This window comes from Neomonachus schauinslandi, chromosome 13 (genome assembly GCF_002201575.2).
Source record: "Neomonachus schauinslandi chromosome 13, ASM220157v2, whole genome shotgun sequence".
Classification (NCBI taxonomy): Eukaryota; Metazoa; Chordata; class Mammalia; order Carnivora; family Phocidae; genus Neomonachus; species Neomonachus schauinslandi.
The window spans coordinates 52206775-52278863 of NC_058415.1; the positions used below are offsets into that span (position 1 = coordinate 52206775).

The following is a 72089-nucleotide window of genomic DNA, read 5'->3' on the forward strand; positions in this document are numbered from 1 at the left end:
CTATATTTTTATAGCCTATATAAGGCCAGGGTTTTAAAGCCATTTCAAAAATTTTATTTATACTTAGGAAAACATGGATTTGGTATAAAACTGTATCATTTTCCTTGATGAGCACATAAAACACATGTATTACCTTTTATATACATACGTATAGTCCCATAATGTTGTTTCAACCACCCATTAATTACAACTTCCAAACAAAACAATCAAGCTCTGTTCCTTCTAGGACAGATACAATCAGGAAGTAGGACACTGAACACGTCTGTCCCACTCAAGCACCTGGTAAAGCAGCCAGGCTCCAGCTTGGGCCACTTGTGCCCACAGTCACACAGAGCCCTTCTATATTTCTTAAAATGACAAACATAACCATCCGCACTAGTGATGCAAAGGTATCTGTAAATCCTCTATAATCAGTAACTAATGGCAAAATTAATGGCAATGTATAAAAATGAGACAAACATGTTGGATGTACACGTAAGGGTAGACTTTAGAGGAGGGAGGCTGACACAAGATAGGCAAGGTTCCCTGGTATTGTGAAGAGTACCCCTGGTGGTGCACAGGCTGTGCGTGGGGACAAGTTTAATTCTTCAACAAAGGGAAGAGCATCCACCAGCTTTGGTAAGTACAACATTAAGGATATGAGTCCTGTGATACATCAGCGAGGGTCCCCCAAATTAGCTGCATTTCCCAGAATGTACTGAGTTAACTGGGAAAGCAATCAGAAAGTGCGTAAGTTATGAAAGGAACCATTAGCAGAGCTGAACAGTCACTCAAAGCTTACACTTTGGTGACCCTAATGCCCTCATGAAAGTGAAACTCCTAACTGGACATGTGGGATTGCTGCAAAATTCAGATCACCAATTAATACAGGGCACAAATGACTTTCACCTTAAACAAAGCTATGCATCAAAAGCTATGCATCACGTCATTTTAGGAGTTCGGAGCTCTTTCGGTTACATGTCATCACCCAAATTCAAAAGCACACAGTGGAAGGACTTTTGCCAAAGCAATTAGGTATGCACAATCATAGAAGCAGAGGTTCCAAAAGTTAGTTTGTTGGGGCTTGATAATTTCAGTCCTATTTTGGACTTTTTAACAGCCTCTCAGGAATGAATGGGTAGGTGCTGTGTAGACACCAACCAACAACTTCAGAATCCTTCTGGGAGTTACTGCACTTAACTCCAAAGGGAACTCCCCAAAAGAAGCCTGAATAGGTGGTAAACATCAGAAAAACATTGCAACAAAAGGTCATTTATACAGCTTACACTCATTTGTATGTTTTCCTCTGAGAACTAAAATATCCTGGCTCTGAGTATTCTCACGTGGGAAAAGAGAACTTAGATGGACTTATACATCAATAAGTGAACACAGTCGCTTGGGGAGAGACAGAACTAATTCACTGCATAAAAAAAAGAGCACCATCATATGCTGACTTATTTTTAAAAAGATGGTTTCTAGACTCAGTGAAAAATAGAAGGTGCCTGGGAGCTTGCCAGGAACACAGCAGAGAAGCTGGGCTGCAAGGAGGACAGCTCAGGTCTGCTTGCCAGTTCAGTGGTGGAGATTAGCCCAGTGGCCAGGTGCGTGATGTAGATACAAGCCACTCCAGTCCTCATCCTCTTCCAGATGGTGGAGCCTCTGGCTGCCCTGTCTGTGGCCTCCACGAGGGCATAATTCCATCCCTGGCCATCCTAGAATTCATTCAGCAAAATATTCAGTCTCTCTTTATAAATTCAGGCTTCAGGGAATTCTACCTTGGTCTGTGTCTTCACAGTGGTGTAGATGATGGAATTACAACAAAATCAGCAATCTTCAAGCTCTTCGTCCTAAAAGGATCAAGAGCAAAATTTGTCCCCAGTAGCCATCTTTTTATGAATAGGACCCTTCCATTAAAACTCAGGGACAGCTTGTCAAGCAGTTAAGTTTTTCAACAAATCCTTGTCAGATATGTTGGTATATTAAGTTTTGTTACTTCTGTTATACAGAAACTGCACAGCTGGCTTATTCAAAGTTGCTATGAGTTTTTGTTCTTCCTTGGAAAAGATGGTAGCAGGATCTCTGCAGCAAAGCTCATAAGTACCTTTGTTTTGTAGGCCTGCCTGGCATTCACCCATGAGCCCCTTAACCTTGGCCTCTGCCCCCCATCTCCTTCTGCCTCTGGGGAAATGAGACTGCTTTATCACAAAGACAGTTGAATATTTCACCTAAGTGATTCCTGGATTGTTTATTTATATCTTAGAACACATTGCTTATGTGTTGAAGTATAATCTATATCTAATACTGAACAGTATTATTGCAAATTGCATAAAAACATACCATCAGTGAATTCATTAGTATTACATACTTAGGCTACTGGTGTTTTAAATGCTTTGCATTGTATAAAAATCTCCCATCATCTGTTTGAAAATATTTTAATCAAATTAGAAAAAAAAATTGGTGTTTTTGTATGAATGGGGGACAAGTTTTTGTTTTTTCACTGTTTTGAATAGTGAAATATGCAATGTGTTCTCAGAAGTAAATTAGATTTGGATAATGAAGGAAACCTCTTGTTTAAACCATTTTCTGTAAAGAACTTTATTAATCTTTTTCCTTTTTATCTGACAGGCCACAATTATATTGTCTATTGTTTATTTTATGATTAGTCCCAAATGCATTTGCTTTGATTAATTACAAAAAGGCATATTTAACTGGACCATTAAAATAAGACTAAGTGATTTACAGATAAGGATAATTTCAGCAATTAAGCCCAGGATTATCTCTGAGGTTCCTGGTAGCCAAAGTAACAAGGGAAACTTGTATGTGTTAGCTAAGTTTTATGGTCCAGTGACCTGAAGAGTACCAGCACTGGGCTGGAACAAATTTCTTTCCTAAAATAGTGTATTATACTCATTCATAATAAATTAAATTAACACAAAATGTTTTGAAATGTCCAAATGTTTACAGCTATGAATTATCATTAGATTCTATTATAAAGAGCTACCTTCAATTCCACTATACCCCTGCTGTTAAAAAAAGATGGTCATTCAATGAGAAGAATATCACTGTTGCTTAGTTTTCCAAGAAAACGCTATGGAATGCAGAATCAGCTTATAGTTTAAAGGTGATTAATTTCAGCAAAGCAGGTTTCTTCAAAACACGTAACAGAAATAATGGTTTACGGGGCTTTTTCTCTGTTTGCTTGTGCTTCTCCCGGTAATGAGGACAGAGTCAGCAAGGCATGAGACTATTTTTGTTTTCACCATTTTGATATGGCAATATCACAATCAAGACAAGTTATCATTTACATTGTTTCATCGTTAATATGTTTATACCAATGAATCCACAATATATAGTAAAGATGCAAGACTATTTTCTGAAGCTAAAAAAAGCAACATGTTTATGATTTTGAAAGTGTCATAAGCACCATTAGAATGAGCACCAGCAGCCTCCAACTCCTCAGTCACATGGATGTAACTGAAGCACGATAAAAACCGTGTCGGGGAAGGCCAGTCTGAATTACTAAATAGAGTCAGCAAATAGTGTTTCTTGAGAAACAGAGTTTGACTCCATTTAACAGTATACAGTAGGTCAAAGTGGGCTGCAAAACAAAGAGCTGTCTAGTGCAGTTCTCTAGGGAAGTAGATTTAATGACCTAAATAATAACAAGCAGTAATTAGCATAGTAGCTATTTGTGGATAAATACATGCTTTTGAAGTGCTTAAGGGTACTAGAGCTGCCTGTTCACTTAACTAGTTTAACGATATCCTCCCCAAGTCTTGTTTATACCACTAATTTACACACTGTAGGTAACAAGGAAGAATTTTATAGATAAAGATAAGGCTCTCAGGCCACATAGTTCACACAGTGGATCCTCAATCCATGGATTACCATAACGGAAATAGCAAAAAAATTTTTTTAAAGAACAAAAAATAAGGATGAATCATTTTGGCTCTAAAGTAGAACATGTTTGTTCCCTGCAGATAGATCCCTTGGAGCCTATTGAGCTTTGTGGAAAAGGAAATTATAAATAGTATTGTCCATGACACACCCAGCAGGGCATTACTGACTACATTTAATTTATATGGGCATGAAAGCACCTGAGATGGTGTGGGAGGGGCACTTTCATATTTTTCCTACTGCACTGAACGACCTTTACAGCAGGCCTCAGAAAGCTGGCAGAGTAGAAAGCCAAGGTTTGCTATACAATCATGTTTTCCGGCCACAACACAATGTGAAAAGATACCCAAAGAGATATTGCCAAGTGTGTCCTACATGATCAAACTCTTCATATTTAAGCTGACTCCCAGAAGAGAGAGATGTCTCAACCCAATAAGTAGCCAGGTGCCCACAAATCCTGAGATCCTAGACGTTCTGACCGAGTTGATTTACTTCTGTGATCACTTGATGGAGAATGTGTTGATTCACATGAATGGCCTGCTGATGGGCCTGGAGGAAGGGAGAGTGTCAGGGTGAATAGGGCCTGATATGTTTGCTCTTTGACCAGTGTCGCTCAATCCGAATGTGCAGCACAATTAGCATCTGATTATGGTGTTCGCTTGCTTCTCTTTTTGTACTGCATAACTTGGTGCTTTATTAGACCATCTCATGTTCTTTACCTGCTTCATGTAGCCCTTGTTTATTTGGAAGTCACTTCTCAGAAAAACTGTGAAAGAGAAAACTAACAGAGACAGAAGTATCTATAGAAAACCCAAGTCCTCATAGCTGCACATTCTAACTTTACACATAAATCTATCAAGTCTGCTTTGTCTAATCGATAACACATCAGAAGCAGCCAAATTTTAGAACCTAGAATGTTTTATATAAGGCTAGTGGAAAAGGGCATATTGAGAGTAGCAAAGAATAAGGTGGTGCCCGGTTGGCTCAGTCGGTAGAATATAGGATTCTTGATCTCGGGGGTCATGAGTTTGAGCCCCATGTTGGGTGTAGAGATTACTTTAAAAAAATAAAATAATAAATAAATAAAGAGAGTAGCAAAGAATAACAGCTGACAGTGTAGAAAGAGACAAATAAGGTATAAAACTCAGGTAGAACGACTTCAAAGGCAAAACATTTTTCTCAGTTCACATTCTCGAGAAACCAATTCCAAAGTAAGGATTCAAGTGCAAATAACTTATTAAGAAGTTTTTTGAGGGGAGGAGAATGAGCAAGGGCATGAATAAGTAAAACAAAAAGTGTAAGAAACCAAGCAAAGGTGCAATTTCAGGTAAAATGTCAGCTTTAGCCTTACCCCTCAAGAAGCTAAGCAGAATATATCACCCCTCAGAGTTTGTCCTATCTAAAGTTCAGTAACCTCTGCTTTTGTGTTCCTTCGTTGGTTATTTATTGGTGTAAGGCCATAGAGGGTGAGTTGTGGAAGGAGGAAGTATCCTGTGTTCCAGAAGTCCAAAGGGAAAACAATTCAAATATATAAACTATTCACAGCATAGCACACAGAAGCAGGAGGATGGGACCACAGCACCAATAAAAGGGATCTAAGGGACTCTGGTTAGACCATCAACTACATCCATCTCTGCATGCCTGAAACATTTATTGTCCCTACCATTCTTTTAGGTCAAGAAGTTATCAGTTATCACACAGAGGTCTATGTGCAATAAAGTCATTTAGGTTCATACCGAGGAGCCTGAGTTAATTTCAGTGCTCATCCCTACTTTGAGGGTCAAAATAACAAAGTGGGTACAGTAGAAAGACCATAGGATTTAGGAATTATAGGTTCTAGTCCTATCTCTGCTGCCACTGGATACCTATATTATCTTGGTGTGTGTCCTCAGTTTACCTTGCTGATATGAATGGCTTCTTTATATCCCAATTCAATCAACCCCATACATCTCCCTCTAAAATCCCACAATGAAGTGTCAAAAATAAGACAGTATCTAAAAGACCCAGAATCTGGCAAACAAGAAATAATAAATAAATGTTAGCTAAAAACAAAATCTTGAATGGATTTAGCCAAAATTACGTTTGGCTGTTAATGACAAGGACCCCGAAGGGGTAGAGTCACTTACCAAGAGCCTAATGTACTTTCAGGCACAATATAATATGTTTTCATTACATTTCTGAGATTATCCATAAATATATCAAGTTGTAAGCTTATAATATAGTCATTTTTTTCTAATAGTTTAACCATGTATACATTAAAGTGAGTGATTATTCTTTCAATTGCCTGTATATTTAAAATGTGTCCGTACTTAGAGGTTATAATTTTACAGAGAAGAGTAAATAAATCCAGTAAAAGCAAACTTATAAATATTTTAGGTTTAGTTTATTTATTTATTTATGTTGGGATTCTAGGGAGTTGTATGGAAAAAATACATAAAGTCTTCCTTTTCTAATGTATTTGTCTGTATTTTCAGAAAGATCCATATTTAGATTTTTGAAGGCAATCCTGTATCTGCACACAGACTGCTGAAATGACAATTTTAAAACAACAAACTCTAATCCCTGGTGACTGTACATCTGTGTCACAAAACAATCACATAATCTGGCATGATTAAAAGGTTTGCTGATCAGAGTTCCACAGCTGAGAGCCAAATATGGCAAAGTATGATCTAGTTTTCTGCTTCATAAATGCAAATAAAGACAAGTACATACACCAGAGAAACTAGTTATTCTTTCACAATTGAGGTCCAGCACAATTTCACATGAAGAAATTATCCAGTAGCCAACAATTCCCTTAAAAACAAAGCTAGACATGGGAGTTTTCTGACTCACACTATTAAATCAAAGTTTCCAATTTTATAAATATGTGATTAAAATGAAAATACAGGATACCAAAAAACAAGACGGGATACCATGTTTTGCATAACCTGTAAAAAGATTTTAAACACTATCTGCACTACAGCCAGCTCACAATGAAAGTCTAACGCAATTAGAGAAAACGATGACTGGTATTTTAAGTAACATTCAGTAATAATATATAGACATTTGCAAGCTGGTGGATATTCTGCAAAAAGAATTAAGTGTCTTTGTCTTTGTTTTGTCTCTATAGTATCTAAACTCGTTAGTTACAGTTGGCAGTTGGCACTCAATCAGTATTTTTAGTTGAATGAATAAAAGTTGTCTGAATGGATAAATACATAAATGTGAAATAATTGTCAAAAATATCTAAGAATCATAGTCACTTCTGCATTGATGTCTACAAAATACTAGAAGTTACAACCGCATTAATATAAATAACCCACTGGACCAAGGAGGAAATATACTCTAGCATGTCAATTATTTCTTAAGGATACAATTCATAATGCCACATGTGAAGTGCCTGATGATAAATTTTGCATTCTTTTCCACAGCTGTCTTCTTCGGGAAAAATAAAAAAGCAAAACTCATGAAAGATGGAATTCTGGTATCACAAGATTGCCTTCACTAACCCAGATATTTCCTTACTTGCGGCAGATATGCCGGTAATTTTGAGCCAGACTCAGATAAGACAGGACAATGTTATTTGAACTTGTTCTTTGGCAGAGTTTCTGGTGTTTTTGATGTGCCCTAGCAATGTTCCCAACAGCAAAGCTGAAAAGTCCTGCTCTATATAATTTTATTGAAATACTGAGTGTAACAGAGACTGTTTGTTTAGAATCACGCACACCTAGCAAGGCTTTGGGTTTGAATTCTTTCTTCTATTTTCTTCACTTGCCATTTTATGATTTTTTTAAAAAGATTTTATTTATTTATTTGAGAGACAGAGCGCTCAAGTGGGGGGGAGGGGCAGAGGGAGAGGGAGACGCAGACTCCCTGTTGAGCACAGAGCCCAAGGCGGGGCTCCATCCCAGGACCCTGAGATCATGACCTGAGCTGAAGGCAGACGCTTAAATGACTGAGCCACCCAGGCACACCCTTCCCTTTTACTCTTTTTAATCTTTTTTTTTTCCCCTTGAATTTCATCTCTTTGAGTCTTCACCCTCAACACTTTCATTTCTGAATATTAAACCATTCAAGTTCTGTATGGCCTCTTCCAATATGACTTTCTATATGCAACTAACTAAACTCCAAGTGGCAGAATAGCCTGTTTAACAAAGTGATATTCAAACTCATTCTGGTCACTACAAAGCTCAATCATTCAAAACGTATGGCCAAGCATTATAGTATTAGGCAAGAGTAAGAAACCAAATACCAAAAAGGAGGGCATCAAAGATATAAAGTGGCTACATAATCTTCAAATACAAAAGTACCCTCTAGGGGTGCCTGGGTGGCTCAGTAGGTTAAGCGTCTGCCTTCTGGTGAGGTGGTGTTCTAGGGGTCCTGGGATTGAGCCCCGAGTGGGCTCCCTGCTCTGCGGGGAGCCTGCTTCTCCCTCTGCCCCTCCCCTTGCTTGTGTTCTCTCTTTCTCTCTCTCAAATAAATAAATAAATAAATACCCTGTAAAGTAACTGCATTCTAACAACCGTGTTTCTTGTGAGTTAGGGAAACCTAATCTTTGTTCTTTATAGGTGCTCCAGTTCAATTTAGATTATCTTTCAGGGAGATGAATCTCCTGAAGGTCAAAATGACATTTTATTTTAAATTAAGATTAGAAACAATGACATTTTACATTCCTAATCACGTGTTTTTCAATAGTTAATTATAAAGGACACCATGGTTTTAACATTTAGCTTATTTTCAAAAGATTAAAAAGTGTAGGAAGCATTTTTATTTAACAATGGTAGCACTTAGAAGCAAACAATTTCTTCTGAAATCCAGTATCAGTGACTATTGTACTTTTGCTACAAAGTTAATCTGGAGTGAGCATCCATAGAGAAATATTTCTTTGAAACAAGCATCTCTAAAATGCTTGAATGCATCTAGCTTGTATACTATATACAGTATGTATATATATATCTGTCATATTTACAATTTTAATGAACCAATGGGTGTATGTATATACAAAGAATCCTAATATGCACAACTGAGAGGAAAAGTATCACTTGTTGTAAGTAATATTAAGTATCACTTAGGCATTTTAGATGTGCCAGACGCTGTGCTACGTACTTTTTAAAACATGTAGGTAATCACTATTTTTGTCCCCATTTTATATATGAGGGGACTGAGATACAAATACACTAAATAAATCATGGAATTAAGCACCCAAAGTGAGGAATGTCTGAATCCAAAGCCATGTTCTTGGCCACTAAGCTTGCACCTACACAATATGATAGCTACCTGCCACACATGTCAGTTAAGATGTTGAAACGTAGCTTCTTTAAATTGAGATGAGCTGTAAGTACAAAATGCATACTGGATTTCAAGAATTAGTATGAAAAAATCTAGTAAATAATTTTTATACTGATTACATATTGAAATGATAGTATTTTGGCTATACTGGTTTAAATAAAATATAGTATTAAATTTGCTTTCACCTGCTTTTTTTTCCTTCTTTCCGGTGGGGTTATTAGAAATTTTAAATTACATACGGGGTTCTTATCTGTGGCTTCACTATATTTCTGTTGGAACATGCTGCATTAAACTACATAGGCTCCATTTTTCTTTGACAAGTTAGGGAGGGACTCAACTGTTAACCCCCTGCTTAGTGGATCTTTGCCTCTTACTCTTTTTTTATCTCTTTCATGGCAGAATTTACTTCCTGCCTTTTAATGTAGTTATTTATATTATGTTGTATATCTACTCCTAAAATATAAAGTCCTGGAAGTCAAGGCTCTGAGTTTTTGTCTTGCGATACCAAGCAACAAAGGAAGAGAGCTTTTGGGTGAATAACAATCTCTGAGGCTTGGTAGCCAGGCCAGCCTCTCCCTCCCTACAGGCTGTCCTTTCATCACCTGGAATGGAGCCTGGAACACCCTCCTAAGGAGCACTCAGGGGTGGACAAACTACAGGTTATGGCCAAATCCAACCCACTACCTCTTTTTGTAAATAAAGTTTTATTGGTACACAGTCACATCCATTCATGTATGTATTGTTGAGTAGTTGCTCCAGAGACCTATAGCCCTCAAATTTGCTACCTGGACTTTTATAGAAAACATTTGCCAATCCTGAAGTAGCTGAGGCCACCATTTAGAGCTCATTCCTTCCTTCTGCTTCTTATGTCTCAGGGAACAATTACACTAGGGTGACATTATAATCTGATGAAATAACCAATCTTTTAAAGCTATTAACAGCACCAATTTGTTTCACATTGCATTTCAAGGATGCTTATATTTTAATAATCACTTCTAGATTAAGAATCCAGGAATCATTCTAAGGTTTTATGGTTATTCTCTACTAAGATACTAGGGATGAGAAAAAACTTTGATATGTCTTCTACGTTGACACCAGCTAAGGCTTTGGGATTTCAGGATTTTGAGTTTTATAATGGACATGTGCAAAGCAGTAGCTATAACGACAGAACAGTCACTGTGGAGAAAATGAAGGATGCTTACTTTCTGGGGAGTGAGCTCTTTAAAGCTACTTTACTATAGAAGAAAGGGTGAAGAAATCAATACCGATATCATACCATTATTAATGTGGTCTGTCAATACAAGGCTATTTCTCATCTTTTATTTTATCCTGCACCAGTGGATCATTTGAAAGTCATTGATAGTGAGGGAAATTCTCATTTTATTAAAGGTCATTTGTTTGTCGTGAAATAATCAATTGACCTCAATTTTCCTAGATGTGGAAGATCAGGTAAAATTAAAGTTATTCTTAAACAAGGCATACTTTGCACCCAAGCTAGCATGAAAGGACAAAGAAAAATTTACTCTTTACTGATGCTTTGGCAACTAACTCTCATCAACGTTTCAAATATCCTCTTCACAGCAAACACCCCTGTGACAGTACTGTGCATACACTTACATAAAATTGAGTTATAAAATAAGTAAACAGGATAGGTGCATTATAGAAATCTTCAATGATTTTTATCAAATTGTGCAACAAACCATTTTGTTCTGAGAAGCTGTTTGTTGTTTTTACAAAAGAACAATATACGAATTGGGACATTTCACATAAATGTATTTACACTCTATTATTAGGAGCTTCTTATTTGCTCCAATGGAGAACTGGAACACATTTAGGGGAAATCAATTTTAAAAATCCAGTAAAGGTTTTGGAATATTCAAAGGAAATGTTAAGTGAAACCCTCCATCCTGGTAAATAAAACAGAGATTTATTTATTTTGAGATTCTAAGGAACTATGTTATCAAATAATGGTTCTCAAAGTTGGATAAGCACAAAATGACCCATTTGTGTGCACAAAGGAAAACACTGATGTTCTATTTGAAAAACAATAAAATTATTAAGCTTTACTAATCTTGAAACACTGATTGATAGTGACACCTTTATTCAGTCCTGCACTGTTCCTTACCAGACAAGTCATCATGAAGGAAAAGTGAGGGCTGTATAATGTGGAGGGATCAACATTTGCACCTTCACTCATGCATTCGCTTTCTCCTATTGCAATACACTGGTGTTTATATGTATTTTGTAAATATATTTGTTTTCTTAGTCTGAGTATCTACAGGGTCCACAGTGCATTCTCAGTTGCAAATGATAAAAATAGAATGAAACTACCTAGAGTAAACGGGTAGACTTCATTTGCTCATTAACCAGGAAGTTTAAGGCTAGAACTGGCTTGAGTCTAATGTATGCCGGGAGAGTCTCACTCTCTATGTTCTCCCATACTGTAGACAAACTTTCTCTGCAGGACCAGAAAGATGCTCACTGGCTAATCAGCCCTGTACCTGACAGCTACCAATTCTAAAGAAAAAGAAACCAAAAGGTTCCCACCTCCCACTATCAAATCTAATGGAAGGAACCTTAATAACCCTAATTTGGTCAAAACACTGGTGCTGTCTATGAATTTCAGAATATATAAAAATAAAGCATCTCAGGGGTGCCTGAGTGGGTGGCTCAGTCGTTAAGCGTCTGCCTTCGGCTCAAGTCATGATCCCAAGGTCCTGGGATGAGCTCCAGTCGGCTCCCTGCTCAGCGGGAAGTCTGCTTCTCCCTCTCCTCCCTGCTTGTGCTCTTTCTCTGGCTATCTCTGTCTCTCTCTCTCAAATAAATAAAATTTTAAAAATAAAGCAAAAAAAGACAAAAAACATCTCAGTAGCATTGCAGGAGGTATGTCAAAAATTGTGTTGTAAAAAAATTCCAAATGAAGACGTTTTGCATATATTTATCCAGTAAGTAATCTAAGCTGTAAACACACACAAAATTAGGAATTTGGGCATTGGGATTTACATATGCAAACTACTGAAGTAATACTGTTCTAATTACACTTTTTAATAGCATTCTGTAGAAAGATAGGAAAAACTAGTACCAGCTTTCAGATATTCTCATGAGTTCTATGAATTGATTGGGGATATTCTAACATGGGCACTGTTTCATGAAATTATTTTTTAAGATAATTTATTTAGAACACACTAACATGGATTTTATATAACGTCTGTCCTAATTATGAATCTACAATTAAAATTATTTTTCCTTTCTGGAATAAACAGAAAAAAAAATGAAGAGTTGGAACTTAAAATATATTTTAGAAAATCTCTATAGTCCCTTCCAATTCTTAACATTCCATGAGAAGATTGTTCCATAATTTTTTCCCCTTCTTTGCCTCCCATAATCCTGGTGAGGCTTTAAAGATTTAGTGTTTCAGACTAGTTGCATTTCCAAGTTCATTCTTCTAATGTAGAGTAATGAAATGCTTCCCAGGCTAAAATTTTCAACAAATCACTTTCTCTCTTTCCAAAACTGATTTTTAAAATATTTCATTAGAAAAATCCCCTGGAGGGCCTTCACTGCATGCGTTTACACAGGTATTATGTGAGTAAACAGCAGAAGATTCCACTTTTTGTAATATATGAATTAAGAACTAGGTTTGTTGAGGTTTAATAGCCTCTTTTGGTCCATGTGAATGTCCAATACTTCGCTAAGCTGCTTCTGAGATATGAAAAATGTTAAGCCAGTAAATCCTAAGAGTTATCATTGCAAGCAAAAAAAAAAAATGTGTTTCTTTTATTTTTTATTTATTTTTTTATTTTCTTGCTTTTTCTTGTATCTATATAAGGTGATGATGGATGTTAACTAAACTCATACAGGTAATCATTTCCAAACACACGGAAGTCAAACACATTATGCTTTACCCCTTAAACATATAAATGATGTATATCAATTAAATCTTAATAAAATTGGAGAAAAAAAGATCTAGTACTATTGTGGGGGGGGCAGGCTTTTTTCAAAATGAAACAACTATCAAGTTTGTTCAACATTCTCTAAGCTAAAACAAACTATCATTTTAACTAGAGAGAAGCACCTCTCACAGACAGCTTTTCTTCCAAACCACAGATGCAGTCAAGATTTCATTTAAATCCTGGGCGCCTGGGTGGCTCAGTTGGTTAAGCGACTGCCTTCGGCTCAGGTCATGATCCTGGAGTCCCTGGATCGAGTCCCGCATCGGGCTCCCTGCTCGGCGAGGAACCTGCTTCTCCCTCTAACCCTCCCCGCTCTCATGTACTCTCTCTCTCTCTCTCTCATTCTCGCTCTCTCAAATAAATAAATAAATCTTTAAAAAAAAAAAAAAAAAGATTTCATTTAAATCCTTTCTTGCGTTAAAAAATGGAAGAAATTATAATAACTTAGGTGGTTAATAGGCATATTCAGTTTATAAAGCATTGCTATTTAGCTCACATGCACATTCATTTCTTTTAAAAAATGGGGATGTTGTATTTTTTTTTTTCTCAGCATTTTCTTTTTTGGGTGAATTTTGGTAAGGCATTTGGGCAGAGATATGTTCTTAAAATAGTTACATTTAGCTATGAGGTTATTTTAAAATTCAATACAATCACATATGTTTATAAACTCAAAACATTATTTTTTTAAAATTTTATGAAATGTAAAACATATAAAATACCCATGCAAAGACAATATTTCAAAATCCAGATGGATTAAAGAGCTATTTTTTTACAAAATTATAAAAATATTAAATGGAAGTAAAAGAGAAAGTTTATTTTAGAATCTCTGGTTGGGAATGTTCTTTTTAGAAAGAATGCAAAAACACAGAATCATTAAAGACTGACATATTGATAATAATGTGGTGGGGGAAAATATACCTCAAACATTATTCCAAGATATGCAATAACTGGAGAAAATTTTAAGCTCAACAAACAAGTAAATTAATATATAAAGAGTTCATATGAGTCAATAAAAAAAAAATCCTTAAGACTTCCCATTTGAAAAAAAAGTATAAACGTAGGCAATTCATGAAAGCAGAAGTTCAAATGACCAATAAACATTTGAGAAGTTATTGCATCTTCTTTTATGTTAGCAAAATTCTAACAAAAACAATGCAGTGCCATTTTCACATTAGATTGAAATGATAAGACAGATGGTACATAGTGCTGGAGAGGGTATTAGATAACGAACAGTCTCATACACTGATTATGTGAGTTTAACTTGGGACAGCCTTTGGAGAGCAATACAATCTGTCAAAATATCAGATGTACATGCTTTCAACCAATTAGTTTTTCTTGTGGAGATTTATCTTAAAAAATACTTGCACACATGTGACATAGTTTAAATTAGGGAAAGAAAACCTGAGAAAATTCTATAAGTCATTCAGTATGGGAGTAACTAGATAAAAGTATGGCATGTCCACCCTGGAGAATATGCAGCACCTTTTAAACGATTAATATATGTCTATCTGACTTGACATGGAAAGATGTATTTTGATATATTATTACATGAAAATAGCAACATGTAGAACAATATATTATAAAATAATTATCTTTAATTTTTTTAAGATCTTTTTATTTATTTGAGAGAGCACGGGTGCACACAAGTTGGGTGAGGGACACACAGAGAGGGAGAAGGAGAGAATCTCAAGCAAACTCCCTGCTGAGCACAGGGCCCCATGCAGGGCTTGATCTCAGGACCCTGAGACCTGAGATCATGACCTGAGCTGAAATCAAGAGCGGGTCATTTAACCGACTGAGCTACCCAGGCTCCCCTAAAATAATTATCTTTATTAAATTAATCAAAAAAACCCAACCACTCCTATAACTATTCTAGATTGTTATTTTTTAAATGTCTGGAAGGAAGTGCAGTAATGTCTTAATAGTAACTGTGCCTAAGGAGGGAAAGAGTCAAGTAGAGAAGAAACTTTCATTTAAGTTACATGATTTTGCAATAGTTTGAAATTTTTTTTTTTACTTAAAAAAAAACTATTTTATTTTTTTAAAGATTTTATTTATTTATTTGAGAGAGAGAGAGAGAGCATGCATGAGCAGGGGGTGGGGCAGAGGGAGAGGGAGAAGCAGGCTCCCAGCTGAGCAGAGAGCCCAACACAGGGCTTGATCCTAGGATCCTGAGATCATGACCTGAGCTGAAGGCAGACGCTTAACCAACTGAGCCACCCAGGCATCCTGCAATAGTTTGAATTTTAAACAAGTATGTTTTATTTTTGAAATAAAAGACAGTATTTACAAAGTTTTTAAAATAATAGTAAAATTCACTGCTAGTTATAGTCACATACGCTTTTAAAATATAAACAGACAAGAATAAATGAAGCCATAAATAAAGGCAAGAATATTGCTTTATCAGGTGAACATTCTCAGTGCAAAACTAGTCCTCTTTGTTCTGAAATAGTAAAGGCAATTTATTTCATTTTTCCAATTATCATAGCCACATACAAAATTGCAGGAAATAGGTAGAGGGTGATAAAGCTGTTTTTATGAACTCTAAAATGGGTAAGTCAATTAATCATTTCCTCAAATCTTGAACAATTTTTAACCTTTTCATAGATGGCAGACCTCCAACATTATTTTCAGCCTTTCCATTCTAAGACTGTAAAATAATATTAAGATAAACATAGATAGTCCCCATTACACATCAAAAGTCAGACACTGAGTAAATGTTTGAGAGAAAGATATTCTCACAAAACTACTTTAGGCATCTGTTATGATGCCTACTGCAGATCGCTCATAACACGAGTAAATTCTTACATTGTAAGGTGTGATTAAGGGTTCTTTGAGAAAAGACTCTATTCCTCCTCCTCCCAAAATCACCAGATGAAGGTCAAATAGCTTTAAAAAGGACAAAACTGTTTATTTTAAATTAGAGCTATACACAAATATGGTAGAGGCAACATTAAATTTCCACTAAAACACAATCTGTTGAAACGTCTACATCTATTTCTGTATTCACATCAGTATCTATCTATATCTATGCCTATCTAGATAAATATCATGTATTATATAATATTTTACATCTATCTATCTAATTAGTTTTCTATTGCTGTTGTAACAGAGTACCACAGATTTAGTGGCTTAAACATCACAAACTTATTACAAAGTTCGGCCGGTTGGAAGTCTTTATCTCACAGGGATAAAATTAAAGTGTTAACAGGGCTGTGTTCCTTTCTGAAAGCTCTAGAGAAGAATCTGTTTCCTTGCCTTTTGAGTTTCTAGAGGTCACCTACATTCCTTAGCTTGTGGATCTCTTCCTCTTTCTTCAAAGCCAGCCATATCCCAATTCTGTGCTCCTTCTTCAGTCCTCACACTTATCTCTGACTGCAAGCGTGGAAAGCCTTAGCCCATCTGTGGTGGAATGGGAGGGTACTGGATGGATGACGGGTGGGAAAATAGGGAGGAACCAGCCTACACAAGGCAGGAAGGCAGGGAAACTTAGTAGAAAGATCCACTTTACCAAACGCACACAGTACTGCCTAAAACAGGTTTGTCAGTCAGAATGGCATATAAAAGACTATTTCAAGGAGGGCAATTATTTTTTTTAAATCAGGATCTGCACACGTGTTTGGTGAAGGGCCAGATCATCTCTGTTGGAACTACTTAGTGCTGCCAGTTAAGCCTGCACGAATCCATAGACAAGAAGTAAATGGGTGGGTACAGTGGAGCTCTGATGGACACACTGGACACTAACGTTACTCAAATTTGAATGCCATATCATTTTTACATGTCAAAATTTTTATCTTTTAAATTTATTTTTCACTTTTTATAAATATAAAAAATTATTCTGAGCTCATGGGCCATTCAAAAAGAGCCAGTGGGCCAGATTTGGCTTTAGTTTGCTGATGCCTGGACCAGGTCACTTATAATGAATGGAAATGCTTCTCTTAGCCATTATTTCAGATTTCTATGGTATGGTCAAAAAGACTGCATGGATATCTTGAAAGCCTGTATGTCTTGATAGCTATTCCATTCTTTAACAAGTTGTATCAGAAGCTATTTGTCTTTTGGATGGATATAAGTACAAGGATATCAATAATGAAATCAGTTTTTATTTTTTTTAATTTTTAAAAGATTTTATTTATTTATTTGACTGACAGAGCACAAGTAGGAGGAGCGGCAGACAGAGTGAGAGGGATAAGCAGGCTCCCCGCCAAGCAGGGAGCCCAAAACGGTATTCGATCCCCTGACTCCAGGATCATGACCTGAGCCGAAGTAGACACGTAACTGACTGAGCTACCCAGGCGCCCCATGAAATTAGTTTTTAATCACAGATTATAGAAATTAAAGCCAATATTTATGTTTTCTCAGCAGAATAAATATGTCCTGATTATGGCAGTCTAAATCAAGAACTCTTTATTTAATTAGTGAAAGTTATAGTTAATGACAAATGCTAAAAGGTATAAATTTCTTGAATTTCTGAAGTTCTTTTTAAAAAAAATTTCCTTACAGTGGAAGAACATAAAAAAATCTGCCTGTGGTGCTTCTGTACAAGGGAAATAGGTAAGTTCTTTTCACCTTATTCCAACAACACCTCCGCCTCCAGTATTTGTCAAAGAGGAGGTCATGAGTGAATGGAAATCTGATGAATATCTATGAATTCAGGTGAGCTGCTAAAAGGTGACTTGCAAATGAAATGTGTAAGCTTTAAAAAGGCAGCCGGATTTCATTTGTTATGTGGGCAGAGACATGTATCAGTGAAATCACTGTTAATGTAAATTAATTTGCACCTCAAATCTGTCAGGCTGGTTGAAACCAGGATATGATAAAAATATACAGGACATAGAAGAGGCCTTCGCCAATGAAAGTGATATGCTTCTCCCATTATGATGTTAGTCTAATTACCTTCCTGGGCACGTATTTTAATGGTGAAGTCAGGGCTTCAAGTCAACTGGAGTCAACTCTACCTTCAGCTTCAAGAAGAGCAGACACAAAAGGACTGAGCTTCCTCTGGTAGGGGTTACAGAGGATTCTACTAGCCTCCAACCCTACAGGTTCCTCACATAGTTTATTCAACATTGACCAAGCATGACTTCAAGTGATATCAATCAGAAACCTGCCTTTCATCCTTTTTTGTGTGGCAGAAGAGAAATTACAGGTGGATATTTTAATTCTTTATGTATTCTTCATGGGGCAAACCCATCTGCCAGGTGGTAGAAGGCAGAAAAGAAGAAAGATGAAGTGCCAAGAGGAATTCAGGGATGCTCACCCCTAGAACATCTCAATAATTTGATTTGGCTACTTCTTAGAATTGTCATGGGTAATTTAATGCCATGTACACTGTTGCATTCACTTAGTATTTTAAAGATAATTTAACTGGGCTGCATCTCAATCTCATGAGAAACCAGGATCTAAAGGCCTCAACTAAGACCTCTTATCTCTATGCACTTGTGATAAACAGATCTCGACCTCATCATTCAAATTATCTGTTCCGTGTAGCAGAAAAAGGGCTGTATTGTAAGCTACAACAGGGAAGCAACCTGTCTGTCTTCATAATCATTAGATCTCTACTGGCCTGCACACTGCCTGATACATTGAGGTACTCAAGAAATAGTTTCTGAATAACAATATATCATTGATTCCATCTTATACAGAAACTATTAATACATTTTTAACAAATTCCCATATTAAAAAGGCAAAGTACAGAGGGGCGGAGCAAGATGGCAGAGGAGTAGGAGACCTGGATTTCGTCTCCTCTCAGGAATTCAGCTGGATAGGGATCAAAACATTCTGAACACTACAAACTCAACAGGAGATTGAAGAAAAGAATAGCAACAACTCTCTCATCAGAAAAGCGACCACTTTCTGGAAAGTAGGACATGTGGAGAAGTGAATCCGAGGCGATATTCGGGAGGATAGATGGTGGGGAAGGGGCCTCCGGCGGCCACTTCTGGCAAGTGATAGAGCCACGGAGCACAAAATCAGAACTTTTAAAAGTCTGCTCCGCTGAGGGACGTCACTCTGGTGGCTAAGCGGGGGGTGGAACCCTCCGGGACAGTGTGGTCTCAGGACCCTCGGGGTCACAGAAAGACCGGGGGTGCCTGAGTGTGGCAGAGCTCCCAGGTAATGGAGCAGGGAAGCCGGCTGCAGAGGCGGAGCCCAGGCGCCGGCTCTCAGCTCGGGGTTGCCATAAACCGTGATCCGTGGCACAGTCCGGCCACTGCTCCTCCAGCAGGGACCCAACAAGCGGCAGATCCGGGGAGACTCACCTTCCTCCCCCTGGAGGAGCCACGCGGGAGTGCGCCGCAGGGATCTACTGGGTTTGGAGACTCCACCTGGGGTCCGGTGCCAGAGAGAGAAACGCGCGGTCACAGGCCGGGTGAGCACAGAGTGCGGCTGGAGACCGGGGAGACGGGAGTGACTGACGGCTTTTCTCTGGGGGCTCACTGAGGAGCGGGGCCCCGAGTTCTTGGCCCCTCCGGGGCAGAGATTGGGAGGCCGCCATTTTCACTCTCCGCCTCCAAAGCTGTACGGAAAGCTCGCAGGGAACAAAAGCCCCGGAGAGCAAACCCGAGCAGATTACTTAGCTGGGAGGGGGCAAGGGCGGGGCAATTCTGCCTCCGGCAAAGACATTTGGAAACCACAGCAACAGGCCCCTCCCCCAGAAGATCAGTAAGAACAGCCAGCCAAGACCAAGTTTACCTATCAATGAGGACGGCAGAACTCCAGCGCTAGGGGAATACTGCACATAGAATTCATGGCTTTTTTACCATGATTCTTTAGTCTTTCAAAGTTAATTTTTTTTTAACTTTTTTTTTTCTTTTCTTTTTTTGAATTTTTCTTTTTCCCTTTTTCAACCAACATCTTATCAATCCCTTTTTTAAAAAACATTTTTATTTTTCATTTTTAGAGTCATATTCTATCCCTTCATAGTAGTTACCCATATTTTTGGCATATATATATAAGTTGTTCTCTCTTTAAAATTTTGAGATAGTTTCTTCTAACAGATTAAAATATACCCTAAATCTATAGTATATGGTTTTTTCTGCTCCCCTGCCAGATCATATTCTCTCCCTTTTTTTTCTTTTTTCTTTTTTTAAATCCTCTTCTTTCTTTTTTCAAACAACTTCTTATCAATTCCTTTTATAAAATTTTTTATAATTTCCATCTTTACAGTCATATTCTATCCCTTCATCATATCAACCCTTATTTTTGTATATGTATAAGTTTTTCTTTCTTTAAAATTTTGGGAGGCACTTTCTTCTAACAGACCAAAATACACCCCAAATCTAGTGTGTGGCACTGATCTATATACCAGCCTGATCATATTGAATCACATTCTGGCTTTTTTTGTTGTTGTTGTTTTGTTTGTTTTTGTATGTTTTTATCTTTATCTTTTTCTTTTTTTTCTTTTTCTTTTTTCTCTCTTTCCGTTTCTTTTTCCACTCCTTCAGGTCTTTTCTGATTTCTTTAGAGTATATTTTCTGGGGACATTGTTTCTCTGCTAGCATTTTGTTCTCTCATTAATCTATTCTCCTCTGCACAAAATGACAAGACGGAAAAAATCACCTCAACAAAAAGAACAAGAGGTAGTACCGACTGCCAGGGACCTACTCAATACGGACATTAGTACGATGTCAGATCTAGAGTTCAGAATCATCACTTTAAAGATACTAGCTGGGCTTGAAAAAAATATGGAAGTTATTAGAGAAACCCTTTCAGGAGAAGTAAAAGAACTAAAATCTAACCAAGTCGAAATCAAAAAGGCTATTAATGAGGTGCAATCAAAAATGGGGGCGCTAACTGCTAGGATAAATGAGGCAGAAGAGAGAATCAGTAATATAGAAGACCAAATGATGGAAAATAAAGAAGCTGAGAAAAAGAGAGATAAACAAGTACTGGGTCACAAGGGCAGAATTCGAGAGATAAGCGATACCATAAGACGAAACAACATTAGAATAATTAGGACCCCAGAAGAAGAAGAAAGAGAGAGAGGGGCAGAAGGTATAATGGAGCAAATTATAGCAGAGAACTTCCCTAATTTGGGGAAGGAAACAGGCATGAAAATCCAGGAAGCACAGAGAACCCCTCTCAAAATCAATAAAAATAGGTCAACACCCCGACATCTAATAGTAAAACTTACGAGTCTCAGAGACAAAGAGAAAATCCTGAAAGCAGCTCAGGACAAGAGATCTGTAACCTACAATGGTAGAAACATTAGAATGGCAAAAGACCTATCCAAAGAGACCTGGCAGGCCAGGAAGGACTGGCAGGATATATTCAGAGCACTAAATGAGAAAAATATGCAGCCAAGAATACTACATCCAGCTAGGCTGTCATTGAAAATTGAAGGAGAGATAAAAAACTTCCAGGACAAACAAAAACTAAAGGAATTTGCAAACACGAAACCAGCCCTACAGGAAATCTTGAAAGGGGTCCTCTAAGCAAAGAGAGACCCTAAAAGCAACATAGACCAGAAAGGAACACAGACAATATACAGTAACAGTCACCTTACAGGCAATACAATGGCACTAAATTCCTATCTTTCAATAGTTACCCTGAATGTAAATGGGCTAAACGCCCCAATCAAAAGACACAGGCTATCAGATTGGATTAAAAAAACAAGACCCACCGATATGCTGTCTGCAAGAGACTCATTTTAGACCCACAGACACCTCCAGATTGAAAGTGAGGGTGTGGAAAACAATTTACCATGCTAATGGACACCAAAAGAAAGCTGGGGTGGCAATCCTTATATCAGACAAATTAGATTTTGAACCAAAGACTGTAATAAGAGATGAGGAAGGACACTATATCCTACTTAAAGGGTCTATCCAACAAGAAGATCTAACAATTGTAAATATCTATGCCCCTAACATGGGAGCAGCCAATTATATAAGGCAATTAATAACAAAAGCAAAGAAACACATCGACAACAATACAATAATACTGGGGGACTTTAACACCCCCCTCACTGAAATGGACAGATCGTCTAAGCAAAAGATCAACAAGGAAACAAAGACTTTAAATGACACACTGGACCAAATGGACTTCACAGACATATTCAGAACATTCCATCCCAAAGCAATGGAATACACATTCTTCTCTAGTGCCCATGGAACATTCTCCAGAATCGATCACATCCTAGGTCATAAATCAGGTCTCAACCGGTACCAAAAGATTGGGATCATTCCCTGCCTATTTTCAGACCACAATGCTTTGAAACTAGAACTCAATCACAAGAAAAAAGTTGGAAAGAATGCAAATACATGGAGGCTAAAGAGCATCCTACTAAAGAATGAATGGGTCAACCAGGAAATTAAGGAAGAATTAAAAAAATTCAGGGAAACCAATGAAAATGAAAACACAACTGTTCAAAATCTTTGGGATGCAGCAAAGGCAGTCCTAAGAGGAAAGGCAGCAAAGAGGGATGCAGCAAAGGCAGTCCTAAGAGGAAAGTATATGAGACAAGAAAGGTCTCAAGTACACAACCTTACCCTACACCTAAAGGAGCTGGAGAAGGAACAGCTAATAAAGCCTAAACCCAGCAGGAGAAGAGAAATAATAAAGATCAGAGCAGAAATCAATGAAATAGAAACTAAAAGAACAGTAGAACAGATCAACGAACTAGGAGCTGGTTCTTTGAAAGAATTAACAAGATTGATAAACCCCTGGCCAGACTTATCACAAAGAAAAGAGAAATGACCCAAATCAACAAAATCATAAATGAAAGAGGAGAGATCACAACCAACACCAAAGAAATACAAACAATTCTAAGAACATATTATGAGCAACTCTATGCCAGCAAATTAGATAACCTGGAAGAAATGGATGCATTCCTAGAGATGTGTCAACTACCAAAACTGAACCAGGAAGAAATAGAAAACCTGAACAGACCTATAACCACTAAGGAAATTGAAGCAGTCATCAAAAATCTCCCAACAACAAAAGCCCAGGGCCAGATGGCTTCCCAGGGGAATTCTACCAAACATTTCAAGAAGAATTAATACCTATTCTTCTGAAACTGTTCCAAAAAATAGAAATGGAAGGAAAACTTCCAAACTCATTTTATGAGGCCAGCATTCCCTTGATCCCAAAACCAGACAAAGACCCCATCAAAAAGAAGTACTACAGACCAATATCCCTGATGAACATGGATGCAAAAATTCTCACCAAAATACTAGCCAATAGGATCCAACAGTACATTAAAAGGATTATTCACCACAACCAAGTGGGATTTATCCCTGTGCTGCAAGGTTGGTTCAACATCCGCAAATCAATCAATGTGATACAATACATTAACAAAAGAAAGAACAAGAATCATATGATCCTCTCAATAGATGCAGAAAAAGCTTTTGACAAAGTACAGCATCCTTTCTTGATCAAAACTCTTCAGAGTATAGGGATAGAGGGTACATACCTCAATATCATAAAAGCCATCTATGAAAAACCTACAGTGAATATCATTCTCAATGGGGAAAAACTGAGAGCTTTCCCCCTAAGGTCAGGAATGCGGCAGGGATGTCCACTATCACCACTGCTATTCAACATAGTATTGGAAGTCCTAGCCACAGCAATCAGACAACAAAAAAAATCAAAGGCATCCAAATTGGCAAAGAAGAAGTCAAACTCTCACTCTTTGCAGATGATATGATACTTTATGTGGAAAACCCAAAAGACTCCACCCCAAAACTGCTAGAACTCACACAGGAATTCAGTCAAGTGGCAGGATATAAAATCAATGCACAGAAATCAGTGGCATTCCTATACACCAACAACAAGACAGAAGAAAGAGAAATTAAGGGTCGATCCCATTTACAATTGCACCCAAAACCATAAGATACCTAGGAATAAATCTAACCAAAGAGACAAAGGATCTGTACTCAGAAAACTATAAAATACTCATGAAAGAAATTGAGGAAGACACAAAGAAATGGAAAAACGTTCCATGCTCATGGATTGGAAGAACCAATATTGTGAAAATGTCAATGCTACCTAGAGCAATCTACACATTCAGTGCAATCCCCATCAAAATACCATCCACTTTTTTCAAAGAAATGGAACAAATCATCCTAAAATTTGTATGGAACCAGAAAAGACCCCGCACAGCCAGAGGAATGTTGAAAAAGAAAAGCAAAGCTGGCGGCATCACAATTCCGGACTTCCAGCTCTATTACAAAGCTGTCATCATCAAGACAGCATGGTACTGGCACAAAAACAGACACTTAGATCAATGGAACAGAATAGAGAGCTCAGAAATGGACCCTCAACTCTATGGTCAACTCATCTTTGACAAAGCAGGAAAGAATGTCCAATGGAACAAAGACAGTCTCTTCAACAAATGGTGTTGGGAAAATTGGATAGCCACATGCAGAAGAATGAAACTGGACCATTTCCTGACACCACACACAAAAATAGACTCCAAATGGTTGAAGGACCTAAATGTGAGACAGGAGTCCATCCAAATCCTAAAGGAGAACACAGGCAGCAACCTCTTCGACCTCAGCCGCAGCAACTTCTTCCTAGAAACATCACCAAAGGCAAGGGAAGCAAGGGCAAAAATGAACTATTGGGACTTCATCAAGATAAAAAGCTTTTGCAAAGCAAAGGTAACAGTCAACGAAACCAAAAGACAACCGACAGAATGGGAGAAGATATTTGCAAATGACATATCAGATAAAGGGCTAGTATCCAAAATCTATAAAGAACTTATCAAACTCAACACCCAAAGAACAAAGAATCCAATCAAGAAATGGGAAGAAGACATGAACAGACATTTTCCCAAAGAAGACATCCAAATGGCCAACAGACACATGAAAAAGTGCTCAACATCGCTCAGCATCAGGGAAATCCAAATCAAAACCTCAATGAGATACCACCTCACACCAGTCAGAATGGCTAAAATTAACAAGTCAGGAAATGACAGATGTTGGCGGGGATGCGGAGAAAGGGGAACCCTCCTACACTGTTGGTGGGAATGCAAGCTGGTGCAGCCACTCTGGAAAACAGTATGGAGTTTCCTCAAAAAGTTGAAAATAGAGCTACCCTATGATCCAGCAATTGCACTACTGGGTATTTACCCCAAAGATACAAAAGTAGGGATCCGAAAGGGTACGTGCACCCCGATGTTTATAGCAGCAATGTCCACAATAGCCAAACTGTGGAAAGAGCCAAGATGTCCATCAACAGATGAATGGATAAAGAAGAGGTGGTATATATATACAATGGAATATTATGCAGCCGTCAAAAGGAATGAGATCTTGCCATTTGCAACGACATGGATGGAACTGGAGGGTATTATGTTGAGTGAAATAAGTCAAACAGAGAAAGACATGTATCATATGATCTCACTGATATGAGGAATTCTTAATCGCAGGAAACAAACTGAGGGTTGCTGGAGTGGGGGGTGGGGTGGGAGGGATGGGGTGACTGGGTGATAGATACTGGGGAGGGTATGTGCTCTGGTAAGCGCTGTGAATTGTGCAAGACTGTTGAATCTCAGATCTGTACCTCTGAAACAAATAATGCAATATATGTTAAGAAAAAAAAAAAGAAGAAGAAGAAGAAGGTAGCAGGAGGGGAAGAATGAAGCGGTGGAAATCGGAGGGGTAGACGAACCATGAGAGATGATGGACTCTGAAAACAAACAGGGTTCTAGAGGGGAGGGGGGTGGGAGGATGGGTTAGCCTGGTGATGGGCATTGAGGAGGGCACATTCTGCATGGAGCACTGGGTGTTATGCACAAACAATGAATCATGGAACACTTCATCTAAAACTAATGATGTAATGTAGGGGATTAACATAAGAATTAAAAAAAAAAGGCAAAGTACTCTAACAGGTGATTTATAAAATACATACAGTGGCCTATAAATAAAAACATAAAAATAAAAATAAATCGACCAATGTCATTGTGTTTTGCTCATCAGATTGGTATTTTGAAAACATGGGAATTACCCAGTGTGGGTGAGGTATAAGAAAACAGACATTCTTTGGGCACTTTCTGGAAGCATAAATTGTTATAACTTTTCTGGAGGGGATTTTTCCAATGCATCAAAATGAAAATGAAAATGAGAAAAATCTACTTCACTAGCAACATGGATGAATTATGGAAACTTGTTGGGCAAAAACAAACAAACAAATAAAAAAACCCAAAAGGGCAAAAAACCCCACCAAACCAAAAAAAAAAAAAAGAAGGCAAGCAAAAAAGAATGCATACTATTATGACTCCATTCCTGTAAAGTTCAAAACAGGTGAAACTAATCTATGGTCTTAAGTATCAGGATAGAAGTTCCATTTGGGGAGGGGGATGACAAATTCAGAGAGGTTGTGAGAGGGGCTACTGAAATGTTAGTAATGTTCTGCTTCTTGATTAGGTTGTGCTTACATGGTATGTTCAATTTGTGAAAGTTCATCAAGCTCTATACTCATGATTTTTGCATTTTTCTATGTGTATGTTGTACCTCAATAAAAGTTTATTTAAAAAAAAAAAAGCTCAAAGATTTCTCCAAAATTGGCAAAAACAAATAGGTGCACATAAAACTACAGTCTTGTACTTCCCGAAATATATGTTTCTAATAAGGCAATAATAAGCAAAGGTTGTGTAGTTGTGCATACAGATGTACATACACACCCATATGCAATCTTTTCTGAATAGGTTCCACTCAATGTCAGTCCCTTTGGCCTCGAGCTATATCTGACCCAGATCAGCTGTTATCAGAACAGATTGAAGTGATGTGTCTCAAGGTGACAGAAGATGGTTGAGGTCATCACTTTACAAAGGCCCTTAAGTAATCAGCCACCAGAACTGCCACAATGCATTACTGAAATTGCAAAGCATCTTTGCACATCATGGGTACGAAAAGCACACAGAAGTGAAATTCTTCTGGCCATAAACATCCCTTGCACATATAGAAATGTAGCCCTCTGTCCTGATTATCGGCCCTAAATGAAAACAGACAGAACTGGAAACAAATGCATCACTTTTATTGGCGTGGACACTGTGCAATCATCTGAACTGGACAGTCCACCAGTCTGTCATCTGGTCCAGAAACAAAGACTGGAACTAAGGATCAAATCACCTCTGCTTACATGAATATTTTTTTTCTAAATCAATGGAGTTTTTGGAGATTTGTTAACTATATAGGTTTTGAACTTCATATATATATATATATATATATATATTTAAAGATTTATTTATTTATTTATTTATTTATTTATTTATTTGACAGAGTGAGAAAGCACAAGCAGGGGGAGCAGTAGAGGGAGAGGGAGAAGCAGGCTCCCCGCTGAGCAGGGAGCCCGATGTGGGACTTGATCGAAGGACACTGAGATCATGACCTGAGCGGAAGACAGACGCTTAACCATCTGAGCTACCCAGGCACCCTGAACTTCTTATATTTTTAAAGTTTCCTCTTTCAAAATCAGATCCAAAAACTACTTTCATCATTTAATTATGAACACAAACTAGGCCACTTTTAACATATAGATTTTTTTCTAAAAATGTGAAAATTGTCCACAGAAGAGACACTTTTCATTCATTATGTCTGGAAACATGATATTTATGAACCTCCTACTTTTTGTTTTAATAGTGTATTAGCTATGGCACGAATATTAAGTGAAAAGTGAGTCTTTGCAATTAAAAAAGAGTTACAGAATTTCACTAATAACATAGTAAAAGTGTCCTTTTTACATTTCTGCTAAAGACAGAAATAAGAGTGGTAGGTTCAAATAAGCATATGAACTTTATACAAAATGATAATAGCATACAAAGGCTCTGCCTCTGTATCTTCATATTTTTCTCCTTTTCTCACCAGTTTATTCTAATGTATATTTCTAATAATTATTCATGAAGTCATTTATAATCCAGAAGTTACTCATACATGTTCTCACCAATAAAGTTCCTCCCTCTATTTGACCCTGTAAGGACAAACCCATCCCTGTTTTCATCTTTATATTTTTTTCATTTCCATAATTACAACCTTACATAAAACTTTGATTAGGGCAAGGACTGTAATTTTAATAGGACATTGTATTTCATATTAACTAAGGTTGACTGAGACAAAAATCTATTCACCCCTTTCCCTCTTATATTCTTTCAATTGCTTCTTGCAATGTGTTCTTTCACAAGTGGAAAAAAAAAGGTATGGTACGACACACTCAATAAGATTTCTCTAGTGATGAAATTGAGGTATTGAAGTTAAAGCCTTTCCCAAGTAAACAGGATGATCTTTGAGTTAATGAAGCTTCCAGATGGGTGTTAGTGGCAATCTAATATAGTAGCATAAGAACTCAGATTTTGATATCAGATAAAACTGGTCTTAAATCCTACAGCAACCATTTCAGTGACTTTGGGCAAGTTAGCCATTTCCAAATTGACTGGGCTAAAACAGAACTCTTCTTCTCCCATTCCCAATCTGGTGTTCCTCTAGTTTTCCCCATGTCAATTAGAGAGAGGTGGGCACTGCCACCCACCCAGTAATCAAGCCAAAAATCTGAGTTATCCTTGATTTTTCTACCCTTCATCATATATTAAATCATGAGCATCTCCAAATATGTCTTCCCTTTCTACCATCACCTTCTAGACCCAAACTACCATCAGATAGCTTGACTCATTGCAAGAACTTCCTAACCTCACACAATTCATTCCACACATGGCATCACAGTGTTCTTTTTAAACTTTAAATCAAGTCATTTACTCCCCTGCTTACAACCTAATGACACCCCATCACAAGCTGAATATTCAAATCCCTTAAGCAGCTTGCAAAGCCCTCTATGATCTCACCCTACTTTATATCTTCAATTTTCTCCTATAACGTTCTCTTCCTTACCCATTATGATCCAGTCACATTGGCTCCATCTATAATATCCTTCTTCTTTTTGTCTTTCAGCTCACATCTTAAATGTCACCTTTTCATTGACAACTCTAAAGGAGACACCAAGTTACTCAAAATCATATCACCCTACATTACTTTTTTCTGTTTTATTCACCTCTATACTTTCTGTACCTGGCACATAAAATATATCCCTTAGGTGTCTTCTGTGTTTAGCACAGTGCCTGGGGCAAAGTGAGACTTCATAAATGATAGTAGCTATTGGTGTTGTTTTTCTTAAAATAGGGACTGTAATAGGGGCTTGCAAATGACTTCTAGTTAAGCAGTAATATCTCTCCTAACTGTAAGAGGTTCAGATTTTCTATTTTCAGTGGAAAATATTAAAACATAGCACTTTTATATAAATGGTCAGTGAATGAATGACTCTGCATTTTAAGCAAATCTATTGCCGATGTTTGTAAAAGAGCTTTATTCTTTCTTTTCTTTATAATCCTGAGATTCTAAAGACTTCCAGATGTGACTTTCCTATGCAGCAGAAGGAAGCTAAAAAAGATAAATTGGGAAGATTCATGAAAATAAAGAGGTAGGTTGGGGAGTCAGAGACCTAGATTCACACTGGTTTCTACCACTTCCTAATCAGCCTCCGACAACCATTAGGCACACAGAGCCTTAATTTCCTCCTAATACTTCTTTACAGACTTACTGAGAAGAAAAATAAGATACTGAATGTAATTCACCTAGCATGATGGTTTGGCATGTGACTGCTGTTCAAGTCATAATACTTTCTCTCCATGTGTGTCACTGAGGAACAGCCCTGGGAACCACCTCCAGAGTTTGGACCTCTGTCTTGAGTTAATATGTGAGCTTATGCTGACTTTATTGTTGCTTATGCTTTCATTTATTTCTTCACCTTGTCCCTGAAGGTGCCAATGTGGTCATACTATCTATTAGATATTTTTCATAGATCCATTTTATTGGTGCTATTTGCAAATACACACCTTTGACACTTAATTTGAAGATACGAAGCCAAAATGAATAATAAAATAAATAACTGGCTTCTAGGAGCTAGCTAATCATTAAAAAGCAAAACAAAACAAAAAACAAGGTGTTGTTAGTAGTTTGGTTTTTTGAACAAAAAACTGCACTTGTTTCTACAAACTGCAATGAAAACTGGAAAACAGAATACTGCCTAGAATCCTGAGGAACTTGAATTATTGCTATGGTCCATTAAACTCACTCTCAAAACTTTAACATGTTTCTGCTTCAGAGAGCTGTCCATGTACAGGCATATAACCACACTATTACAATGCCCAAAGAGCAAATTGCTTGACTCAGCTGCAGCAATGGTCTTTCCACTGAGAAAGTTTGCAGAGTTTCAACAGCCCTAAGTGTAGCATTCTCCTAAGTGAGGTAAATGCTCTCTTTGCATTGTTTTCTTCCCAGGTGATTCAAGCTGCAAGGTAGATGACTAGGACTCAAATGCTGGAAAATAGAGGAAAGTAAACTGGGTCATTTCTCTAAGTTTTAGTCAAAATGTGTTCATCAGAGGCAGAGTTAAAATAATAGTCCAAACAATAATTTGAAAAAGCACTGTTTTCCCAGCTACTCCTGTTCAGCAACTGAGGTTCCATTATCCCCTTTCCTCCTTTCAATTTGAAGCATTTTTATGCTTCAGATCTTCTTGAGCATATCATCACTCAGATCTAACGCATAAGACACAGGAATTTATATTGAAAATGATGTGCACAACAACTCGTAGTTCCTAGAGGACCTAAGGAAGTGGTTGCAGTTTGTAACGTAGCATCAATCAACTTTTAACGCAGGGACCAAAGTTTTCTTTTCTCTTTTTCTCCCCCCTCCACCAACTTTATTGAGGAATAATTGATAAATATAATAGTATCTATTTAATGGGCACAACGTAAAAAAAATGTGCACAACGTGATGATTTGCTATGCATATACACTGTGGAATGATGACCAATATCAAGATAATTAACACATCCATCACCTCACCCTTTTTCTGTGTGTGGTGAGAAAGCTTAACATCAACTTTCAGCAAGTTTCAAATATAAAATACAGTATTATTAACCACAGTCACCATGGCGTACATTAGATGCTCAGAACTTAACTCTTCTTATAACTGAAAGCTTGTGTCCTTTGACTTAATCTCCTCTCCCCACAAAGTTTTCTTGATGGGCTAATACTGAGCAGGGAGAACAGAGACATAAGTGATATATATAGCCAATTCTAGGTAATTTTTGTTATAAATATAAGACCTACTGGAATGTAAATTGCAATAAGTTTCTAAAAATTCATTTGGATATATGTGTCAAGAACTCTTAAGACTGTTCAAGCTCTTTCTATTACTAGCATTTAAAAGATGCAGAAATTTAGACAATGCTCAAAACAAAAATATTCTACTTCAGGAATACTTTTAATTACATAAAAATGTAGGTATTTATACCAATTGGAAAGAGAATATATAAAGTGCCAATGGTGATTGCCACTGGGTATATAATAATGAGTGGTTTAATTATTTTACTCAAATTTACTGAATTATAATGAACATAAAATAAGAGTGCATCTAAGGTATATCTTCCAATGACTTGTGACAAACAACCATACCATAATCAAGATATAGGATTCCAAAAAGTTCTTTCCTACCCCACTGCAACAACCCCAGCCTCAAATGTCACCAGGAAACACTGATTTGTTTTCTGTCACTATAGATTAGTCAGTCTTATATTTTCTAGAATTTTATATAAATAGTATAGACTCTTTTATATATGGATTCTTTCACCTATCACATTTCTGGGAGGTATCAATGTCACTGGGCTTTTTGCATGGCTTTCTTTCACTGAACATTTCTGAGATTTATCAGTTTTGTTGCATATATTAGTAGTTTCTTCCTTTTTATTGCTGAGTAGTATTCTATTATGTGGTTATACTACAACTTGTTTATCCGTTTACCTACTGATGAACATTTAGGTTGTTTCCAGTTTTTGAAAATTATGAAGGAGGCTGATAAGAATATTTATGTACAAGTTTTTATGTGGACATATGTTTTCATTTTTTCTTGGATAAATACCAAAAAGGAAAATTCTATTTCAGTGTGTATTTGGCTATATAAACAAACAAACCGCCAACTGTCTTCAAAGTGGGGGTAACATTTGAGAATTTTGTTTGCTTCACAAACACCAACATTTGGAATTGTCAGGCTTTTAAATTTTAACCATTTTAGTTTTATGAAGCAGCATCTCATTAGATTTTCAATTCTCATTTCCCTGATGACTAATGATATCGAGTACCTTCATATACTTACTAGTCATTATTATCTTTTTTGCATGAAGTGTCTATTCAAATATTTTGCATATTTTTTAAAATTGTTGAGTTGTAAGTGTCCTTTACATATTCTGAATACAAGATATCAGTATTGTATTTTTTTTTCAATTTGTGACTTGCATTTTCATTTTCTTAACAAAGTATTATAAAGAGAAGAAGTTTTTCATTTTGAGGAAGCCTGATGTTTTAATTTGTTTCTTTCATGATGTATGCTTTGGATGTCCTATCTAAAAACTTCACCTACTCCAAGGTCATGATGGTTTTCTTGCATAATCCACTTTAATTTCTGTAAATAGTACAAGCTAAAGTTTGAGGTTCATTATTTTCTATAGATATCTAGTTCCAGTATCAGTGGTTGAAAAACTTTACTTCAAATTGATATATTTTGGCACTTTTGTCAGTAATCAATGACTATTTGTGTATTGGTCTCATGACATTATCACACTGTCTTTTCAGTATTTTTTTAAGACTTTATTTATTTATTTGACACAGAGAGAGACACAGCGAGAGAGGGAACACAAGCAAAAGGAGTGGGAGAGGGAGAAGCAGGCTTCCTGCTGAGCAGGGAGCTGGATGTGGGGCTCGATCCCAGGATCCTGGGATCATCACCTGAGCCGAAGGCAGACGCTTAACTGAGCCACCCAGGAGCCCTGTATTTTTTTTTTTTCTTTCTGTGCCCCAACTTAGGTAGTTTCTAATGGCATTTATTCAAGTTCATTGATCTTTCTTTTCTGTAATATATTCTTTGATTTGAATTCCACCCAATAAACTATTTTTCACTTAAAATATTGCATTCTTCTCTTCTAGAAGTTCTCTTTGGTTCTTTCTTTCTTTCTTTTTCTTTAATGTCTTCCATTTGTCTCATTATTTTCTGGTTTTGTTTTTTAAGTCTTGAGTATATTTATAGTAGTTGTTCTAGAGTCCTTGTGTTTACTAATCCCATCATTTCTTTCATTTATGAGTCTGTTTCTATTGGCTGATGATTTTTCTCCTGATTATAGGTCACATTCTCTTATTTCATTTCTAGTAGTTTTTGAATTCTGAGTTTTCTTGTCTTCCTTTAGAAAAATATTGAACTTTGTTTTGGCAGATAGTTAAGTAACTTTTGGATTAACTTTCTCTTTTCAAGGCTTTCAAGTACAGTAGCCTTTATTGTAGTTACAGTTTGGCCCTTCTACTAAGGTAAGACTCTTCTATAGTCTTTACAGAATGTTCTGGGTGGTTGTGAAGGTCTCCCTACTCTGACTAGACAGAGTTCTGATACCTCCCAGTCCTGAGCAAACTCAGGGATCATTCACCTAACAGCTCTCCAATGGATCTTTGCCTTGCAGAGTTTCGCCAGACATAAGCATAGTTGAGTCTCCAGCAACAGACTCAGTGGAACCCTTATGTAGATTTTTGGAACTCTTTCTGTACTTATCTCTCCCTCTGCAAATTCCATCTGCCTTATCTCCCTATATTTTAATCTCAGTCTTCTCAAATGATCAGTGCTTCCCTTATGTTCTCCCTCCCTGCATTATAAACTGGAAAATGCCTCCAGGCAAAAATCCAGGCTGATTTTAGGTCTCATTTTGTTTGTTTTCATTCTCTTCTGAATCACAGCCTTGTGCTGCCTACTGCCTAATGCCTACAATTAAATGTTTCATATATTTTGCCCATTTTTGTGGTGAGTTAAGGTAGGGTAGGCAAGTCTAATTCCAATTACATTAATGTGACAAGAATTGGGAGTTCCTAACTATATTTTTATATATGTCTCATTTTTTCAAAATTGTCTATCAGGTACGTAAAACAATTTTATAATGAAAAACACACACACCCTAAAAACTATTGATCATTCTGCATCTTGACCCAAAATGATGGCACTGTAAGCTACTCTTGAGGTAAAACACCATATATTTTATTCCTCCTATTGTTGTTAGGCACTAGAAATTTTGACCTTGGAGAGATATGTTTTTAAATTTTATACAACTATGATAGATTTAAAAAAAAGTTTTTTAGTCATCCTTACTAGTGTGGTTAAAATAATTCTTGCCTGCTTTTTGTTCCCATCTCAATAATGTCATTCTTCATTGTTGCAGTATGAGCTTTTATTTGTGGAGTTATGAAAAGTACAAGCTGGGCACCCAAGCAGAAAAAGAATGTTGTCTCCGGAGCCAAATCCCCAGTGTACAGAGGAATCATCTCCAAACCATGCATCAGGTTTCAGTACAATTCATAGCTACTGACATTTTATAGACCAGGAAGATCCAAGCTTAACTAGCATAGAAAAAGTAATACATTTCCTTCCTTTTGTAGAAAGCTGCATATAATATATCTTTGAAGACAGGGCTGAGATTATCACCATGTTCTTCTATGGATAAATATGGGAGTTCAGTTTCTGAGGCTGTGGCATAGTTTGCAGGCAATAAATTCACATAATGGTAAAAAAAATGCTACTTGTAGAGAAAAAACATTGGCGGTATGTATTTCAGTTCAGTGCCCTATAGTGTGCTGATTTACAGAGATGACTTCTTAGTACCTTATACTTTGCAAACTCATATTTCCTGTTCTGTAGAGTAGCTGATCCTCCAAGGGTGAGGGGTTTTTTTTGTTTTTTGTTTTTGTTTTTTTTTTGTCGGGGGAGGGTGGAGGGTAGGGTGCAAAACACATGCGTTGGTTTGAAATGTGATTGGTGTTTAATGACAGAGGTAAGACAAATGAATGTATCAGGGTTTAATGTTCCCTACCTTATCCCCTTGGTACCCTGTCTTCTGATTTCTGCCTTCATAAACTCTGCTCAATATTTTATTTCTGCACAATGAAGTTTGTCTCAATAAAATTAGTTGCTGCAATTAGCTTCCTCAGCAACGATGAGCCAGCAGTAATGTGGTGATTTTATACTAATAGCTGGAAGTGTGGTATCAGCTAATGCCCCTTTCCAAAGGTGCTAGTGTATGTAGATCCTTAACTAGCTCATCAGGTTAGTGGGTAAACCTTTGCAGATTTCCAGAGCCTGAATAGATTTACCACTCATAAAAGCATAGGTCCATTACCTTATTTTATACAGTAAGTAGCATTTATCGAACATTGACTATGTGGCAGGCATTATACTAATGTTTTACATATACTCTATCTTACTGTTAAGAGAACCTTTCAAGCAATCCCAAAACTAAACTTGTATGATACTGTAAGAGGCCATTGTGTGCGTATTTGGGTTGGGAGTATGGGTAGCACTTCTGATATCATGGAACTGATAGCCAAGCTGTCACCTGGTGGGTGATACCCAGCATCTGCTCAAATCCCTATCAATTCTGCAGCCATCCTGAAAATCAATGGGAGCCTCTTGAGAGTTTCCAGTCTACAGAAAATGAATGATAAATGGTGCTGAGGTACTTGACAATATCCTTTGTTAAATTTGCTTTCATCACTGGAGTAAAACAAACAATTTCCTTTCCTCTTCCCTCTTCTTTCCTGCCCTTTCCTTCACACCAAAAACTTAATCTTTGCATAGTTAAATGTTTTTCTGCTTTAAGGGAAAGGAGGTGAGTTCTCTTGGTGGTATGCATGGGTTGCTCCATGTTAGAGTCCACATTTGGTCCTTTTAATATTATTTCTATTGATAGCCAAACACCTAATTTAAAAAAAAGGAGAAATTAAATCTAATGCACAAATCTAAGAAATGTAGTTTGTTGAGTTGGAACATAAAAATAAATAAAATGCAGATTTTGTCCTCAGGATGCTTCCAATCTGGCAGATGGCAACAGTAGGTTGAAATATAAAACTAACTATAACTTAAAAAAATGTGAGAAAACTATATACATGGGCTCAAGAAAAAGAAATAAAAATATGAAAACTTCCTGCTGGTGAATTTGCATTTGAAACAAGCCTTTTACAAAGAACATAGTAAGTTAACTAGTGGAACACATGAGAGAAAGTATATCAGATGGAGAGAATGGTGTGAACAAATAAACAGAGAAAGGAAATTGGAAGACATTTTCTTCTAACTTAGAAAGCTTTCTGACTTCAGTATTCAAATGAATGCATCAGCAAATTTTTCAAATTTAAATTGTATGTTTTAACTCTATTCTGATTGGTTCATCTTGTTTTCTATTATTAATTCTTCTAAGTAGTCCTAACAAATTAGTTCTCACTTGGCAGGCACACTCAATAAATTGTTCAGTCTGAGAATAATTGTTTGTCATTGTCAAGTTTTTGTTCATAACTTTCTGTATACAAGGCCCTACATTTGCTATATTTATGGAAATGACAGACACGATGCAAGTAAAGCTCCTGAACCAGGAAAACCTGTAAATACAACCAGTATCTATCAAACCGTTAACCAGATTTTTCTGTTCTTCTCTTATATATGGTGAGGCTTCTAATGCACTCACAATTAATCCTGAATCACTAAACAATGGTTACTTACTTACACAGATGAAGCTTGCAAAGATATTTGAAAGATATTAGTTTTTGGTTTTTTGTTTGTTTGTTTTTAAAGATTTTATTTATTTATTTGAGAGACAGAGAGGGAGTGAGAGAGAGACAGAGCACGAGCAGGGGGGAGGGGTAGAGGGAGAAGCAGACTCCCCACTGAGCAGGGAGCCTGATGTGGGACTCCAACCCAGGACCCTAGGATCATGACCTGAGCCGAAGGCAGATGCGTAACCAACTGAGCCACCCAGGCACCTTGAAAGATATTGTTAATTAAATGTCTGTAATCACCAAAAATGCACTTTAAAATATCATGTTTAGATCTACAAATGCTGACAATGTACAGGCCACTTTTAGTAACCCTCAGAACCAAAACAGCCTGTATTCATAAGATTTTGGTGCACATAAAGGAAAAAAAAAAGCAACCTTTCATGGATAGTATAAAATATTCACCTCTTTAGAATGCATGGCTGGTTTTGATACTATATTACTGTTAGAAAAGATAGGACCATTGGGGAAAGCTGGGTGAAAGGTATAAGACACCTCTCTGCTTTATTTTGCAACAGTCTGAGGATCAATAATTATTTCAAAATAAAAAGTTAAAAAGATGCATTACTGATCCTCCCAGAATCAATGCTAAATTTAACTGAAGAAAAGAGATTGTGCTTAAGAAAGAAAGAAAACCCCATGATGTTCTTCTTCTCTCACCTGTTCATCCAAAAAGAAATAGTAGGCTCTGAATGCAGGAAAGTAGGGGACAGAATACTGATTCCTTTCATTCCCTGTGCTTGAGTATATTATTTGAACTGCTTACTGCACATCCCAGGGGAGAGTTATTTCTTGCTAACTTTATTCCTGTGGCAGCATCTTAAGAACACTACTTACTTTTCTCCTTCATGAGAGTGCTCTGGCTATTCTCTGAAGAGTTTACCCTCAATGGCAAGGGCAAAGTGATTGGCAAAGGCTAGGCTTCTGGCCAGCCTGCAGAGCTAGAATGGAAAAACAATGTGGCTTCCTAAAGATGGGTAAGCCACCTTCATGACCTTAGAGCTCTTCATTTTCTCACTTCAAAATTCCAGGGTCTATCATGTTCAATGAAGTTTCCAGTGTACCACCTGCAGAGAGCTGGCTCATTTCTTATTCACATCTCAAAGATGCAATTATGCATGTACTGCATTTGGTCTTTAGATCTTGATCCTCAGCTGTAGCTAGGAATTATGGAGACACTAGAATTGGCAGGCTTGTTGGAACTCTTACCAAGTTTGGCAATTCTGTAGCCATATGGTTTCAAGCTGGCTTTTCCTGCCTGTTTCTCCTGAGCATTTCTGGGAGTTATATCCAGTTTCAGGTGGTTAAGAGCTAATTATCAATGCATGTCACCATTCTAAAAAGCATATAACCATTTTATATAATACTTTGGTAAGTGAGAAAAATATTAAATTACACCAAACTGTTTTCACAGATGGCACCAGACTGACCCATATTTTTACCTCATCTTCTTTGTGAGGAAGAAATACAATTGCTGCTTGAGATGCCACCTCAGGCTGGGGAGAAGTTGAGGGGCAAATATCCTGGCTTTTCCCTCCCTCTGTCCTCTAATTTCTTGTGGGTATCTGCCATTAGCTCAGCCCACTATTACAATTAATAAATAAATGCATGCATCAATGAATAATGCATGATTATATGATAGAATATATTAACATCCACAATTCCACAATCATTGTACACTTTCTGAATGACAGAAAGAACACAATTCACCTCTGGTGTCTGGAAAAGTCAGATAAGAAGGTAGAAAGAAAGAAGCACAATAAAGTAGAAGTCACAGTCCCAAATTGCGAATGGTATACAAAGGCCTCGTAATCTCCTAATGACATAGCTAATTATTTGAAACCATTAAATCATTATTTCTACTGATACAATTAAGAAATTAAAAATACCTGGTAAAGACCAACACATGGATATTGGCACTCCTCTAAATAAATGGTTATTATCACATTACTAAGCTTTAATCATGCGTGTGTGTGTGTGTGCTTGTGCGTGTGTGTGTATTCATGTGCTCATGTGTTTGTTTTCTTATCATCACATAACCATTTGATTCTTTGCCTTCATGCGGGTTATCACCTTCAGTATGTCCCACAACACTAGGTATATTTCTTAGTTACTGTCTTAACAGTGCTTCTTAAACTACAGTTGATTGTATAGAAACCTATTATATATAACATTCTATAATAATACTTTATAAATTTTATACATTACTTTTATTTTTATTTATTTATTTATTTTTAAAGATTTTATTTATTTGACACAGAGAGAGAAAGCACAAGTAGGCAGAGAGGCAGGCAGAGAGAGAGGGAGAAGCAGGCTCTCCATGGAGCAGGGAGCTGGACGTGGGGCTCGATCCCAGGACCCTGGGATCATGACCTGAGCCGAAGGCAGCCGCTTAACCGACTGAGCCACCCAGGCGCCCCTATACATTAATTTTATAATATATATTTATACTATAAAATATAACATATAATACTATATATAAAATGTTCTAATTGCAGAAAACATTCAGATTTCCCAGAAAAACATGGGAAAACAAAACAAAACAAAGCACATAGACATTATAAAACATTCAGAATAGATGTGCTTACATTTCATATTATGGCTATAATAAAGTCAGTTTATTATTTATTTATTTAGAGAGACAGAGGGGGTGGGGGAGGAGCAGAGGGAGAGAATCTTAAGCAGATTCCACACTGAATGGGGAGCCTGATGCGGGGCTTGATCCCATGGCCCAGGAGCCAAAACCAAGAGTTGGAGGCTTAAGCAACTGAGCCACCCAGGTACCCAAGGTCAGTTTAAAACTCTATTTCATTATGCCATAAAGGATGCTCCATAATATGGGAAATGGGACCCTTCGGACAAGGGTTTAGGCAGAAATCCATAGCATTCTAACTTTAATCCATTAACAACTGAAGCAGACTATTAGAGTAATGTTACTAAACAGTAAATGGGAATGAATACACAAACAGTTGTAATTTATTCAATACCTATTATGCGCCTCTCTTTTCTTTTGCTGTGGAGTGCACATTTTTATTTTGATGGGTTAAGCAATGAGACTAAAAATATAAAACTACTGAGACAAGGACTATCAATTTTTGGATTGGGGTAGTAGCAGTTTACTAGTAAGAAAACTGATATCCAAGTAAAATTACATAAAGAATCTTTACGCACTCTATGCAATTATTCTTACTTAGTCATAACTCATGACTTTTGTATCTACTGCTCCCCTTGTACATATATACATACTAGCTCTCTAGGACTCCTCTTTCTACCATGAGACCTTTATTCTCTTCTTGCCCTTATTTTAAGCTGATTCTAAATCCAGCAAACATTCACTGAGTAACTATCAACTACCACAATATGCTGGAACAGTTCTTGAACATGGAGATACACTGGTGTACCAAATAGCCCTCCAGAACACCATAACATCACAGCTAGAAGAAAATATGATGAAGATTATATATATATATATATACATATATACACACACACACACATATATATAATCTATCTGTATCATCCTAATATTATCTCTATATATAATCTATATATGGTTTTATGATTTTATGTATATATATAAAGTCACAAGACACTGATGATTGCTATATTCTGTTCTTCAGAAATAAGGAACACATTATCGGAGGAAGTGCTTAAAACTTTAACAGGAAGGGAAAAAACTGATACTTTTTTTTTTTAAGTAGTCCTTAGGTAAGAATGGCAAACAGAAGCACATATCTTGTCATCTTCTCAAACCCCACCTTACACTCACAGCAACCTTACTGGTGGAAGACAACAGAATTTGGGGTTTCATTAAGACTGTTTCATGATCCTTCCTGAGACATTTCTCTAGGGAACTATTAATATGAACTGGAGGTACCTCATGAAATGGAACATTTTGGTCCTAGGGATTAATCCGTTCAACAAACATGTTAAATATCTACTATCTGTCAGGCATTTTTCTTCTAATTGTTAAAGATGAAGACGTAATAAGATGGAGCCCCTGCACCTCTAGAGATCACAGGTTTAGTAAACAGACATGTAGTCCAATCAGAGCACAGAGTGGTAAAGAGAGGTCGACACACACAGTTTTGCAGGAGAGAGTAAAGGACATGGCTATATTCACAGATAGGAAGGTGTCACAGAAAGCAATCAGTGAATGGTGTCTTAAAGGATCAATGAAAATGAATCAAACAGACAAGAAGATAAACGACAAAACACATACAATGTGTTGACTTATTTAATTACACAGCAAATTTAAGAAAGTATTAAGAATTTACAATGGGGAGAGAATGGAATATGTTAGGTGGGAGAGAGCAAAAAATAAAAGGGTGGGAAGGAAATGTCCTGACCAACACCACACACAGACGCACATCCTGTGTGCAGAGACTCCAACAATTGGCTTGTGTAGTCAGAGAGAGGGTTGCCCAGTTCCGCCTGTTTAGTCCTGCTCTATCCAGACTTGAGGACAAATAAAGAGGACACTCACTGAATGAGCAGAAAAAGGGGCTTCAAAAAGGGCGAGAGAAGCCATCTTTATTCAAGAAAACACTGCTTCTAGGCATGAATGTTGAAACTGAGATGCAAACATCATAGGGCCGAGCTACATGTGATATGCTAACAAATCTACATAAAACAAACCCAAATGATAAATCCCCACATTCTAGGAAGAGATATTGCATAGAAAAGACATTGATTTAGGTATGACATGATTTTGAGGCAACAGCTTTAAAATTGCACTTACAGATTTACATGTTTTTCCTGTAATATGTATATTTTAAAAAGAAAACTATCCATTTGGAAAGACTGGGCTGTTAGTAACAGTCTCGCCCCATTCCTTCTGCCGCATAAATAGGACTGAGATCTTCACATGAACCACAAGGCTGTAAAACTCTTTCCAATAATAAGCTAAGAATATACTTTTCTTTTATTGACTTAGCCTAATATATTAGCAGGGATGTAATTTCTCTTGAGTTTAGTGCCAGGAAAACAGATATCCCCAAAGCCAGCAACACACTGGTGCTCAATGAATATTTCTTGAATAAGTAAATGGTTGAATTTTTTTTACCTCAAAATTTTGATTTATTTTTTGTAAAAGGCATGCACTCCAGAGAGAGGAAGTACTTTAAGCCGCTATTATGTTATCATACTTTAGTGCAATTAAATTCCTGCCTTTTCTTAGAGCATGTTTTGATAAGGAGAGACTAAGGGCTCTGGATAAGAAAAAGAGGGATGCACAGTTAAACAAGAGGGGGAATGGTGATTGTAGGGCTCCTTCTCTTAATAAAAGCAAATGCTCAAACAACAACAAAATCCAACCCTCTCCCCATGAAACTACTTTTGTTTGAGCAAATGTTCCATATCTATTTAATGAGCATCTAAACTCCTTCTTTGGTTGTATGATTGATGCTACGGAAAGCTTAAAACATGCAGCACAATTCCTGTTGTATCTATTATAGACAAATATCCTTTCCTCTTCGTTCTCTTCTTCTAAGAACAGAATGTTGATTTTCCTTTTGGAACCATCCTTTCTCTACTCTCAGTCAAAGTAGTGTTGGTGGGAGACAAACCATAAGAGACTCTTAATCTTAGGAAACAAACTGAGGGTTGCTGGAGGGGAGAGGGGTGGGGGATGGGGTAACTGGGTGATGGACATTGTGGAAGGGTATGTGTTGTAATGAGCAATAAAAAAAAGCTTAAAAACAAAAACAAAACAAAGTAGTGTTGGTGAGACTAATCCTTCCTTCTTGATTTAAGGGACAAACAGGTAGCCTGTGTAAATCACTGTTATCCATCTCTTCACCCCAGTAATATTTTTTGATATGTAATATAAGACAAGCTAAGAAGAGATATTAATTCTGGGATTATGGTTGAAACTGTTCGAAAAGAGAAATTAGAACGTGAGGATATAAGCCTGGAGGTGCTGAGGGAAAAGGGTGCCTCAGGAGGGAACCAGCACTAGAAAATTAAAACAAGACACACTAAGAAATAGCTTCTTGGTGCCACTTTTGAGAACCTGGATTAATCCACCACTGAACTTTCCAGTTATATAACAATTGCATAAATTTTGCTGTTGTTATTCTACATCTGTTGGACTGTCTGCCATTTATAACCAAAAGAGTGTTTCTAATAGATCAACTCTAATAAAATGAAAAAATATAATGATTAAAATTAGGAGGGCGATTTGGTAAAAAAAAAAAAAAAAAGCACAAAGGACAGAGAGTTCTACTCTCATTGTGAGTTTGGAAAGTTGTCCTGGAAAAAGATGGCATTTGATATCTGTCTATGATGAGTAGCATCAGGATGCACATAAAGGCAATTAATCTAAGAGAGGCCAGAGTGAAATTAAAGGAACTAGAGTGAAAAAATGCAGAGAGTATTGAGAACCACATGGATGTAGAGGGAAAATACCATTTTAGATCCCGTATTTTGAAAGGAGGAGCAGGTGATGGGGAAATAGGAACATGGAAATAGAAGTAAGAAAGAATCCCTCAAGATCTGTAACTCATATTTTGAAATGCATAAACCTTGGCTGAATGAGGCTTAGTTTGGGTTCAAGATGATATAAGTTAAAACAGAAAATATTCTGACAACAAAAGCATGCTATTCCATAGGGATAAAAGTAACAGAACCACAAAAAAAAGGCACCAAAATATTGTCTTTAACACAATCCTATTTAGATTATTATTTTTCAAAGAGATTTCAGAGGCTTTATAGAAGTATCTTCTGACACCTTCTTTGCACTGAAATTATATTAAATTAGAGGTATTACAGATATGTATCACTCACATCACTTTCTAAAGAAAACTGGCCTCAAGAAAGTCACCATGGAAAGAAATCATCACATACCCCAATTTCCTGTTGGGCTATAGCTGATTGTGTAGGGGGAGGGTCTCTAACTCAAGGTGATCCAATACATGAATGAGTAGTTAACCTTTGCTTCTTGCCTAAAAGACTTGCACTTAGTAGGAAAATCTAAATAAGACAATCTGATGTGATTTCACATGTATCTGAAATAGGCAATATAACAGAACTTTTTCAGTGTTGGTGCAGGTGAAAAATGATACCATAAATTGGGGTAAGAAATTTCACAGGGAGTCAAAATCATGGGCATGGGTTAGTCAAAGTCAGTAGCAGAGAGAAAGGAAGCAAATGCTCTTTTTAGTAGCATTATATTAATAGTGAAGCACAAGAGAAAAGTTGAGTGTTTTCTAACTGGGCTGTGGCGATCTTGAGAGCTGCTCTCAATCCTAGAATGACCCTGTGGTCTCCATTCCTGGCAGGTTTAGAACTTAATAGCTCCTGTGAAATCTTTTCTCCCATATGTTCCCCTTGTGTTTTTACAATAACTCCCATTTTCTTGAGCTAGCTGGAGTAGATCTCTTTTCTTTACATTTAAACAAGTTTTAATATATAAACACACTTATTCAGACATATGAACACATATTAAATGTCTTCAATATACTGTAAAGTTCATTATAAAAATGAGAAAAATGCTTCTCTTTTACAACAGTGTAAAACGTATCCTTAGGAAACCCCAAATTTCAGTAACATATATTCTACTAAAAATATTTTTGCTATAGTGTTGGGAAGACCTGGATTTATAGAATTGTGCTGGGCATGTTTTATTCCACCTAATAGGTCCTATTCACCATCACCTTTAAATATTTTCTAAATTCAACCCTGCTGGATCTGATCACATGTTTCTAGGATCAAGGACAGCAATATTGTCATATGATAATAAGGACAAAAACAAACAAAACTGAATTTGAAACAAGCATTCTAATTACTTTTTAAGGTCCTTTGTGCAAGAGTTATTTACAGTGATCAAGTCAGGTAACATTTATTGTTTGCATGGACCGGTCTTGAGTGATTTCTCCTATATTCTCACAACATAGGATATACTACTTACTGTAATTCCAAGACCACAAACTCACTGCATAATGGGAATCCTAGACATGATTAAAGAAGAGAGAGTTGGGGCAAAGAGATATGATAAAAGGTCTGTGACTCCATATGTTTATTATCCTGGTATAGAAAAAAATTTATCTTTTTGGCAGATATGTGGCTTATTACCTTTCAACAATATATAAAATAGTTGGAGTTACCAGCAGAATAAAACCATTTAAAGCATTGTTGAATTAATGGCAGATTTTGTGTCCTGATGTGCTTTCCCAAACAAAAACTACTAGAAATTATACTTACCAATACAAATGCATACAATGAATTAATTAATGAAAGATCACTGATCTCGAGAGGAAATATTCAACATTTCAAAAGGCTCCCTAATCTTTAAAAAGGAGGAATCATTGCTGTATGTTATAAAAGAATGGGCATTTGTTTAAATTCAAGGGAAGATTTTAAATTAGAGGTCAGTTTAATGTAGCATACATTTATAACACATATTAAAGTTAAGTTTAGTAACGAACTTAATTTATATAAATAAATTTATATAAATAAGAAACCCTGGGTACCAATCTTGCCAACAAATAACACACTTATATTCCCTTATTGGAAGTTCCAAAACCTAGCTTCTAGGTTTATACCCCATTTTTCAATTTAGTGTTTTCCAGCTGTGGTTGGTTGATGGGAGAAAAAAGGATTGCATTTGAGTCACTGCAGTGAGAATTGGACACAACTCAGCATCTCGCTTATTTATGAGAGCCCACAGTGATCAATCATTATAGACTGTGAGTAGGTCATTTATATAACCATAATTCATAATTTAAATTAGAATAAAGGAAAAGGTGTGAAATGCCTTTATCCCACAGTCAAGCCCACAGCATGTAAAAAAAAAAAAAATCCCTAAACCAAAATAAAGTCTAATTTTTCAATTGTTTCTTTCTGCCAGTACAATATCTGGACCTACTAATAGTAGCCACTTGATAGGAGGGAAGGGGCCCAGTTATTTCACTGTGACTGACATCATAGTTATCAAATAGTTCAAGGTCAGTAAGATAACGGTATATAGTCTATCATTAGAGACCAAAGGCTTCTTAGAAGGCAATCATCTAGACAGATAATGTGAGGATATTAGTTGCCTATACAAAATAATCAATGGTAATTGGTATGGAGGAAAACATACTAAGCACTATGAGTATTTCATAAGACCTAGGTAGCCTCATCTAGTGAAAATAATGCTTAATATAAGATCATAATCAAGTTCTCAATTAAGAGTGTGGCACAGAGTGGATAAAAAAAGGCAGATTCAAGGTAATTTCAAGAGTGCAGTATGAAGGGCGCCTGGGTGGCTCAGTTGGTTAAGCAACTGCCTTCGGCTCAGGTCATGATCCTGGAGTCCCGGGATCGAGTCCCGCATCGGGCTCCCTGCTCAGCGGGGAGTCTGCTTCTCCCTCTGACCCTCCTCCCTCTCATGCTCTCTGTCTCTCATTCTCTCTCTCTCAAATAAATAAATAAAATCTTAAAAAAAAAATTTAAAAGAGTGCAGTATGAAGCCATGTTCCAAGCCTGGTTAGTAACTATGTTGCAGTGCGCAGAGCAGATCAGTTAGAATATCAGATTTTAAAGCTAGACAGACCTGAGTTAACTACTGGATCTCTGAACTTAGAGAATTCAATAACCTTAACTATTTACCTTAATTTATCTGAACTTTAATTTTTTAATTTTTAAATGGATTTAATAATGTCTGTAACATTCCATTGTTGTCAAGATCGAATTAGAAACTATAGGCAAATTCCCTAGTACTATTCACTGGCCCATGGCAGGTCCCTCATGAATGGTAGCTATTAGCGTTTTTATTTTTTGTCAGGAAAATCTCCACGGACTCCCAGGGAAACTCCATGCTAACATACTTTTCTCAAAGTGAGAGGCCCAGGGAAATGTCTGTCCTTCCATCAGTATGTCCAGAACTCTGTTTTTTTCTGATATTTATTGGCTGTAATCGCTTTTTTTTTTTTTCAAGCAAAGATGTTGGAACAGTCATTCTATGGCACAGATATCACTGTGTGAGGTGAGTGAGGTGGGTGAATCTGGTGTCTTATGTACTATGTAAGTTGAGATCTGAGCAATAAAAACTTCAAGAACTTAGAGAATTGTGCTAATTGAGAAAGTGTAAGAAAACAGTGAATTCTGGATCACTAAAAGCATTCTCTTATTTTGATACTAACCTATCCAAATGTGATATATGCAAAGAGAAAGGATCTGGTAGAAAAACTGATCCATGATAGCCAGGAGAGCCCTCTTGTCCAGCATTCAGTACTGTTCAAGGGACAAGACACAGGATTTAGGGGCGGTGATGAGTCCAGTTCTCCATTGTGAACTGGGAATAATGTATTACGAAATTTAGGCTTTAAACTATTCTTATACCTTTTTTTATACCATCAAAGTAACTGGCTCATGGGCAATTCAGTTTCCTACGCAGCTTGTTACTAGGAGAGAGCAGCTGGCTCTTCGCGGGGTTTATACGCATTCTAATCATTGGAAAGAATTCTGATTCATGAATTAGCATTTATGATTTATGGACCAGGTCTTCGTGAGTTTCCGTATGAGTGAATCACTGAATGCACTGAGAACACACAGTTTCTGGTTCACAACCGCAGAATGTGGTGACTCAACTGAGCGAGACTCGACCTGGAATATCTTCAGGATTGTCTCACGAGAACTTCCGAAACGAAGAAAAGGCAGCGCGGGCACAGGTTTGCTTCCGAGCGGCCCATGCATCTGCTGCCGCCGCCATTACGCATGCCCAAAACCTGCGAATACCATGTGCATTCAGTCTTTGCATCCCACTCCAAAACGGTAGGCGGAGATCTATTACGGAAATGCTCTTTTGCCCTGCAATCTATCACACTCAAAATATTAGCAGATGAGTCCTAACACCTCTCATTTCCCATAATAACTTGTTGTGGCTGCTCTAGGAAGATAACAGTTCCCTTATGTTTACTCCCCAGTGAGTAAAATAATATATTATTTTATTTACCTATCACTGTCTTTTTCAGGTTTAACTGGTATACTGCCAGTTCTAATATTCGGTGAGTTTTTTTGTGAGTGACTGACATAATCCAGTGTCAATGACTTTGAATTGCTTCCTGTCTCTGGACATGGACATAATGCTTTGCAACATACTTTATTTCCTACTAGCTCCTTATTGCAGAAAATGACATATTTTATTCCTGAATTTGTACTTGGATGTACTTAGATAAAGACTGTAGAATGTTATAACATCATTAGAAAGAAAATTATACAGACATACTAAAATTGCATCTTAAGACTCTCAGTAGGCTGCATTTATGTAAAGGTTACTTTGCCCTTCAGGAATTCAAAAATAACTAGCCTTTCAAGGCTCTGCTTGCTTCCACTAACGTCACAATAAACCAATCCTTCCATGGAGTTTGGGATTATGCCATACATTAACTTGATATATTCTCCATTTAACTTTTATTATTACTTCAGCCTGTGTCACCTTCTACTGACAATAATTCTGTATGAAGTTATTTCTTTCTTTCTTTTTTACTGCTTATATAGCTTGTGGTTAATCAACCACAGCAGAGTATTTAAATAAAATGAGGCCAAGATGTAGAAACATGTACTCTAAACAGAGGCCTTCACAATAATGGAAACGCAGATGTGAAATGCCTGAACACAAGGCAAGACAGAGTGAGCAGTATCCTGGATTATATCTAAAGCACAAAATGATACCTGCGAAATTCCATTAGAATGATGACAGTAATTTATAATTCTCAAACATAAAGATGGGAAGACTGGTTTCTCTGTGAAGGCAAGGAAACTTTTCATAAATCCTGTCCAGATGATACTTTGTAAAAACCACAATATATAATCCATTCAACTTATGATTCTACCTCTACTGTTGCTCCAGATCTTTTATGAGGCAGGACAACATTATTCCATGCTAATTATCTTGACATAAGATTTAAATTAGTAAAACTTAAAACCCTCTGTGTGTGTGTGTCAAATAAATAAATAAATCTTCAAAAAAATAACTTAAAGACATACCCTCCACATTGCCCATTTGTCTCATTGCTCTAAGAAATGGCCAATGCATTTTCATAAGGTAGACATTCACTCAAGGAGCATTTAGTAAACACCGCATATGGTCCAGAGAATCCTATGAGCCTAATGAAAATCTGAAACATACTATTATTTACATATTAAGTCCAATAATAATAACTAACCCATGAACGAGGCAGTTAAATTCTTCTGACAGATAGTTTATAATTATTCTCTAAATTGTTATGTTGTTTGGTTTTGGTTTTCATACATCATCACGTTGTAACAAATTAAAAGAAAACCAATTGTCCTCTTCCTGACAGTACAGTAGAATGATTACATCCTCCAAATCTTTGGTACCCTTAACCCAATTCTATCCACTCCTTAGATCATTCCTCACCTAAAAAATATAAATAAGAACAAAAACACAAATATATGCGTGCATGTATGTGTGCATACACTTATTATGTATAAAGAATCTACCAAATTCATCTTCTGTTGGCAGAGTTTCACTATGTGAATGTTTCCCAACTGTCAGGTCCCAGCATAACATAGGAACTGGGAGATAAAGAGACACCGATGCTTGTGGCCAGAGGCAACCAGCCTTGGGGCTTTGGCCACTGCACCCTCTCCCCAGACACTCTGAGGGTGGAGGTTGTCAAAATCTTGGCACACCGCATCTTACTCCACAGCACACCGACACAGACTGTGTCATGTATAGGACAAGCCACATGGTTCTAGCCTTTTGCAACTTGTATGCCTGTCTTTTCAGTCAAAGCAAAGCACACATTACTTTTTGCAGCATATTTAAGACACAGCAATTGGAATTTTTATGCTAAAAAGCACTCCCATGGCAAACGGGAACCTTTGAGAAGGAACATAGACTCCAAATAGTAAAATGGCCAACAGCAGTATGAGTACAAGGAGTAGCCATAGTAATGGCTAGAGTGTCTCAACAAGGTGGCTTTCACTTCAAATTATCTCATTACATCTGAACAATTCTAAGAATCAGATGTTATAGGAAAAACCCTGAGGTTATAGGTGTTCACTAACTTACTGTAGGTAACTCATCCAAGATGTGGCAGAACCTGAAAGTCAACTGCCCCAACCTAAGTGACCATTTAGGGTCATCTGGGGCTCCTAACAATGACGACAATGTTTTTTCCAAAAAAAGAAAAAGAAACCACCACCACACACATAGGTCAAAAAACTCCTATATCACATGACACCACTGAAATCAGTAAAAACCGATTTAAATTTTCTTTTAATTTTCTCCCATTCTGCCTCAATTCCTGCAGAACAGGACGTGGTTAAGAAATTATGAAAGCTGTAAGCTAATCAGCGGATTGGGAATAGGAGGGAAGAGAAAGTTCAGTGTGGGGGAAAAAAACCCCAATAAACCAAGATCAGGATGTCCTGCAAAATGTGAAACAAACAGAAAAAGAAAACCTAAACTGGAAGGCCAAAGGAAGAGGGAAGATGGGCAGAGCCGCTCCTGTGGCAGCCCTAGGAAGACAGAGTCGAGAGTTTCCTGTTATCTCTGAGTCTGGTCAGTGGGTAACTGGGCATCACGAGCAGTAAAGGCTGAGCCCAGCCAACTGTGGCGGTCATGGCGGAGTGCTGAAGGCTGAAGTGAATTTACTGGGAACGCTCCTACTAAGTAGCCAGTTGTATTACAAGTCTGAGAGAGTCACTTGACAGAAAAATTATGAGGAAATGAAAAAAGGGGGAAAAAAAGAAAATTGGAGACCCTCAGGATTGCCCTGAAGTACTAGGGTTGCACTTCTCCAAACAAAATGTACAGAGATCATTCTAAGCTGACATGATTGGAGTTTTCTCGAAGACTCTGCAAACCCATGGGCTATTTTCCCTTTCGTAATCGGAGAGGGTAGATTGGGTTGCTTGTTAGCCTGCCATTCAGAGAACTCAGCTACAGTGTTTGCTGAGTAGTGCTGGATTTAATCCTCCAAACTCACAAATGTAGTGCTGGTTGCATAGCACTGGGGCTTGCTATCCCCTCCTTCCATCTTCTAGCAATTTCGAGCTCCCCAAGGCAGAATGAAATCCCTCTGTCAGAGGGGTCACCTTTGAGATCTGAGCTTTAAATAAAGTTTACTCCACCCTACTAGCCAGAGCCCTGCAGGAAGATCAATGCTTTCTCCAATGATTTTGCAAATTCTTTGGGCTTCTGTTGTGACTCTGAGGTCTTGTTTTCTGCTGAAATTTCTATTTCATTGACATTTCCACTTCCCTGGTTGTTTTCTTTTCTCTGCTTTTGCCTATTCAATGAGCCCCTTCTGTTTGACTTTAAAAAACAAACACACCAACTGGCATGTACATATATTTTATAATAGGAGTTACATTTTCCCTACCCATGGTAGTCACTGGTACTGTATTATTCTCTTAATACTAATCCTTTGGGGAAAGCAAATAATAGCTTTTTAAAAAAATTTTTTTGGAAGGGGCTTACCAGTCTGTTTTGAAGGCTGTACTAATACAGGATGTATTTGTCAACCACAGGTTAGTACAAAAGAGGACCACTCTGACTTGTTCTTTAGCAGTTTTCCCATAATGCCTTGATGAGTCGCCTGTGGACATAACTTGCTCACACAGGGTATATTGTTATAGTGCATTTTGAGCAGGGAAAGGCAAGGAGTTTAATAGGCGTAGAGATTGACTCCACCAGGGTCACATGATTAGTAAATGGCAGGACTAGCCTAGAACTGATTGTCTGCTTCCATCTGAGTCCCAGTGAGACCACTCTGGGAACTTCTGTTGATTGCACCCTGCTCCACCATGCTCACCAGTAATAAAAGTAAGAAAAGAAGGTAAATGTGTTCTGTGGAAGCCACCCACCATGTTCGCCAGAGTTCTCAGAGGGCTTGATCCAGTTCATCAGGTCCCACTCTCTACTCCCTGATGCAAAATTGTCCTGGTAGAGAGATTTAAGGCCACTGAGAATTTATATAACCATATTAATATATGGTATGCTCGTAAAACTTATTTTCCAAAAATTAAAGGGTCTTTACATCATTTTACATCACTCTAAAATTTGTAATGGGCTCCTCTCCCATTTGTCTTCAAAGCAAATTCATGTATTATGAGCTTCCAATCCATATTTTTGGATTTATGCATTTCCACACAGACACATCCATTCAATTCTCCAGCCTCCCCAACCTCTAACAATTCACCATCCCCATACCATATCCACTCCTTTGTGGTTTATGTGCTTTACTTACAGTGTATTCTTTAACTTTTTTATTTATTTGTATGAAAAGTCCAGTCTTCCAAGGCTACCTGATCCATACAAAGTCACTTAGCCCTCAGCTTGATTTTTTTTATTTTAATTAAACTTTCTTTGTATTTTATTATCATAGAACTTCATTCCTAAGATAACATATCTTCTCTTACATGATAATATTTTCTGTATATGTTCTTTTTCTTTACTCATCTATAAGCACAGTTACATGTTTTATCTTTGTATATTTCATCTTCTTCCTCCCAAGGTAGGATAATATTATTTAGGACACAGGTCCTTAATAATAATTTACTGAATTACATTAAGTCAATATATTTCATAGACTATTATTTGTGACTCTTTTTTCACTTATGAAACACCAACCATTGGGTTGGCATTTTCTAAAAGTTCAAAAATCCTATACATATATTTTATAATAGGAGTTACATTTTCTTGACACTACTGAAGCCCACATTATTTCAGTTGTTTTGTTTCTTTCTGATAGATTCCACAAGTCTAGTTTAGGGCTCACAGTGCTTCTGGGACTCAAAGGAATGAACTACCACAGAGATAGAAACAGATCCCTGAATTTCCAATCTGTATGGATCATGTTATATACTTGGCAATGAACTCTTATTCTCAAATGAGGAGGGGAGAATTCCTTCAAAACCACATCTTGTTGCTTTTTACAGACCTAACAGAATTATAAAACACAAAATGTGTCTGGTTCTTCAGATGATGACTTTGGCTTTTTTTTTTTTAATCTAATAAAGCATGTTCCTGAAAGTCCAGAAAAAAAAGGGAAAGAAGCATCTACTCAAGCAGATTAAAGGCATCCATTTATGAGGAAAAGAAGATGGAGAAAGAGGAGGAAGAAACAGTTAATTATTTATTTACAAAATCCTTAGCTAGGGCATTACAAATCGATCCCAAATCTCAGTGGCCTACCAAAATGGAAGTTTATTTCTCACTAATGCTACATATCCCATGTGGAAATTCCATGTGGGACTGCTTTACAAATCACTCCGATTTCCAAGCTTATGGAGGCTCCATTATCTTGTGCTAAACCACCTGGAGTAAAAGGCCTCTTCAGTCACCTTATCAAGAAAGGAAACTCTGGAGGATCTTGCAATTAAATGCTTAGCCTTGGACATGATTCATTCAATCACTTCTTCTCATATCCCCTTGATCCTAACAACCACATGGCCCAACCCAGGAGTAAAGGAATGGAGGGGTGCCTAGGTGGTTCAGTCAGTTAAGCTTCTGACTCTTGGTTTCAGCTCAGGTCATGATCTCAGGGTTGTGGAATTGAGCCCTGTGTTGGGCTCTGTGCTCAGTGGGGAGTCTGCCATCTGCCCCTCTCTCCACTAGTGTGCACACATACTCTCTCTCTCAAATAAATAAATAAAATCTTAAAAAAAAAAGTAAAGATGGGGTGCCTGGGTGGCTCAGTCATTAAGCATCTGCCTTCGGCTCAGGTCATGACCCCAGGGTCCTGGGATCGAGCCCCGCATCGGGGCTCCCTGCTCAGTGGGAAGCCTGTTTCTTCCTCTCCCAATCCCTCTGCTTGTGTTCCCTCTCTAGCTGTGTCTCTCTCTGTCAAATAAATAAATAAAATCTTAAAAAAAAAAAGGAAGGGAATAGGAGATGTATATTCCTCCCACGTGCCTGGAAAGAGAGGGAAACTGAGATATCCTCCATCACAAGATATAAAAATTCAATCAACCCATAACAACTATTACCATTCTGTGTCTATAATCTGTGTTTTTATGATGTATTTCCCTTTCAAGTGTGTTTGTGCTGCCAGGAGGAGATACGATAATGAGAAGAAAAGATCAACACAAGAATATCAACACAACACAAATAAGAGAGTAAAATTCAAGAGTATCTTTATCTTCATGCCTTCTCAATGTATGTGAGAACTCCAGTTCACCCGATAGACACTGTCTGGCATTGTTTCTGGCTCATCTGTGTTCTGAATGGTTGGTTCCCCCTTCTGATCCACAAGAGTACATGATATGATCATTTGTTTAAGATTTTGAATGTCACTCTTTTCTAAGTATCTTAGAGAAGCCTCTAAATATGGAGGTGTCGAGTATTACATTAATAAAATCAACATATTATAAACATCATTATAACAAAAAATAAAGGCAGTCAATCCATGGAAATCAAAAGTGTTATGTCAACGAACATTGCCACTATACTCTGTAAGTTTATCAGTTTCTCATGCCAAAATTAAATACTAAAAATAACTTAAGTATTTTGCTAAATGGATATGTACATAATGGTTCCTCTTTATAGCTGCATACTTTATTTACTTGGTAACCAGGAAAGACTTTTTCCAGAGCATGTTCAAAAACTGCATTTACAAAGACTACTTTTAAGCAAGTGAGCAAGTGGGGAGAAATGATGTCAAATATACTTGCTTAGGACAAGAGAAAAAGTTTGAACTAACCAGATTATCTGTGCAAAAATTCATAGGTCATCCAAATCATTCCCCCAAAGCCCTTTTATTTTCTAAGAAAGCAAGCAAAAGCAGTTCATGTTTAATTAATGTATAGCATATCTAGCATATTCATTTTAGAATTCAACTTTGAAATTGACATTGTAGAGTTATATCATTTGCCCCTAGTGAAATAGTTGAATGTAGGGTATTTATTTTCATTTTACCAGACATTTACAGTATGATATGATAGAAAGTGAACTGGATTGATTGGGTATCTGGAGACCTAAATTTTGCCTCATCTTTATCCCTTAATAGTAAATAAGCTGACTTTTTTCAAGCTTCAGTTTCTTCAGTTTGGGGAAAAGGGGAATGTTTTCTATGTTCCCCTCTAACTCCAGCCTCTCTTGCTGTGGGGAATTCACATTCAGATAGAGGTGTACAAATATCTCATAGCTCTTCGGGAAGCAATCCTCTTCATGGCAGTAGTGTCCAATAATAGTACCACCTCTGGAGACAGACAGCCTGGATTTGACTCACAGCTTTGTCATTATTTGCTCTCTAATCAGTAAAATAGGGATAATAATGGTATCCAGTTCATAAGATGTTAGGAAGATTAAATGAATTAATACTTGTAAATGCAACTAGAATGTTGAAATATAGCAAGCACATAATTATCATTAGTTAATGTTATCATTAGGCATTTTTTTGTTTTGTGAATATACTATCAATACTGATCCAACTTACTGGGTTACTATTAGGGGAACATTCAGAGTAGTCTATAAACTCCATCCATAAGATGCTTAAGATAATTTGGAGAGCCAAAATATATGAATAATTAGAGGAGAGTACATCCCGTTTTTAACAAGTGAGTAGTAACCAGAATGCCTAGGGACAATAGCCAAAGCTTTGAGAGGCAGGAAAAGGATTTAATATTAGCTGTGAAAATGTATCAAAATAGGAAACATTGCATTGGTTTCTAGCAGTTGGTGGAACAGATCCTGACTGACTCTCATGCTGAAGACAACCTAATATATTAAAACACAAAATGAAACGTTTTTTAAATCCATTAATGATCTGGCAACAAATTTTAAAGAATTTATGCTAAAGCAAGTGGGTTAAAGTTCAATGAATAGTAATAGGACAATATTCCCATAGTCTCAAAGCATCAAACTGATTACAAAGGAACAAAACAAAACAAAACAGGTATTCAAAGTCATCTTACTAATCCCAAATAAAACTATAGTAATTATATGCTAGAGAAACCAGCAGTCACCAACTTAACCAAATGATTAAAATTAACACCACCAGTATGAGAAAAGCCAACACCATGGGCTCCCTTGTGTGGTGCAATGAGAATATTACCTTTGTAATATTCCTCCCAAGATGCATAACTGAATCTAAACATGAGGAAATATCAGACATCCAAATCAAGAGGCAATCTACAGAAAAACTGGCTGTACTCTTCTGAAATGCCAATGAAAGACAAAGACTGAGAGTAAAGGACACTAAAAAGACATGTGATCTTATACTTACTATTGCTATAAATGAAATCACTGGGACAAGGAGCAAAATTTGAATAACGTGTGTTCTGCTTTAAAGATATGTCCACAAATCTTTGATGTTCTCCTAGCCTAATTCCTCTCTCCTTGAGTTCTGGCTATACTCAGACTCACTTTTAACAAAATAGCGTGTGGTAGAAATAGAAGGATGCCACTTGTAAGATTGGAAAGGCATCATCTGCTCTCTAAGATTGCTCACTCTGAGGAAGTTAGCCACCGTATCATGAGGACATCAAGCTACTCTACGATGAGGTCCACATAGTGAGGAACATAGGTGCATGTGTATTTTTTGGAAATGGATCGTCAAGCCCAAGCGAGCCTTTAAATGACTGCTGCTTGGCAACAACCACATAGATACTCTGATCCAAACCCATCCAACTAAGTCACTCCTGATGCCTGACCCATAAGTGTTTTGGTTTAGGTTTGATTTGGTTTATATTCAATTTGTTTAATTGTGATATTATATACATAACATAAAATCACCATTTAAACCATTCTAAGTGTACAGTTCAGTGGTATTAAGTACGTTCACATTTTTATGCTGCCATCACTACCATCTACAGAACTGTTTTCATCTGCAAAACTGAAACTGTACCCATTAAGCAATAACTTCCCATTTCCCCCACCCCAAGCCCCCAACAATCACCATTTTATTTTGTCTCTATGAATCTGACTATTCTTTAATAAGTGGAATCAGATGTCCTTTTATGTCTGGTTTATTTTACTTGGCATAATGTCTTTAAAATTCATTCATGCTGTAATATATGTCAGAATTTCCTTTTATTCTAAGGTTGAATAATATCCCATTGTATGTACATACTGCATTTTGTTTATTAGCTCATCTGTTGATGGAGACTTGGGTTGCTTCTACTATGGCTATTGTGAATAATGCTGCTATGAACATGGTTGTACAAATATCATCATTAGTCCTTGCTTTCAATTATGCTAATAGTATTCTTTGATACACAAAAGATTTTAATTTTTATGTAGTCAACTTACTATTTTTAATTTGTTAGCTATGCTTTTGGTGTCATATCCAACAAATCACTGGCAAATCCAATGTTGTGAAGTTTTTATGTTTTCTTTAAGAGTTTTATAGTTTTAGCTCTTATGTTTAGGTCTTTAGTCCATATGAATTTTTTTTTTTTTTTTTGCATATGGTGTAAGATCAGAATCCCACCACATTCTTTTGCATACGGATATCCAGTTTTCCAACCTCATTAGTTGAAAAGTGTGTCTTTTCCCCAGTGAATGGTCAGGGCACTCTTGTCAAAAAGCATTAGACCATATATGTGTGGGTTTCTTTCTGGACTCTCTATTCTAGTCTATTGGTCCACATGTCTACTTTATACCAATACCACACTGTTTTGATTGTTGTAGCATTATAATAAATTTTGAAATTAGGAAGAATGAGACTTTAAATTTTTTTTTTCAAGACTATTTTGACTATTCATGGTCCCTTGGGATTCCACATTAATTTTAGGATATATTTTTCTATTTTTGCAAAAAACATTTTTGTTATCTTGATAGGTATTTCACAGAAATTGTAAACTTATAGTACTGATATCTAAATAATATAACATTGTATGGTGACTAATATAACATAATAAAATAAAATTAAAAAAATAAATAACATAAACATAGAATGTCTGTCCATTTATTTGTATATTACTTAATCTCTTTCAGCAATATCTTCTAGTTTTCAGTGTACAAGTCCTTTGTCAGTCCTTTGACTGAGTATTTTATTCTTTTTGATGATATTGTAAATGAAATTGCTTTTTAACTTCCTTTTCTGATTGTTCATTGTTAGTGTATAGAAATGCAACCAATTTTTGAATGTTGATTGTATCCTGCAACTTTGCTGAATTTATTTATTAGCTCTAACAGGTGTGTGTATGTGTTCATAATCTTTAGAACTCTTTGCATATAAGATCATGTAATCTGTAAACAAATATAATTTTACTCTTATTTTTCCAATTTGAATATTTTTACTTATTTTTCTCACCTAATTGCACTGGCTAGGATGTACAGTATAATGCTGAATAGAAGTGGAAAAGTGGTCATCCTTGTCTTGTTCCTGATGTTAAAGGAAAAGCTTTCAGTTGTTCATCATTGTAGGATGTTAACATGGGTTTTTCATTTTGGCCTTTATTATACTAAGGTAGTTTCCTTCTATTTCCAGTTTATTGAATGTTTTTATCATGGAAGAGTATTTAATTTTGTCAAATTTCTGTGTCAATTGAGATGATCATGTATTTTTTTCCCTTCATTTTGTTAATGTATTATGTTGATTGATTTTAGTATGTTGAACCATCCTTGCATTCCAGAAATAAATCCTAGTTGGTCATGGTGTACAATCCTGTAATCATACTATTGAATTCAGTTTGCTGGTATTTTCTTGAGAGCTTCTGCAACAATATCCATGAGAGATATGTGTCTATAGTTTTCTTTTTCTGCAGTGCCTTTGACTTTGATATTTAGATAATTCTGGCTTGATAAAATGAATTTGGAAGTTTCTTCCTCTTTAACTTTTTGGGAGAGTTTGGGAAGGATTAGTGTTAGTTCCTTCTTAAATGTTTGCTGGAATTCACCAGTAAAGCCATCTAGTCCTGGACTTTTTTTTTTTCATCGGGGTGAGGGTTTGATTAATGATTCAATCCTTTTAGGTCTATTCAGATTTTTAAAAATTTCTTTATGATTTAGTCTTGGTAGGTTGTGTGCTTCTAATTTGTCTATTTCATCAAGTTTGTGCAATTTCCTGTCATACAATTTTCATGGTACTCTCATATAGTTCTTTCCATTTCTGTAAAATAGTAATAATGCCCCTTCTTTCATTTCTGAATTTAGTTATTTACATCTTCTCTCCTTTTTTCTTAGTATAGTTTAAAGTTTGTCAATTTTCTTGATCTTTCCAAAGAACCCATTCTTGGTTTTGTTCATTTTCTCTATTTTGCTTATATTTGCTCTAATCTTTATTATTTCCTTCCTTTTGCTAGCTTTGGGTTTCTTTGTTCTTCTTTTTCTTGTTCTTTAAGGTGTAAAGTTAGATTACTGATTTGAGATATTTCTTCTTTCTTAAAGTCAATATTTATAGCTATAAAATTCACTTTTAGCACAGTTTTCATTGTGTTCAAAAAGTTCTGGTCTGCTGTGTTTTAATTTTCATTTGTCTCAGGATATTTTCTAATTTCCCAGGTGATTTCTTTTTTGACCCATTTGTTGTTTAAGAGAATTCTGTTTAATTTCCACATATTTGTGGGTTTTCTAGTTTTCATTCTGCTATTGATATCTAGCTTCATTCCATTGGGATTGGGAAAGATACTTTGTATGATTTTAATATTTAAAAATTTATCAAGTTTGTTTTGTGACCTAACATATGGTCTATCATGGAGAATGTCCCATGTGAAAAATATATATTTTGCTAATGTTGGGTGAAGTGTTCTGTACATTTATATTAAATCCAATTGGACTATAGTGTTATTCAAGTCCTCTGTTTCCTTACTGATCTTTCTCTTTTTTTATCCATTATTGAAAGTAGGGTATTCAAGTCTCCTACAATTATTGTAGAGTTCTCTATTTCTCACTTCAATTCTGTCAATGTTTGCTTCATATATTTAGGAGCTCTGATGTTGGCTACACATTACCTTTATAATTATTATAACTTCTTGGTGAATTGACCTTTTTATAATTATATAATGTCCTTCCTTGTCTCTCTTAACAATTTTTACTTAAAGTCTATTTTGTCTGATACATCATCTATTTTGTCTACTCCTTTTTGGTTACTATTCCATTGGACTATCTTTGACTTTAAATCTATGAATATCCTCATATCTAAAGTGTGTTTATTGTACACAACATTATAGTTGGAGGATCCTGTTTTATTTTGTTTTTATCCAATTTGCCAATATATGTCTTTTGACTGAGGACTTCAGTCCCCAGATCTGTTGTTTCTAGCCACTACATTTTGGAGTAATCACAGCAATGGATAAAAACCACAATTCCTATAGGGGCACCTGGGTGGCTCAGTCAGTTAAGTGTCTGCCTTTGGCTCAGGTCATGATGCCAGGGTCCTGGGATTAAGCCCCCCATCGGGCTCCCTGCTCAGAGGGGAGCCTGCTTCTTCCTCCCCCTCGGCCTGCCATTCCCCCTGCTTGTGCTCTCTCTGTATCAAATAAATAAATAAAATCCTAAAAAAAACCCCATAATTCCTGTATATTAATTACTAATATCAAATCTATATTAATATCCTGATTTTTAGAATTATACTATGGTTATGAATAGTATGTTATTGTTTTTAGAAAAAATATAAAGAAGTATTTCATGATTCAGAGGTATTGTGACTCAAGTTATCCTTAAATGTTTCAGAAAGAGAGAGATGACAAAGGAAATGTGGTAAAATGATAACAGCTGGAAAAACTGGATGAAGGTACATGAAAATCCTTATTACTATTCTTGGGACCTTGCTGTACATCTAAAATTATGTCACAACTTAAACCAATTAAAGAAAACCGAATTCAGAAACCAAAAATTAGGAACACATTAGAACCCAAAATATGAATAGAGCATGAACGCTCACTTTTACCTTCTGGATCCCAGAAGGAAAGGAAAAAGAAAAATGAGTAAAGGTAATATATAGATAAATAATAACTGAAAATTTTCCAGAATTGATGGAGGACACCAATATAAAAATTAAATAACCTAAGATCAAAATAAAATAAGATAAAATAAATATGAAAAACTTGATACCTGGACATACCACAGTAAAACTACAAAGGCAGCAGAGACAAAGAAAAAATAATAAATGCTGTGGAGAGGAAAGATTGATCATCTTCACGAAAAGCAATTAGGTGGACAACTGACTTCTGAACAGCAACAACGTAGACTAGAAGGCCAGTATAATAACAGACAGAATGTGCTAAAGCAAAATAACTATCAACCTAGAATCATATATTCCACAAGATGTCTTTCAGTGATGAGGAAAAAATAAAGACATTTACGGACAAAGAAAAACTAAGCATTTACTACCAATAGATAATTACTAAATGAAATCTTAGATGTAGTTCTTCAGGCAAAAGAAAAAGATCTCAGATGGAAAAATCTCAGATACAAGAAGTTATGGTAAGCAAACACAGTGAGCAATATTCTTATTTATCTATATGAAACAAAAATAAAATTGTCATTTGGGTTAAATATTGCAATAGAAGTAAAATGCATGAAAATTGCTATAAAATTAAAGGAAGCTGATTGTAGTTGTTAATCCAAGCTCTTATATTGTTTAGAAGGAGAGTGAAGATTGAACTTCACACTTTAGTGAGTTTTCCTGCATATAATTACATTTTTAAGATAATCATTAAAGACTAGAAAAGAGAATATCAGTATTAAACTAATAGAGGGAAAGATAAATGAGAATAACTAATCAATTCAAAATAATTAGGAAATAGATCAAGACACACAAGAATGAGTAGACAAATAAATTTAAAATAATATTGAAGATTTAAAGAAAATATATTAGCATTGTAATCAATGTAAATAGACTAGATACTTTAACTAAAATACAAAATTTGAAATGGTAGCTAACTCTGGTAATAGGCAGTATGATTCCATTTATGTAAAATTAAAAAAAAAAGGTATGTACCCATAACAAATATACAATGGTAGAAATAGGTCTCAAAACTATAATGAAAAGCAAAAGGATGATAAACAAAATTCAGAAGATAGGTTATCTCCGAGGAGACAAGGAAAGAGACTGGATTAAAGAAGAATATATGGGTTACTTCAAGATATGTTAATGTTTTTCTTACCCTGAATGGTGTGCAAAATGGTATGCATTTTGTAGTCTAATTTACAATTCATACATATTTTAAATATTTTTCCATATCTCTATTCAATAAAACCAATTAAAAAAAGAAACATTTGAAATAAAAGGTTTTTTTAAAGATTTTATTCATTCATTTGAGAAAGAGAGAGAGAGAAAATAGGAGCAGGGCAGAGGGAGAAGCAGACTCCCTGCCGAGCAGGGAGCCCAATGCGGGGCTCAATCTCAGGACCCTGACATCATGACCTGAGCTGAAAGCAGATGCTTAACGCACTGAGTCACCCAGGTGCCCCTAAAATAAAAGATTTTGAATGGATGTGGAATATATTGTACTACCGTGATGATGCTAAGTTGTGGTGTCAAATTGAGAAGTACTGTTTTTGATTGGAGAACCAGCCTGATTAGATAACAGTGTAAAAACTAAACCTAGGTCAGGTCTATAGGACATTAAACTCTGTCAGGTAGTTAAATGTGATAGACTGTAAAATTCTCACTCCCTTTGTAGTGTTACTTCATAGCTACTCTTGTCCAGAGGTAGAATCTATTTGTCCACTCCTTGTATCTAGGTGGCCTTGTGACTTCCTTTGGTCAACAGATTATGGTAAAAGCAACATTGAGCCAATTCTAAGCATTGGCTTCAATGCTTCCATTCTTTATCTTGAAACTGACATCTGCTGTGTAAATTTGCTCAAGCTAATCAATTGTATGATAGAGATATACGGCCCAGTCACTCTCGGTGCTTCAGTAACAAAATTGCAAAATAAGTGAGTCAGAGGACTAAGTTATGCTGCTTGTTCATGGAAAATATGCCATCCTCATAAGTGTGTTGATGACTTTGTTAAAAATACCTTCCGCCATCCCTGTCACTCCTGGCCTATTCACAGCTGACCTCATACGCACGCTCAGCTGAAATCAGTCAAACCTAGGATCACCATAACTGCCCATTGACCCGGCAACCTGTGAAAAATAATCAAATGATTGTTGTGTTAAGCAAGTAAGTTTTGGAGTAGTTTATTACTCAGCAAAAAAAGTCAGTCATGCAATCATTAAAGTACATAGTAATCATAAGTAAATTTGATGCTAAAATTCTACAAACACCATATCTTTCCTTCCTATGTTTCTTTGAAAGTATTCATAAAACATGTTCACATGGTTCTAATTTTGTAAGTCCATGAAATACTTAGTATCCATGAATATGCCTATTGTGTATTAAATGTCCTTATTTTGGAATATTTGAGTCAAGAAAGTCTTCAAAGATGACACAATTTGAGAAGACAGATTTTCAATTTGCTTTTTAAAAAAAGTAAATGGGATAAAATAGAAAACTCAAGGGAAAAAAACACAGGTATGAAACTGGAATATGCTTATCTCCCCTCGCTTAATTTATGTCACTGTGAAAACCCTGTGGTACTGTGGAGCCACAGTATTCATGAGAACAAGAGAACGGGGTGGCAGAAGGTATTTTTAACAAAGTCATCAAGGCACTCATGAGGATGGCATATTTTCCATGAACAAGCAGCGTAACTTAGTCCTCTGCTCTAACACCACACACAGCATAATGGAAATGGCACTTTCATAATACTGATGCTCCCAAAGGGAGCTTGATGGTGAACCAGGAAAAGATCAGAGGCTCTGACAGCTGATTGGTGAATTAATTAGGTGCTGCACTTTTTTAATGCTATTGTAAATCACATGTGCAGCATGAATTCAGAGTCATAAAAAGATTCCAAGGATGCAAGTGTCACACAACAGTAGGGCAAAATGTAATCAGAGTCCAGAGGGAGACCCAATGCAAATAGGTTTACCAGAGACCTGCTGAGATTAATCTAACTTATCTCCCTTTCTGAAGGGAAAATTTAGATGGTGTGACAAAATTGTTTAGGCTGCAAGCAAAAGAAATTGATGCCTTTATCACTTCCTCTCCAGTTTTCTAGATACAGACTTAACTTAATATTTATAAACTTTTTAGCCATCTCTGAAATTATTCCTCCTCATGTAACCTATCAAGTGACAGGATATTTTGAAGAGAGATCACAGAAAGGACTATTTTCCACTCTTCAATGACTGGGTCATTGTTACTGCTGCTTAGAGGTTCTCAAAAATTCTGTTGCAGGCCTTAGTTGCTAAGTATATCTTGTTATATAACATATTGTATTTATCAATTGTGCCATCCTGGGCATGTTATTAATCCCCTCAGCTCTAGTTTCTTCATCAGCAGAAAGGGTATAATAAAATTCATTTCATAGGGCTATTACGGAAATTAAATAAATATTGTAAAATGCTTAAAACAGTGCCTGGCTCATGCATGACAAGTGCTATAAAGTTGTTGCATAAATGTTGATACAAAAATGATGTTATCATATTTCCACTGAGATCCATCACCATTGAAACTATTGATAACTCAGTAGACAAAACTGATTTCTAACATTCTGAGTCAAAATGGGTCTTTCTCAGAAAAATGCAGCCTTCACATAGTTGAGTACAAAAATACTAATAGAGCTTTATGTATACAGGATAGAAGTGTGGAGGTTCTCAGATTTACTATTTTTTCCTATTATTTTCTGTAACCTAGGAAGATGAGGAGCTAAACATAGGACAGGGATTATATCTGTCAGATTGAAAAAAAAAGGAACCAAAATTCATTTCAAGCCTCCTTTCTGGGGACAAACAGATCACGCTGCAGGCATGTTGAGCTGCAGTTGTATTTTGATTAGCTATCCCTCATGCCTGTGGGAATGGCATGCAGCAAATGCCAAGCCAATTCAATGTACATATTAATAACATTTTAACCTCTTCCGATAAAACAGTGATCACTGTAAATACATATGGGCATAGAAAGAACACATAAAACATTTTAAAAGGTTATTCTTCATTTTAGTTCCTTTCCCTTCCCCTATTTGCTGATAACTGTTGAGTCATGAAATGATCAACTACCATATGCATGGAATGCGTGAGGACCAGGATAGGGTTGAGAGAAGCACAAAAAGTGGACCAGGATCCCTGGGAGAATCAATCTGAAATTATATCTGAACTGGTAAGCGTAAGAATGCCTGAGGTATTTAAGTCCCTTATTCAGAGTAATGAGACTGTGATATTCATTGATGCAAACAGGCAGTCAATAGGGAATATGAGATATTTGGTAAATAGGAATTAGAAATTAAGTATTTATATTGAGAGAGTGTATTGCACCCTTTTTTGTTCCTAAAAGGACTTGGGATAGCTAACTAAGTTGTTTTGGTGTGAGATCAAAATAAATGAGGAAAAATTTTAAAACCAAACAGATAAAATAATGCCAGGGATAAGGTTAGTACCTGCTTGAAATCAAGTAGCTTATGTCTGGGGGAATCCAGATCTGTTGGACTCCTTTCTCAAAAAACAGTACTGCTTTTTGCGTCACTCCTAAGGGAGCTACCTGCAAGGAACAGTGGTAAAGGAGGGCAAAGTTCCTCTTTTTTATTAATAGTCTTTGGGACCTAACTGTCAATATGGAGAACTATGGTCACCTTGGCTGGAACTAAGACCTGGGTTAGAAATCTGAGAGATCTCTGCTATATGACTTCAAATTTAAGCCCAAATCATACATTTTACATTCATCAGATTGAATGTTTTCAAGGAAAATAATAGGTCAGAGGGAGCTACCTAGGGGGTAAGCCCTGGGTCAGCTTACCATTGGAAATCAGATAAAAAGGAGAAGAGTGTGTTAGTAAAAAAGATGGTGGAGCTCCTCCATGTAGAAGAGCTTTAGCCTTCCAGTTTGAAAGGAAGAGAAGACAGACTGGTTCCTATGGGCACAAATATTCATTGGATGACTATCCCACAACATCCTGGAATCTCTCCAGTCAGAGGATTATTTCCTCTTCCTGGGAATTCAATCTTCCTCCTCTCTGAAAGCTCTTCCTGCAGAAATATTTTATCAGGTGGCTCCTTCTTATCACTCAGGTCCCTACTTAAAATGCCACCTCTATTGTTAAAGCCTTTCCTAACAACACAATTCCAAGTAGATCCTCAGGCTCTCAACTTGTTTTAGCACTTCTTATTAATGAATGTTTTCTTTTACATATTTTTATTGTTAATGGACTCTATACTCCACACCACCCATTTAGAATGTCAGTTCAATGACAATAAGGATCTCATTTGTATCATTTACTCATATACATGTGAGTAATAAATGAACATAATAGGCCCTTCATAAATGTTTATTGAATGGATAAATGAACAAATATGTGTTTTGATAGGTCAAGAAAGGTGGTTGAAAAAGAACTACTTTTGGGAAATCTCTGTTTTAGTACTGATTATAGATAACATTTGCCAAGAATGGGTATTAATATATTAAGGGTTATCTTTTTTCAATCTTCACAACACTGTCATAATATAAACCCTGAAAAGAAAAATGGGGTCGCAACTTGATCAAATCTACCCCAGAGCCAAATAAGAGATGAGATCCATGCCTTGACTGATCCCATAGCAGCTATGCTTCACTACCATATATGCCATTGGATCCTGTTTACTTCCCAGATATGTGCGACAGATTTGGTTTTGAGCTTCCTAGAACCCCACAGACACCTGCAAAAAAATCTTTTACATGGTCTACTGGAACCACAGTTAAAAATAATTTTCCAGGAGAAGCCCTGTATTTGGAGTGCTTAGACTGAAAGTATGTCCCATGATCTTCCTAATGGAGAAACTTCATAAAGAATGAAGAAAACCACACCATGAATGACATTACTACCATAAATGGAAGCATGAGTTTCTAGCATTGATAACACAAATCAGTGTAAGTCGATTGCATTGATTCAAGCTGTAGTTCAGTGAAAGCATTTCTACAGAGTAAATACAAAGATCTTAATAGCCTCATTTAATCCATTGATAAAATTTAAGGTATACTGATGAATGAAAAGGATTCATGTCATTTGGGCAATCTTCCCTCAATATTATTTCTTGCAACTACTTTGCTGATTGATATAGGTTGGCAGAAATTATGATGCATATATTGTATGGTGAGTAACAGACCACAGACAGTGGGCATTACTAATTAAGGACATACCCATGGGTTTTAAAACATGCATAATTTTGGCATCTTCTCAGGAGCCAAGACACCTAACCAGAACACTTACCTGAACCGGCTAACATTATACCTATACAGACAAGTACAAAAGGGAGTATCTATAGCCAACATCTAGACTTCCTCAGAAAACAACAACAACAACAATAACAACAACAACATAACAACTCTGGTTTTATCTAATACGTGAACAGAAGTCTAACTGAAAGGCTAACATCTTAACTCAGTCATAGTCCAAAATCATTAAACAATAATAAATAAAAAACCCATAAAATATTTAACTTTAGGCTGTAAAATGTGCTCCTAGGTAACTACATAATTGTTGGGCTCTAATTCAAGGTCAGTGAATTGGAAAAGCATGGCATTTGTAATGGCTGGTTTTAAGCCATTCATTCTTACCATCATTAGTACGTGAGCGTCCATGACAATATCACACCACAAGCAGTAGTTTCACCTTCTTTTTTTACAGACTAGTGAACAAAGCCCCAGAGACCTCATGTAAATTAGCAAAGTGACAGAGGCAGTGAGTGAGAACCCAGGAATGCTGCACCTTGCCTGAGATTGTAACCACTAAAAACATTCTGCCACGCTATTTGCAACTTCTGTCAGATAGATGAAATTCATAGATTTTTGGAGCTAGTAAGAATTTTGGGGTCATTTGCTTAGCTTTCTTATTTTATAGATGAACTAAAACAGAGTAAACTGTTGACTTCAAATCCATATCCTACTTAGTGATAGAATGAAAAATAAAACTATTCCAGCATTTTTCTAAATAAAATCTCTTTATACATAAAAATCATCTTAAATTAAGAAAACATAGGGCATAAAAAAAGTATCACTTAATATTAAATAATGATGATGTATGTAAAGGATATTTCTCCATGTAAAAATGCAAACTGTCATCTTTTCAAACACTGATAAGTACATGAATCCCCAATGAGAAGCAGCTGGTCAGCCAACCATCTTCAGGTGACATCTCTAGAAGCAGGACTGTTAACCCTGTTTACAGCAGCCCATTCTGTTTGGGGAAGAATTCTGTTGTTTTTTTTTTTACAGTTTTTGTTTGTTTTGTTTATTTAAATGAATCCCATTTAATATTATTTTAAAAATCTTTCCCATGTTGGGCCACAGTAGACCCAAATGGCTCAGGACCTCCTTCAGAGTCATGGCTATAAATACTAACCTCCCTGCCGTCTGACATTGATTCAAATATTTACAAAAAATTATCATCTCTAACACTTCTTAGTCTTTTCTTCTCAAAACAAGGCATACATAATTCTTTCAAACTTTCAAATTTCCTCATTATTATGCTTGCTCTAGACAGTTATACTCAGGTTCATCAATGTCCTTCTTCAACTTGTGGACTCAGGTCACAGTGTTTTGGGGGTGTTCTATTCAGAGTGCTGAACTAGTTTATCGCACCCTCTCTGTTCAATACATTAACATAGGTTAATGTCATTCACGTTCTTTTTTTTTTTTTTCAGATGTAGTGTTCAATAATTTATCAGTTGTGTATAATACCCAGTGCTCATCACATCCCATGTCCTCATTAATGCCCATCACACAATTACCCCATCCCCCCACCCACCTCCCCTCCAGCAACCCCCAGTTTGTTTCCAAGAGTTAAGAGTCTCTCATGGTTTTTCTCCCTCTCTGTGTCATCCACATTCTAATTACACACTGTCATCACACTGGTGACACTTACCTTCTCAACTTGAGTCTATGACTTTTTTTTGAACAACAAAAATGTGTCCGTTATCTTTTCAATTTACTTCGCTCTTAACTAATACTGATTTTTTAAAAATATACTCTGATGGCTTTAGAATAGAGAAAATAAATTTTAAAACCTCACCAAAGATTTAGAGGAAATTAAGAATAGCAATAAAAAATAGGTAAATAGTTCAGTACCTGTGGAGGGCGGGGGAGAGGGGGAGAATGTTAAATCTCTCTTTGTCACTTTAGCTGAAGACTTGACTGTGTGCAAAGGAGAAGGAGCCAGTATTGGGTGAGGGGGAGGGGACTGAAAATGGAAGTAAAAATGAGCTCAATTGTTAGAACAAGAACTTAGAGGAAACAGGACCTGCCCTTTCATCCTGTTTCTGTTTTATACTTTAAAATTTTGTTAAAATAAAAGTTTCCATGTGGCTTTGACATTTCTTAAAAATCCCATCAAAATCAAATAAAATATTGTTTTAAAATAACCTTTACTTATTTAATAAATTAATAGTGTGTGTTACATTTTTTGCTGATAAAAATAAAATCACTCTCTGTCTACTATTTAGGTACATCTGAAGACAGCCAGTGTTCTCTGGGTTCACAATCAGGGATAGATTGTAGAACTTACCATAAATTCAAGTGGAAAATATAGGTTTATTTATCAGGATTACTTAAACTGGCTAAAATAACTATGAAAGAGTATACTAAGAAATATCCAAAGAAGCAATTATATTTCACAGTGTCCTCAAATCACGTTAAATTTATATTTTAAGTACCAATGAATGTTCTTTTTGATTGGAAGAGCCCTGTGAATGATAGACACTTTTGTGCTGAGCAAATGAGCAGTTTCCCCTACTTCTCTTTATATGACTGTCCGTTCCTTCCTATTATCTCATCTAAGTCAACATAATGGAGAGACTCATAAAATGTGAGCCATATGCCTCATCTTGCAGTCCATGATTTAAATTTGGTCAATGATGTCTTTATTGTTTAAAAAAAAAATCTCACCAATTCAGTATATTTTGTTCCTGTTTAATTTTTCTTCCATTGCTCCTTGAAACATACTTTTTTTTCAATTAAATCTATATTTCTGTGTAAAGAAAGTGTCAGTTTCCTTTGGCCCCAAAACAACAGTGTGTGTGTGTGTGTCCACCATTAATACCTGGGTAGACTGTTCACAAAGTCATTCTTTCCTTGCCACCTTTCCTTGTCTGATAGACTTGTAAAAGAGTGCCAGAAGCAGGCCTATTTCTTTTCTAGGACACCCATTTTTCAGAAGAAAACGTTCTTTACTTCACTTTTGGTCTTCATGAGGACATATGCAAGCAGCCCCATATGTCTCCCTGTAGTTGCATTAAACAAGGGCTTCCTTAACAGGTACTAGCCAAGACTTATCTTTCTGAGCACCCCTCAATTCCTAATTCCTCTCCCTGTAATGAACAGAAAACAGTGATTGCCAATGTCTCCATTTGTTCTCTGACAACCAAAACGAAAAAAAAATTAAAAATAATAAAAAAATAAAAACCTTGTTGCGATGCTTGATGACCACTAGCAGAGAAAGAGGAGGTAGGAAAACTAGTAAGTCTTTGCAAGGAAAAGAAAGTTATCTACACCACACAGAGAAAGGCTTCTAAAAGGTTATAAAGTAGTTTCTATTCTTTCAGGTGTATTTTTTTTCTTAAATACAGAATGCGTAAATGTTCTGCCTGCCAAAACTAAAGAAAAAAAAAAGCCCAGAAATAACTCACTTTCCACTTCAAATTAATAGCGATATATACCTCCAATATCGTTACCCATGTCATAAGTATTAATAAAGAAAATATGTTTAGCCATTATGCTTCATGTATAAATTTGAACTAGAACATTGAACTATGTTACCGTTACCATAGTGTTTAAAAGGACAAAAATCACTTTAAGCAAATAAAAACGGTATACAGACTACTGGAAACATATCACATATAACATAGATAATAGTTTTATAGAGAAAAATGTAGAAGCCTAACAGTGGATTGTTGATATGCCATTACTTCTCCCAGTCACTTTGGGGCTCACAAACCAGGGGAACTACTTAATTAAATGCATGATTAAATAAAACAAAACTAATTTCCGTCTTATTATAAAGAAAATAAGTCTGAAGACACAAAATGGTATTTCATTTCATCCTGAAAATATAATTAAAATAAATTTAGTATTTACCTCATATGATTAAAAATCCACTGGACACTTTAGAAGCACAAGCAGCACATGATACAGCGATACAGCCTTCCCGTGGTACTCTTCAATCTCTGTAAATATAAGGAAGTTGAAAGAGTGCATTTATAGCAATATATGCCTTGGTAAAATGATGCTGATCAGCTATGAAATGTTTATAATCACTCCAGGATGGCTTTTAAAAAGTACCTCCCTACATATTGCTGTTATCATAGCTTTAAATGCACAATCTAGTGATGAAAATTATGTCATCTGGAACTTCCAAGACACAAAAATAGACTCCAGATAGTAATACACCACAAAAAAAATAAAAATAAAACCACTTAATTGCATGCTATTTTACTGGGAGAGGCTGTAGTACTATGAAAAGTAAAATATTTGTAATTTAAATATTTTCTTATTATATACACATTACCAACATAAATATTTTTCTAGTCATAACACTGAGTTTTAAGTAGTAGTGGGTGTCAGCTCCATTGTTTAGTTTTTCCCACTGACTTTTTTACTGTATTTTAGCAAGTGTTTTTATTTCATGTCTCGTAATTTTCCTGGAAAAGATTCATAGATTGTGAGAAATGACTGTCATTCATTTGATAAGTTGATAAGCAATATGTTGGCATTTAAGTGAATTCTGCTTCTAGATAATATACACTATAGACAGTAAAAAAATAATAACTCAAACTTTCACAACCTGTTTCAATTATTTGTAGATGAAACTTTTTACTCATATTTTCTCCCATCTACCTGCTAAAAGAGAAATAAAGTGATGGGCAAAATATATAGGTATTTTGCTGCTGTCCATTTTTACTTCTCCATTTCACCATACACAAACACATACTATTTAGGTACAATAGGAACTGTATTACATTCCTCTCCTACATCTCCCTCACAATAAGCCTCATTCATGTACTGTTAAATTCAGGCACAAATCTTAGTGAATCAGCACCATGGACATCTGCCCTCCACCCTCTAAACTCTGAAAACCTTTAATCCAGTAGGTGACAAAGAATATCAGGGTAGGAAAAGGGATGGTGGGAAATGGTGCTCCTAACTGAGAAGTATAATTTTGTAAAGGTACCCGTAGCAGGTTAGAACAGAAAAAAATGAGCATCTTCTTAATCCATTGCAAGAGTGACCAAAAGAACCCTTAATTAAAGGGCTGAATATTATGCAAATTACATTACCAACTCAATTTTCCTAAAGGCTACTATTGGAAATGAAATACACATATTTAATATCTGTAGATATAAATATGTATATATTTACATAAATACATATTTCTATTTAACATAGATGGATAGATAGGTGAATAGATAAAAAGGACAGATAGATAAACTATGTCCCTCACTATGTACTTGTCT

General features: G+C 36.4%; 1 pseudogene; it reads right to left on the bottom strand.

The window, feature by feature from the left end:
* Positions 1-1551: 1551 nt before the first annotated feature.
* On the bottom strand, positions 1552-47410 carry LOC110572660 (annotated as a pseudogene).
* Between the last annotated feature and the right edge of the window lie 24679 nt (positions 47411-72089).